General features: G+C 41.3%; 1 protein-coding gene across 1 annotated transcript; it reads left to right on the top strand.

Moving 5' to 3' along the window:
• Positions 1-15,505: 15,505 nt before the first annotated feature.
• Positions 15,506-60,234, top strand: PCDHAC2 (protocadherin alpha subfamily C, 2). The gene is made up of 4 exons (XM_027095201.1): positions 15,506-18,664; positions 27,209-27,267; positions 30,230-30,318; positions 57,556-60,234. The coding sequence occupies exons 1-4, from the start codon at positions 16,109-16,111 to the stop codon at positions 57,864-57,866; spliced, it is 3,015 nt and encodes a 1,004-aa protein (XP_026951002.1). The 5' UTR covers positions 15,506-16,108; the 3' UTR covers positions 57,867-60,234.
• Positions 60,235-72,089: the final 11,855 nt, after the last annotated feature.

Here is a 72,089-nt window from a genome sequence, read left to right as displayed (position 1 = left end):
GCGTGTAACTGTTGGCTATCTGTATGTCTTCTTTGGAAAAATGTCTATTCAGATCTTCTGACCATTTTTTAATCAGGTTGTTTTTTGTTTGTTTGTTTGTTTGTTTTGCGGTATGCAGGCCTCTCACTGTTGTGGCCTCTCCCGTTGTGGAGCACAGGCTCCAGACGCACAGGCTCAGTGGCCGTGGCTTATGGGCCCAGCCACTCCACGGTATGTGGGATCTTCCCAGACTGGGGCACGAACCCGTGTCCCCTGCATTGGCAGGTGGACTCTCAACCACTGCACCACCAGGGAAGCCCAGGTTGTTTGTTTTTTAGATGTTGAGTTCTTTGTATATTTTGTATATTAACAGCTTATTGGATATATCATTTGCAAATATCTTGTCCCAATCAGTAGGTGGCGTTTTCATTTTGTTGATAGATTCCTTTGCTGTGCAAAACTGTTTTAGTTTGATGTGGTCCCATTTGTTTACTTTTGCTTTATTCATTTCTTCTAGGTTGTCCATTTTATTTGCATATAATTGTTCATAGTAATCTCTTATGATATTTGTATTTCTGTGGTGTCAGTTGTCACTTCTTTTCATTTCTGATTTTATTTATTTGGGTCCTCTTTTTTTCTTCATGAGTTGGCTAAAGGTTTATCAATTTTGTTTATCTTTTCAAAGAACCAGCTTTTAGTTTCATTGATCTTTTCTATTTTTTTTTTTAGTCTCTATTTCATAAATTTCTTCTCTGGTCTTTATGATTTCTTTCCTTCTGCTAACTTTCAGTTTTGTTTGTTATTCTTTTTCTAGTTCCTTTAGGTGTAAAGTTAGATTGTTTAAGATTTTTCTTATTTCCTAAGGTAGGCTTGTATTGCTGTAATCTTCCCTTTTAGAACTGCTTTTGCTGTGTCCCATAGATTTGGGATCGTTGTGTTTCTGTTTTCATTTATCTCCAGGTATTTTTCGATTTTCTCTTTGACTTCTTCAGTGACCCATTGGTTGTTTAGCATATTGTTTAGCCTCCACATATTTGTGTTCTTGGGGTTTTTTTTACAGTTTTTTCCTTATAGTTGATTTCTAGTCTTGTAGTGTTGTGGCTGGAAAAGATGCTTGATGTGATTTCATTCTTCTAAAATTTACTGGGACTTGTTTTGTGGCCTAGCAAGTGATCTATCCTGGAGAATGCTCCATGTGTACTTGAAAAGAATGTGTTTTCTGCTGCTTTTGCATGGAATGGACTATATATCTATTAAGTTCATCTGGCCTAATGTGTCATTTAAGGCCAGCATTTCCTTATTGATTTTCTGTCTGGGTGATCTATTCACTAATGTAAGTGACATGTTAAAGTCCTTTTCTATTATTGCGTTACTGTTTATTTCTTTCATTACATTTGTTAATATTTGCTTTATGTATTTAGGTGCTCCTATGTTGGGTGCATATATTGGGTTGGTCAAAAAGGTCATTCAGGTTTTTCCATAAGATCTTACAGAAAAACCTGAACGACCTTTTTGGCCAACGCAATATATTTACAGTTGTTACATCTTCTTGTTGGATTGATCCCTTTATTATAATGTAAGTTCCTTCTTTGTGTCTTATTATACTCTTTGTGTTAAAGTGTATTTTGTCTGATATAAGTATTGATACTCCAGCTTTCTTTCTTCCTTTTTTTTTTTTTGGCGGTACGCAGGCCTCTCACTGTTGTGGCCTCTCCTGTTGCGGAGCACAGGCTCTGGACGCGCAGGCTCAGCAGCCATGGCTCATGGGCCTAGCCACTCCATGACATGTGGGATCCTCCTGGACCGGGGCACGAACCCGCATCCCCTGCATCGGCAGGTGGACTCTCAACCACTGCGCCACCAGGGAAGCCCTCCAGCTTTCTTTTTGTTTCCATTTACATGGAATACCTTTTTCTACCCCCTCACTTAAGGTCTTTGCACAACTTTCATTAGATATTTGATATTTTGATGCTATCTTAAATGCTATTAAAAATTTTTTTATTTTATAGTTTTTGTTGCAAGTATATAAAACTATTTTTATATTAAATTTTTTTTTTTTTGCCATACATACGCAGGCCTCTCACTGTTGTGGCCTCTCCCATTGCGGAGCACAGGCTCCGGACGCGCAGGCTCAGCGGCCATGGCTCACAGGCCTAGCCGCTTCGCGGCATGTGAGATCCACCCAGACCGGGGCACGAACCCGTGTCCCCTGCATCGGCAGGCGGACACTCAACCACTGCGCCACCAGGGAAACCCCTCATTGTGCTGTTTTATGAGTTATTTCTTACTAGTTTTCTTTCAGTTTTGCTAATTTTGTCTTCATTTTGTGTCTAATATGCTATTAGAAGTTTCCCTTGAGGTTTTTTTTTTTAGTTATTATATTATTCATTTAAAAATTCTATTTATTATTGTTCAAATCTGCTGGGACATTTTAAATTTATTTTTTCTATGAAAATATTTTCAAGCTTGCTTTTTATCTCTTTAAATATGTTAAATCTTTGATATTTCTAGAGTCTGCAGTCTGAAAGTATGTTTCTGCTGTGTGCTGCTTCAGCTGTTTTTTGGGGTTTTTTTTGTGGTAAGCAGGCCTCTCACTGTTGTGGCCTCTCTCGTTGCGGAGCACAGGCTCCGGACGTGCAGGTTCAGCGGCCACGGCTCACAGGCCCAGCCGCTCCGCGGCATGTGAGATCCTCCCGGACCAGGGCATGAACCCATGTCCCCTGCATCGGCAGGCGGACCCTCAACCACTGTGCCACCAGGGAAGCCCTTCAGCTGGTTTTTGATCACAGCTCCATATTTCCATGTGTGCCAGATTTCCCCTGACTTGTGATGGTCATTACCCTGAAAATAATATTTGTCAGGATATCCTGAGATCTTGAATGAAAGTGCCTTCAGGATAGATTTTTATTTACACCTGCCAGTGTCTGAAAACTACTAGTTGTAAACTGCTTTAATCTAAGTTCAAGACTTGAGGGTCTTTGGAGACTTAGACTCTATGTATACCCAGCTGAAAATCTGTGGGATATCCAGTATCCAACCACAACTTTTATAAGATTTTTTTTCCTTTCCTGTTTTCCTTCTGTTCTGATTGGCTCCAAGTCAAACTCCCCAGCAGTTCTCTGGGCTGGAGAGTGGATAGGTTTGTTACACCATTACCTGGAGAATATAGTCCTTGGGATTCCAGATTACTGTAGTTTGGAGATCCTATAAGAATCCTTAGTTTAGGTACATTCTGGTCCTTAATTTCTGTCTTCCTCATCCCACAAATTATCTGAATTTATGTCCAAGTTTGTGTTGGCAGATGCTTTCAGAACGAAAAGCAAGTTCAAAATTCTACTCACCTCTTTGGATTTAAGTTTCCTCCAGAATTTGTCTTAGCAGTTCCTCATTAACTTATCTGGTTTTTAGTGCTTTTAAGATAATTGTTTTAATATTTTATCCAGAATATTTACTTGCTTTTAGTAAGATGGCTGCTCTGAATAATTTAGGCTGCCATTAGCTGAGATTCCCTATTATACAGTTTTATCACCAGCAGACTAGCATCTAAGTAGTATTGAAATACTTCATAGGGGGATTTAAATATTTTATTATTAATTTTGGAAAGAAAGTAATTCATACATTAATTCTACTATGAAATACTTAGTAACTGAACCAAGAGAGCACATGCTTTCACTTAAAACATTCAGACAATAACCTATGAGGTAAAAGAATCTGAAAAAATATATATATATACACATATATATACATATATACGTATATATGTGTGTGTATATGTATATAACTGAATCACTGTGCTGTATACCTGACACTAACATGACATTGTAAATCAACTATATTTCAGTAAAAAAAGAAAACACAAAAACACTCAGATAACCAAACTTTATTAGAGGTGGTATTTGTGGCTTTACTTGACATACAACAATTTCTATATTTCTTTATTCTAGTCACTCCATTTGACATGCTTTTTTGAGCATGAGACACTCAAAATGTGGAGACAGATAAGATATAATCCATAACAGTGAAAGATATCTCAACAACAAACAGGTAAACTGTCAAATATAATACAAACAAATTAGAGCTACAGTGAAACAAATACGTGCTACGTAGGAAGCCCAGAGGAAAAGCAACTAACTCAGTATGGTGTTTGATGGAGGGTGGGGATAGGCAGGGAAATCTTCCCATGTAAGATATCTCTACAGCAGAAGATTAATGGATCATTTAGGAAGCAAGGAGGTAGAGTGGAGAATGAGTATTTCAGGCAGAGCAAAAACCATAGAGGCCTGGAGGAATGAGAAAGCATAAGAGAATCTGAAAATAGTTTGTTTTGGCCAGAGTATACTGTACATGTGTAAGCAAGGAAGAAGTTGAGGCTAGAAAGGTAAGTTAGAATCAGATAAGATCCTTCAATGCAATGCTTAGAATTTTAGATTTTATCATGAGGAAATAGGTAGCCAGTAAAGTTGAAAATAGATTTTAAAATAATTTTTCCGTTAAAAATTCACATGATCATTGTAGATGTTTTAGGAAAAGAAATCATCTGTAATCCCAAAACCTAAGTACAGTCACAATTATATGTGTTTACAGCTCTTTTAAAAAAACATGTTCCATGCATATTTTTATTTACTTATTTATTTATTTAACTTATTTGGCTGTGGCAGGTTAGCTGCGGCATGCAGGATCTTCATTGCAGCATGTGGGATCTTTCGTTGTGGTGCACAGGCTCCAGAGTGTGTGGGCTCCAGAGCACATGAGGTCAGTAGTTGTGGCATGCAGGCTCTCTAGTTGTGGCACGTGGGCTCCAGAGCATGCAGGTCAGTAGTTGCGGCGCGCAGGCTTAGTTGCCCCTCCCCAAGTGGGATCTTAGTTCCCCGACCAGGGATCAAACCCACATCCCCTGCATTGGAAGGTGGATTCTTAACCACTGGGCCACCAGGGAAGTCCCCATGCATACATTTGTTTTAAGTTTTCATCATTTTATAATTTCTTTTTTTTTTTTTTTGGCTTCATTGGGTCTTTGTTGCTGTGCACAAGCTTTCTCTAGTTGTGGCGAGTACGGGCTTCTCATTGCGGTAGCTTCTCTTGTGGAGCATGGGCTCTAGGTGCACAGGCTTCAGTAGTTGTGGCACGCAGGCCCTAGAGTATGTGGGCTTCAGTAGTTGTGGTGTGTGGTCTCAGTAGTTGTGGCATATGGGCTGTAGGGCACGTGGGCTTCAGTAGTTGTGGCACACAGATTCAATAGTTGTGGCTGTGGCCTCTAGAGCACAGGCTCAGCAGTTGTGGTGCACAGGCTTAGTTGCTCTGCGGCACGTGGGAGCTTCCCAGACCAGGGATAGAACCTGTGTCCCCTGCATTGGCAGGCGAATTCTTAACCACTGCACCACCAGGGAAGTCCCTCCATTCACTTTTTTAAAAAAATTTATTAACTTTTTTAAGTTCCCCAAGCTTAGAACCTCAGTCTTGGACTCAAAAGTGTGAAGATATAAAGAAAGCTGAAACAAAATTCTCAAGAAAATATATATTGAAGTCAGTATCATTCTGTAAATTTCTTAATATGCAATTTGAAAGAGTTCCAAGATGCATTCTATTTTAAGATAACTAATGGAAATCACATAAAGGCATTAAATTTAATTTTTTTACAGCTCACTTTAACCAAGTATGCAAATATGTCTATGTCCTACTGAGATATCAAACAACATTTTTCCTCTCGAAGTTATACACATAAATTTACACAACCACCTAAGTGAATTTGTAGATGTTGTTTTTTCAGAGCTCTAGGAATTTTTTAGGAATTTATTGTTGAATAGCGTCTCTATCATTGTCATCAAGAGAAAATAAACCTCCATTCACTTATTTATTTATTTATTTTTGTCTGCATTGGGTCTTCGTTGCTGCACGTGGGCTTTCTCTAGTTGCAGTCAGCGGGAGCTACTCTTTGTTGAGGTCTGGGGGCTTCTCATTGTGGGCTTCTCTTGTTGTGGAGCACGGGCTCCAAGCCCGGAGGCTTCAGTAGTTGTGGCTCACGGGCTCAGTAGTTGTGGCTCACGGGCTCAGTAGTTGTGGCACGTGGGCTCTAGAGCATCGGTTCAGTAGTTGTGGTGCTCAGGCTTAGTTGATCTGCAGCATGTGAGATCTTCCCGGACCAGGGCTTGAACCTGTGTCCCCTGCATTGGCAGGCGGATTCTTAACCACTGTGCCACCAGGGAAGTCCCTCCATTCACTTTTAATGTTGACTCAGTAACCTTGATGCATATACAATTCTTTAATGAGAATTAAATTTGATAATTTAATTTGGTTATCTATTGTAACACCATTGAATCCCTCCATGATTCTTTTCAAAATATGTTGGGGAGAGAATAAGAATAGGGAATAATCCATGATAATTTAATTTTCTGTGCCTACCCCCAAACTAAAATTGCCTAGTTCTCAGAATTATAGCTAAATTTTTCATCCAAGGATGCAATATTCATCCTTGTACTCAGGAAACTCACAGTCTTTTTTAGGGTTGCTGCTACTTTCTTAACACATCATTGTTGACACTTGGAAAGAATGACTTTTTGTAACTTGAAAATCCTATTTATTCTTCAACTCCTGCTAGCTTAAGGAACACTAAATCTACATATCGCAGGAGGCATATGTCCAATATATCCTATGCATTCATTGATTTATGAACCAATAAATCTTTCATATACAGTTTAAATGAGCTTATGATAATTGGATCAGAGGAATACTAGTCTAGTTTGAGAGTACAGCAGAAAACCAATCATGAGAGGCTATGATGAAATTTTAATTATAAAGGATATTGAATATCTTAGGGTGATAACTCTGTTGTAATAGATGTAACATTGAGTTGGAAAGAGAGAAAGTGAGATTTTTTTCCCCAGTTCTGCTTGAAATCAACTCTGTATTTCTAGTAAATTATCAAACCATTCTATGCTTCAGTTTTATATCTTCATTAAAGTTACCACCCCATTGTCTTTGGCTCACTGGGTTTATTGGAAAATTCCCCAATAGATTTAAAGAAAAGTCTCACATTAAAGTGTTGATTGATTGGGGAGTTTTGTGTATATATATGTATGTGTGTGTATACACACATGCGCGCGCACACACACACACACACACACACACACACACACACATATATATTTTCCTATTCAGGGCTGAAAAGCTGAAGTTGGCATCAAGCAACTTCAAGTTGTAGATGTATAAGTTAAATGATCTTTGAGACCCTTAGTTCAGAGATGCTGTATAAATAGAACCATTACTATAAATAGAACTAGATTTTTCTTCTCAATTCTGTCAGTCAAGTAGAGTACGCAAAAAAGGAATGCAGAAACTTGGGCTTTTGCTGTCTTTTGACTCATCCCTCCTTTCTCCTCAGGTTATTTGGATAATTTTATGAGACTTCTATCCCCATGCTGCACCCCTCCTTTTTCTGGCTAATAATCATTGAGAATTTATACAATGAAAAATTTACATGCTTTATCTGAATAAATGTCTAGCAGGAACTGTTGGTAGTAAGTACTATTTTTCTTTATTTTACTAAGCTGAGATTTAGAGGAAAAAAAAAAAACTTTCCCAATGACACATAATAAACAGTAGAGCCAGATCTTGAATCTTGGAGTCTGGTTTTACATCAAGCAGGATTATTGTAAGAGGAACCTAAGTAGGTGCATGACCTAAGCATACAATGGGATTAAAAACTTTGAAGTGGAATTGCGTGTATTATTGCTAGAGAAATTTAATCCTAGATCTTACTACCTAAAAGATATGTGTAAAAAGTTCTGAGGATACCACAAAATTGAAGAATCTATAAGTCTTTTCTAATTTTAATAAAAGGTTTCTAACTTTGATAAAGGTTTTAGGTAACAATAATTTCTCATCAAAATGCCTTAAAGGATCTTTTAATATCACAGAATACATAGTACATCTTAACTTGGCTAATTTAGAGAATTTATGTTTTACCCACCTTATAATGTACACATAACTGCTAAAGGATTTATGTAACAAAATCCATCACAAGGAATACACTAATGAGATTTATATTAGAAAAGTCTGGGAATTCCCTGGCAGTCCAGTGGGTAGGACTCTCTGCATCCAATGCAGGGGGCCCGGGTTCAATCCCTGGTGGGAGAACTAAGATCCCACAAGCCAATTCATTTGTAAAACCCCATTACTTAGGCAGAATATTGTAGGTGGGATCCTGCAAGCCCTGCGGTGCAGCTAAAAAAAAAAAAAATTCATTTGTAAAACCCCATTACTTAGGCAGAATATCATAGGTGGGAAGATAGTACTGAAGGAAGAGGCTGGGATATGAAATACAAATCTATTTTGTATAACACTTTTGCTAAGGCCAGCCATTTAAAAGATATATATAGTCCAAATACATATATATGTATGTATGTGTATGTGTATATATATATATATATATATATATATATATATATATATATATATTCCAATTGAAGTCTCTAAAAGACAAAAAAATCGTAGTTATAAAAACAATTGGAGGGCTTCCCTGGTGGCGCAGTGGTTGAGAGTCCGCCTGCCGATGCAGGGGACACGGGTTCGTGCCCCGGTCCGGGAAGATCCCACATGCCGCGGAGCAGCTGGGTCCATGAGCCATGGCTGCTGAGCCTGCGCATCCGGAGCCTGTGCTCCGCAACGGGAGAGGCCACAACAGTGAGACACCCACGTACCGCAAAAAAAACCCAAAAACAATTGGATAGGATCTCATATAAAATACTTGGAAATTGCTGGAGGCCAGTAACATGATTCTTAATTAGAAGTGCATGTGTAGTGGTCAGATGTAGTGTTACTATCTCAAGAAACAAGGGCATGGACAAGAGCTTCCTGAAGATTCTGTTAATTCCTTCACCTTTTTGGGATCCAGTTTCTTCATCAGTACCAACCTGACTGCGGATTGTGCTCTTGTGAGCATTAAATGAGTTAATATGTATAGACATAATATGTAAACAGTAGTGCTAAGGCATCAGCATGGCAAGGAGGACCCCAAAAGCCAACAATTACTTGATACTCTGAATATATGAACAGATGCTTTTGAGAATTCACCCTTTTTAGGTGGAAGTATAAGTTTGTTTTCTCCAAGCAACAAACACAATGGGTATAGAAAGGAGATACCATGGCCTTCCTTTAGACTGAGCTTAGGTCATATCCTGGAAAACAGTTCCAACTTGAGGTACCTCAACAATATCTACATTTTTTGAAATAGAGAAAAACAGTATACAGATCGATGAATGCTGTGGCTAAAACCCACTTGGGAACAAGGATATTTTTTAGTGCCAAATTACCATCTTATTTTATTCTATGGCTAAAATCCCAAGAACTGCAGAGGAGAAACAGAGCCAAACAAGTTTTTCTATTAAAATAAAAGGCCTTGAGTGATGAATGGAAGCTTGGAACAGGTTTTAATGGCAATACTGGAAGCCAGAAATTAAATACAAACTTACCAATTTCTGGCATGTATTGAGTCTCAGATAGAATACTGGTACTAATGTTATTGAATTAGAATCATGTTTTACCCTAGGCAGTTGATATTCTCATTCTAGAGAGCTCAACTTGTTGCTGGATTGGCCTGGACACTTGGTGCTTCCTTACTTTGAGTCATTGATAAAATATTGAATAAGGGATAAGACCAATGGTGAATCTCGGCAGGCACCTACAGGAATTTTCCTTCCAGGCTGAAGCATTCCATTAATAAACACTTTTTGTCTCACTGTTATCCAAACAATTATGAAATCATCTAATCATACTGTCTTGCAGCCTTTCTTTCTTCCTTTTGTCTGTAAGGATATATTGGGGGGAATTTGTTTAATGTCTCCACGAATTCCAAATAGACTATGCCTGTAGCATTTCCCTTATCAATGAGTCTGGCAACTGAAAATCTAAAATGCCCATGTGAAATTTTTTTTAAGTCTATGTGGTAGGTTTGATGTTACCAGTTTTCAGTTAAGCCAAAGTAGTCCCTAGTATTGAATGCCTTTAAGTGCTCATATACAGTTACTTTAGTAACAATAGAGTTTTGAAGGAATTTATATCAAACTCAATGGCACTTTTTTAAAAATAGGAAATTTGGTACTCTAGTCACATCCGTAAGTTCTTCTAGTACTCTGGAAGATCATTTGTCACTTGGCTTACTTATAGCACTTTTATGCTTCCTATCTCCTCACTGACCTTGAGGTTCAAGTTCTACTGAAACATTTTGTTCAATGAAAAATAAAGAATTTGGGTGAGATACTTTCTAAATCTCTCTCAACCTTTAATATTCTGTGATTCTTGGTAGGCCATCTCAATTGAAAATACTGATAGAGAAGCAAAGCCCTCAAAAAATTGAATAGTTTGATTTTATCTCTTATATTACACAATCTGCCCCAAGACTTTAATGTATTCTCTGTTTTTACTAGTACTTGTCCAAAGATAGTTTGAGTTCCTTTGCTTATTCTAAGCAAATGCCTCAGTCAAAAATCAACAGTATATTAATTTCTCAGAACTATCAATAAAAACTTAGAGGATCTTTCCCTAAAAGTTAATGCATTCCCTCTGGAGGGAAGGGACTGTGGAAAAAATTCAGCCATAATGTTATTTGAAAAATCTTTTTTATCTCTCCAACCATTGGATGCTGTACCTGTGACAAATGCTGTAATCATGTTGGTAAACATTTTCCTTCTGAAGATGCATAAAGATCAGAAGTGCAGTTCGTTTATAACAAGATGGAATTTTAAAACTATTTTGGACCACACTAAACATTGGGATGTTCATTTGTCTCTGTTTTTAAATTATATATCATGTGCTCAGTTTGTGGAACAACATAAATATACAACTTAAAATTGAAAATTAGAACCTTCCCTATTTGGCAGGTACTCCCATAATGGTCAGCCCAAAGCCTGATCCAACTAATGAGCATGTCCCCTTGCCCTGTGACCAAAAGACTCCAGATTGTTTGGTTCCCCAAAGTAAAATGATTTGTAATGGCACTAATAATAGAGAAAGGAAAATTTATGTGAATTAGGAGAGTTCACTGAGTACCAGTATTTGTCTTTCTTCTTTTTTTTTTTAATATTTATTTATTTATTTGACTGCTCCAGGTCTTAGTTGGCATGCGGGATCTTCGTTGCCGCATGTGGGATCGTTCCTCTTTTTTTAGTTGTGGCACGCGGGATCTTTAGTTGTGGCATGGGGGATCTAGTTCCTTGACCAGGGATAGAACCCGGGCCCCCTGCATTGGGAGTCTTAACCACTGGACCACCAGGGAAGTCCCATACCAGTATTTTTCTTAGAGGCTTAATTGGGTTGTGTTCTGATTGGTTTTGCTCCTGTGTCCAATGACCTTGTGATAGATGCATTTTACAAATACAGTTAAGGGATACAATTAAGGGATACTATTTCAAAGTTCTCATCCAACATGGGGGTAAACAAAATCATGTCTTTTTGTGGCACTTCTCGTATCATGTCACTTTCCATGTTAGTTATGAGCAAGGAATACCTTTATTTTACAATTTATAATTATAATATAAAGTAGAAAGAGTGATAATACTTTTGAGCAGAGCCTTTCTTAGAGTCCAGCAACTTCATTAGTAGGATTCAGTTCTCCAGGTTTGAAATATTTTGAATTTCAAAATTTAAAGGAAGTAAAATCATTGTAGGCTCTTGAGCCTTCTCACCATTAGACCTGGGGAAAAAAGGGAGAAGTAGCAGCACTTCTTGAATCTGCTAAAAAAGGATCTGAAGAAAATGAAACAGCCATCACTTATTTATTGAGAGTCTGTAAGTTTTCCTACACTGTGAAGAAATGCACAGACATATACAACATGGCTTCTGCTTGTAGGTTGTGTATAATTAAGGTAAGGAAATAATATTAAAGCATTTGGATGAATTAAAGAATGACACATTCAGAATTCTGAATGTCAGCATTGAGAGAGATGTAGACTATGAAAGAGAAAAAAAAAGACCGTATGTTTAGAGTAGACAGTGTTTCATGGATTAGGTAGGTTTTAAGATGGACATTGAAATATAGAGACCATTTAAAAGGGGGAGAGAAAAGATGAAGCTATTTCTATTTGAGAGGATTGCACAGGTAAAGTTGTAAATTTAGTTCTGTTCAAGAAACATTAATTAAGTACCTCTGTGCCAAGCTCTATACTGGGAGCTAGAGATTACAGCATTTTTGGGAACACTTCTGTACTCTGTTGCTAAAGTATTTTCACATATCCTAAAAAGGTGAATCTCTTGTGAGGGAACAAATCCCTTGAAGGAATTCTCATGATGGAAGTCCCTTTTCTTTGCTGATATAGAAAGGGACTGGTTTTTGTTTTCAAAATATAGGCTAAGCTCTAGAAATAATTGGGTAAGCTTAACTTTGGTGCACACTCATCTTCTCCATCATCACTGACTTTCTGTCTGGCATAGTTACCGGTGCTTATCTCTGTTTGATACCTTAAAGGGCCATGCTATATATAGACTGTCAACTAAGGTTATCTGATGATAATAAATTGTTGCATTTCAATAATAACAATAATAATGATAATAATAACGTACTTGTCAATTACTATGCAGATTGGTTTTTCTTCTTTCCAGTTTTATTGAGATATAATTGACATACAGCATTGTATAATTTTAAGGTGTACAGCATGATGATTTAAGTTACATACATCATGAAGTGATTACCACAATAAGTTTAATGAACATCCATTATCTTATATAGATAGAAAATAAAAGAAAAATTTTTTCCTCGTGATGAGAACTCTTAGGATTTATTCTCTTAACAGCTTTCATGTATAGCATACAGCAGTGTTAATTATATTTATCATGTTGTATATTATATCCTTAGTACTTATCTTATAACTTGCAGTTTGTACCTTTTGACTACCTTCATCTAAACTCCCCTCTCCTACCCTCCCCACCTCTTAACCACAGATCTTATTTCTTTTTTAAAAAATTTTATTGGAGTATAGTTGATTTACAGTGTTGTGTGATTTCTTTTTCTGTGTGTTTGTGAAGTATAATTGACCAACAGCACTATGTTAATTTCTGGTACACAACATAGTGATTCAATATTTCTATGTGTTACAAAATGATCACCGTGATAAGTCTAGTTAGCGTTTGTCACCATACAAAGATATCACATTATTATTGACTGTATTCCCCATAGTGTACATTTCGTACCTGTGACTTATTTATTTTGTAAGTGGAAGTTTATACCTCTTAATCTCTCTCAGATTGTTTTATATACATCATCTCATGTAATCGTAATAATTCTATGAGTTTACTTAAAATTGTCTTCCCCAATTAAAATGAGTAAACTGAAGCTTAGGTTAAGTAACATGACCAAGTCCACACGGTTAGTCATTGGCAGGGGTGTGACTGACTTCAAAATCTGCGCTATTCTGCTTTTCAATAGGGGGTTCTTGAAGGTCCAAGGAAAGGAAGGAATGCACAGTGGTGTGGTTGAGGCATTAGTATTAATATTCGTAGACAGGGCACTTGCCAGCAATCTAAGCAATCCTATTCCACCAACTAGTAAGGTTGGCATGAGACATGTACAATAGTATGAGCAACTAAATCATTGTGGTGCCAAATACAGAGTTTGCCATCTCTTTAGTACGTCTTTGAAGAGGTGGCTGATTTGTGTTGGTGCTATGTTTGTCTTCTCAGCCATTGAGGGAGTAAGTACTAGTTGAAGCTTATGATCCCAACACATCAAAATGGACAACCTGGCAGATGTCCTTGCTGGAAGATGACAAGATTGCTAATAGAGGAGCCCTGATTTTTCTCCTGAGATCTGACACTTGGGGGCTTCCATTAAAAACATTACCAAGCCTCTGTCATTTTAATCTCTTCTTTAAGTGCCTGTGATCTTTTCAGGGGCACAGGTCCACGCATGGTCAATGCCTAGTGACCAGGTTTCAGAGCTGTGGGCAGAGGTGGCAGCGACTGTGAAAGCCTGGGAGGAGATGAGGGAAGAAAAGGTCATTCTTCCTGACAACTTATAACTTGATTCCACCTATAACCCATTTATTTTCAGAAATAAGTAATGGGTGAAGACATAGGCCAGGCCTACATTTCATGCACTTGAGAGTTAAAGGCTTTCTGAGATCAAATTACCACAGCAGAGACAGAGTTACTGTAGGGACATTTTGGGAGGAAGCAGACAGAGAGGGAGCAGCCAGAGGCTTAAGACCAGAAACAGGAATAGAATGTGATGGAAATTGCTTCCCACTTTGCACTCCTGAGGGAACAAAGAGGACAAATAAGAAGCAGCAGGGATAGGAGGAAGCTGGGAGCTTCTCTGGAATAAAATGGGTTAGGTTGTGGAGTTGTCAGCTGCTGTACTTGGTAGGTGGGAGGAAGAGATGTGCTAGTCCAGGCCTTTGAAACCTGGGTGCCTTGGCCCCTTCAACTATGCCCTGAAGGAGGGAAGTGTGCCAAATGTCAGGTCTCCTTCTAGTTTTGTTCCAGTTCATAGCTAGAAAATGACAGCAGAAGATCTAGGGGTGAGAGGATGCTGAGAGAAAGAAGGAGAAAGAACACTTTAGTGAGTGCTTTTGTACAAGTGGGACAATGAATTTTAAACTCTTGTGGAATAGATGGGAGGGCCTGCGAACAGTGGATGTTCAAAACAGAGAAACAGAGGCAAGGACACAGAACAGAAAGGCTTCCTCTGATCCTTCTGCCTTCTTGTTCACTGACAATTGGTTATCCTTTTGTTGCCTCTGCAGCAATACAAGGGGGGAGTCTTAGGGGAACAGAGACCCGGAGGGGTAAAGGAAACTTATATTTATGTAAGATGAGCTGCAGCCATTGAAATTGCTGGCTATTGTGAGATAAATCCCAGCCTTCCACATTTTGCTTAGTAACAGCAGACTTTTCACTGCAAGGCATTAATGGAGTCCAAATTCCAGCCAGGCTTGGGGAATCAAGAGTAACTCTCTTGATGTAATGGTTTTGTAGGCTCTTGAAGACATTGTCATCCATTAAAGAAAAAAAAAATAAATCACTCTTGAAAGAAAGAAAATGTCTTGGGTGATAAATGAAAAAAAATTTGAAGTAAAATGAGGAAAAGCTCGAGGGAAGAATCTCTTTAAAATTTTACCAGATTCTCCCCACTATGATCAAAAGGGGTTAAATAAGAGCTTAGCCTGCAGCTTCATGGAACCAATTTTTTAAAGAAAGAATATTAAAACCTGAAATATTGGTTATTTGCCAAGGCACACACTGGAAGTAAAAGCCACTTGGCTAGGAGCAGAATTGAGTGTTGGATCGCAGGATGCTAATTTTAGGCTTGCTCCGCGAAAGATGACAGCACTTGCCACCCCCCCTCCCTCCGCCCTAGAAGTTTCCGCAGTATTTAGGAGTATTCAGGGAAAATGTTGGTGTCAGGGAAATAATCCCCGTCATCAGTAACCCCAGAGCGCCTCACTTGCGTTTGTTTCTTTGAACGTGGAGCCGCCGCCCAGATATCCGTAGTTAGCCAAGGCCCTCGGTGTATTTTCTTGACTTGCGCTTGGAAATCTTTTTCTGGGAGCTGAAAGCCCGAGTCCTAGAGACTTAACTGCTTTTCCTAGAATAATCTCCTTACAAGACCAGTTCAGCAGCCGAGGGACCGTGGAGACTGGCTGAACAGGACAGTGGGGGCAGGGAAAAAGGGAGTGGCCGTGTTCCCGGGGTCTGCTGGGATCCGGCCGGTCCGGGGCGAAGGAGCTGGGGCTGGAGTGGCTGGAGCGACTGGACAGTCCGGGTCGCCGTCCGCCACCTCGGTGCGGAATCGGAGCCGGACTTGCTGAGCATTCCTCCCCCTCCTCTTCTGCTTCCTCTTCCCTCCTCCTGGACCAGCGGCGGCGGCGGCGGCGGCAGGAAACGAAGCCGGGCTGAGCGACTCCGAGGCGAGCGGAGGAGCTGGGATATGGGGAATCAGAGCGGGCGGCGGGGCCAGGAGCCCTCCGGAGGGCCCACAAGGGGAACGGCCCCGGCGTTTGCTAGCTCGTGAGGCGTGGGGGAGCGGGCGCAGGGCGGTACGAGCGGAGGCGGAGGCGGAGGCGCGGCCCCGGCGTGGAGCACGGCTAGGGAAGCTGCTGCCTCCGGCCCTGCCCGGCTGCCTCCGCCGCGGCCGGCGGCTATGGAGCTGGCGGGCACCAGACCTGGGGCGACAGAGCATCCCCGGCTCCGGACGCCCATGTTCTGGCTGCTGCTGCTTTCCCTGCTGCTACTGCTGCTGCCGGGCCCAGCGGCCTCCCAGCTGCGATACTCGGTGCCGGAGGAGCAGACACCTGGCGCGCTTGTGGGCAACGTGGCTCGCGCACTGGGGCTGGAGCTGCGGCGCTTGGGTCCGGGCTGCCTGCGTATCAACCACCTGGGTGCGCCCAGCCCGCGCTACCTGGAGCTGGACCTGACCAGTGGAGCTCTCTTCGTCAACGAGCGCATTGACCGGGAGGCGCTGTGTGAGCAGCGGCCTCGCTGCCTGCTCAGCCTGGAAGTGCTGGCGCACAGCCCCGTGGCGGTGAGTGCCGTGGAGGTGGAGGTACTGGACATAAACGACAACTCGCCGCGCTTCCCGCGGCCCGACTACCAGCTTCAGGTAAGCGAATCGGTGGCACCTGGAGCGCGCTTTCACATAGAGAGCGCGCAGGACCCCGACGTGGGCACCAACTCGGTGCAGACCTACGAGCTCAGCCCCAGCGAGCACTTCGAGCTGGACCTGAAACCCCTGCAGGAGAACAGTAAGGTGCTGGAGCTGGTGCTGCGTAAGGGCCTAGACCGCGAGCAGGCAGTCTTGCACCACCTGGTTCTCACAGCTGTGGACGGGGGCAGCCCAGCCCGCTCAGGCACCGCGCAGATCTCTGTGCTTGTCCTGGACACTAACGACAATTCTCCCGCCTTCGACCAGTCCACCTACCGCGTCCAGCTTCGGGAGGACGCTCCCCCAGGCACATTGGTGGTGAAGCTGAATGCCTCAGACCCGGATGAGGGCTCCAATGGCGAACTCACTTACTCCTTGAGCAGCTACACGTCGGACCGGGAGAGGCAGCTCTTCAGCATCGATGCCAGCACGGGGGAAGTGCGGGTAAGTGGAGAGCTGGATTATGAGGAGGCCTCTTCCTACCAGATCTATGTGCAGGCAACAGACCGGGGTCCAGTGCCCATGGTGGGTCACTGCAAGGTGCTGGTGGACATCGTGGATGTGAATGATAACGCACCGGAGGTGGTGCTCACGGACCTGTACAGCCCAGTGCCTGAAGATGCTGCGCCCAACACCGTTGTGGCCCTTCTCAGTGTCAATGACCAAGATTCAGGTCCCAACCGGAAAGTGAGCCTGGGCCTGGAGGCCACACTGCCTTTCCGACTGAATGGCTTTGGAAACTCCTACACACTGGTGGTGAGTGGCCCCCTGGACAGGGAGCAGGTGGCTGCCTACAACATCACAGTGACAGCCACTGATGGGGGAGTACCACAGCTCACATCCCAGCGGACACTGCAGGTTGAGATCTCTGACATCAATGACAATCCCCCCAGCTTCCTGAAGGACTCCTACTCCATTTACATCGAGGAAAACAATTTGCCAGGGGTGTTGCTCTGCACTGTGCAAGCCACAGACCCAGATGAAAAGGAGAATTCGGAGGTGACCTACTCCCTCATGGAGAGGGAGATTCAAGGGCTGCCAGTCACCTCCTATGTCTCCATTAACAGTGCCAGTGGCAGCCTTTATGCTGTCAACTCCTTTGATTATGAGAAATTTCGGGAGTTCTTTGTGACTGTGGAGGCCCGGGACAAGGGGAGCCCACCACTGAGCAGCACTGTGACCACCAACGTGTATGTAGTGGACGTGAATGACCATGCCCCTCACATCCTATACCCTACCTCAACCAATTCGTCAGCAGCCATTGAAATGGTGCCTCGAACTGCCCCTGCTGGCTACCTGGTCACTAAAGTCATAGCCATGGACTCAGACTCTGGGCAGAATGCTTGGCTCTTTTACCATCTGGCCCAGATTTCTGACCTGGACCTCTTTAAGGTAGAGCTACATACAGGAGAAATAAGGACTACCAGGAAGATGGGAGATGAGAGTGGAACCACTTTCAACCTGACCGTGGTGGTCCGAGACAATGGAGAGCCATCGCTGTCAGCCTCTGTGGCCATTACAGTAGCTGTAGTGGATAGGGTTTCCAGAATCCTCCCTGACACTCAGAGACATGTGAGAAGTCCTCGGACATACTCTGAAATTACACTTTATCTAATAATAGCATTAAGCACAGTGTCTTTTATATTTCTTTTGACAATCATTGTTTTGAGCATCATCAAGTGCTACCGCTACACTGCTTATGGCACTGCGTGCTGTGGAGGCTTCTGTGGAGTGAGGGAGAGGTGCCCTGCAGAACTCTACAAACAGGCCAACAACAATATTGATGCCAGGTTACCACACGGCCTCAAAGTGCAGCCTCACTTCATTGAAGTGCGAGGGAACGGCTCCCTCACCAAGACCTACTGCTACAAGGCCTGTCTGACAGCAGGCTCAGGGAGTGACACTTTCATGTTTTACAACACAGGGGCGCAGACAGGACTGGGACCTGGGGGAGCCCAAGCAGCAGCAGGTGACAGCAGGCACCTCACAGGCCAAAGTGGGCAGAGTGCTGGGAACCTGATTATTCTAAAAAACGAAGCTGTTTCTCAAAATGAGGTGAGATAGTAGTCAAGGGGTCTTCCACAAAGTCATGCATTTTTCACATTCCCCCCGGCCCCCTCCCGGTATCATGTAGTTGGCTTTCTCGAGTTATTAACAATGACAAGGGTTATCTGGTAAACTGAGTGTGTGTGTGTGTGTGTGTGTGTGTGTGTGTGTGTGTGTGTGTATTACCTGTGATTGGATTATAATCTGCTATGTTTCCTCTCTAGAAAAATAGGACTAGAGAATTGTTTTACTTTCCATTTTCTTTTCAGATATATGAAACCTTGACCATAAAATTGTTTGAGAAATGAGGATTTGTCTTAATTATGTGGTGTTAAAGCACAGCTCTATAGAGAAATAGAATAGGCTTGAGAATAAGATGATGCTATAGAGGGTAACATTATGAGATTCAAGGAGAAATGGCCTGTGCTGTATCATCTACAGGGAAGGTTCCCTTTTGAAATCCTACAGGAGTGTTGTTTTTCAAAAGCTCTGAAACCTCTCGGGGCTGTGGTGGTCACCTCTGTATGCTGTCCCTGTTTATACCATGGACTATCTACAATGAAATGTATCCAGTTAATATTTCTGGTAATTGCATTGAACTAATGTGATGAGATCTGCTAGAAATTCATGTCAGAGGTGATAAAGCCATAGAATGTGGACCTCACCCTGAAGACAAAGTTTGATTTGGCTGTTTGCTGTGGTAACTATTCTGTTGGGGCTGTCGGAGGAGATGAATGATGGCATCCAAGAACCAATTTGTCTGCTTGGGCCAGGGAGATGGTAGAATGAGTGGATTAGGGATGTGGGGGATATGGTGAAGACCAGGACAAGCTGGGGTTGGGGAGAAAGAATTCTGCCACTAGTTATCTTTTTTGGCCTTGTGTGAACTCCTTGTAAGAGGATTTCCCTGCGTTTAGCATAAATGTAATCTTCTGATTTCCTCTTGAGAATTCCTAAGGTTTTGATGAGACGTGAAGCAGCCTCTTCAAGCCCTTCATGTCCTTAAGTTAAATGACAGTACTTTAAATGGCACTTCAACATGCTCCAAAGCACACATTTAATTTCTGGATCTAGCTCCAAAAGCCTTGGAAAGTGGATGGCTTACTGCACATGAGAGACAGAGAAACAGGTGTTAGTAGATACACTGGTTTTAAGCAGGTGTAAGGCCAGTTTGCTCAGTATATGAAGGATGTATATAAATTGTTGGACACAGTGCCTGTGTTTGTGTAGTGTGTTTGTCTCCATATGCATGCTTGAAATAATAGAACCCTGCTTTGTGATACTTTAAACTTGGATTTCAGAAGCCAAAATTTTGTCCCATAAAAAGTGATGAGTTGTTTCTTCCCAAACAACTACTTTGTAGCTAGGACTTTCAGAGGTCCTACAAAATGAGTTAATAATATTTGTCCCTCCTATATTTTTGTGATGTGTTTTCACTGACATATTGTTGTCTTTTTATTAACGTCCATAGTTTCACATTCTAAATTCATGCTCATCTTCAGGAAATTAATGCATAAGCACAGAAAAGAACAGAGATGGATTGAGAGAATTTCCGTGTACATTGTAGGTAGATTTATCAGAAGAGCCTGATGTTAGTCAATGCTGAGCAGCCGCGGGAGGCAGATTGCAGATTAAGAAGAACAGGGTGGGGGAGGGGAAATCAAAGAGCCTCCAGAATTCTTTAGATCATAGCTTTTGGCAGCATGTAGAAAGGCTTAATTTTAAATAAGGATGCTGTAGACATTTGCTGAACAAATTACTGTTAAGTCCTTTTGGGCCTGGGGTGGGCTGCAGGTGGTAAAGAGGCACAGAGAGCAGGCCAGGCAAGCTTTGCAACCAGCTGTGAGCCGGAAGCGCAGGCGAGTGACACTCTCACCCTCTCTCTCCTGACTCAAAGCTTGGGACAATTTGATACGTGAACTATTTCTGTCTTATACTGACCTGTGTGTTAATATGTGCTTTGGTTCACAAACCTTTAATTTAGGGAGAAAATTATGTCAGAAAAGGGCTTGCTTTTGTGGGATTTTGCCAGGAGAGTACATGATTTTAATAAAGGCAGATTTTTGCCAGACACTTTTGGAAATCCAGTGAAGAGAGCCCTAAGATCCACAGCTCCTGGAATTATTGCGGTTATAGGTAGAGAGTGAGTCACGTTGTCATAGCATGGCAAAATGGGGACAAAAATCAGTCAACTCTGAAAGTCATCACTGCTAGATCAACCTGTTAAATTCTCACGTTAGGCTTTCTTTCTTCCCTACCCACTCACTGCACATGACAGGAGAGTCCTGGGGTGCAATTGATTCCATGTGTCTACATTAAAATTAGATGGGGATCAGAAAGGATGAGTAAGGGAATTTGCGCTCACCGACCACCCTACTATACAAAAATATTCTGCACTGCAATATATGTATGGTTTCATTACCTGTAAGTCATACATTAAATATTTATCAACATCTAGCACACGAGGAAACAAGCTCAGAGAGGTTAAGTAACACACACAGTCACTCTGCTAGTGGTATTTTAAGTCATATCTGTCTGACTCCAAAGACTGTGCTTTTTGAAACAGTATGAGTAGATAGAAATCCCAATGTTTATATTCCTTTTGATATGGGATACTCAGGCATTCAGGCTACCACTGATTCACCTAGTGGTGTCAAGTAACTGCTCTGGAAAAAAGAGGAATTCTTTGCATAGAAGTAGGTCACCAATGGGAGGATCAATGAGTAAAAACGTTACCACCAAGATAGGATATTTTTATTTGTTCTACCATTGGCCAAACCTGTTCAGATCTTTTATCTTTGTTCTCTCTCTAATTTCTCTCTTGTTGCTTATTAAATATCAGTATTTAACATCAGGCTAATCTTTTGGTAGATTTTACCCCCAATGAGTTTATTTCATGAGCCACTTGTGCAGTGAGGTTTTTGAAGTAACTGTTTAGCAGTAGGGCAGAATTTCTCTTTGGAGACTTCTGAAAACCTGGTGTTGAATGTGGTTGGCACCCTCTTCAGAATTTCCAAGAAAAGGAACCAAATCTTAAGGTGGTTTCTGTGCATCTGTGGTCCTGTGACTGCTGATGAGTCACTTTGAGTGCTCTGGGCAGATTTGTCCAACTGCGCCTCAGTGGGACCAGTTAGCACAAGATGTGGAAATCACAAAAGGGTATAGCAGAAATGAGTTAAGTTTACATTCACTTCACTTATTTTAAAGCAAGTTGTAGTCACCAAATCTTCAGTTATTTTTGCCACTGTGTGTACATACTCACTAATTCCACTTGTGGTAACTTCGAAGGGTGAACCCTTCTTTCAGTGGCACCTAATTTATTTCTTGCAGGACTGACTTTTCTAGCTGGTGACTGACTCTGTCCTGGATCAGAACTTAACACTTAGTGTAAAGTGCCATCGTGGTGAATTGATAAAAACTGCACAGTGGTCGGAATAGGCAAAGAAATTGTATCTGAACTTCCATCCTCTGATGGTCACTTTTGAATGGGTGGGGCTGTTTTGTTTTGCCATTTCTGTATTGGTTATAGGACTGTTCTTCTGAGAAAAGGTTTATTTCATTTGGTCTGAGAATACATTAATTTCTTCAAATTACCCCCTTCCTCCCCTCTTCTACAGATCTGCTGAGCCAGATGGAATAATGGCTGAGCTCCTCTCTGTCTCTTTATCTTGCACATATTCTGACTGATGGAGAAAGCTATTTATTGTAGCTTGAATGTCATTGGCCTACCCTTTGGTCTGACCCAGGACTGAGCCTGCACATGGGCATCTGGTCTGACTCAGAACACTCTGCAGGGACACAGCCTGGCATATTACAAATTGTCTACTGGCATGCTGTTTACTTGACAGAATAGCAGAGTTGGTTCTGGATACTTGCCTTGGTTGGCCACCAATTTTTGCTCTCAATGAGAGGTCAGGATGCTGTCTGTTTGCAAACGTTTGATGAAAAATTACCATCATCAAGTCCAGAGGTTTAGCTGAATTGAATGGGGATTTACAGGTGTCTTTGAATATGAGTTTTGTAAATTTCACCTGGCTCCGTGTTCCTGGGCATATTACAGTATGAATATAAATTTGGCTTATTCGTATGATAATATTTTGAGTACTCTAAAAGCATGATTTCAAAAATCAAAGGTCAAGAGAATTCCTTAGCAGTGTTTTAAATCTGCTAGCCTAAAAATTACACAAGTTTTTGTCTTTCGAGGATTTGAACTTGACAAGTGCAGAGAAATCTCCAACATGGCAAAAATCGAAGAAAAATGTTAGTCCCTTGGCACATAAGCAACATCAGTTGCTTTCTGGCCTTGCAGGGTCAGAACTCTGGGCTCCAGGGAAGTAAAACTGTGGGGGAGAGAGTAACTGCTGCACTAGCAGGCTGTGCATCCAGAATTAAGCAAACCTAGCATTTTCTGTTGTACCAGAGCCCATTAGGTATGTTTTAAAGTTATGGGTATTTTATTTTACTGCTCTGTGGATTTAGGATTATAAATGACTGTTTTTAGAAGTAAGTGTTCACCTAGACTTCTCATATTTATCATCTTTTCATTTTGATTTACTAGAAGACTAACATGTAACATAACAATGATTATTTTAAATGTTAGATTCCTTTTTGCCTTCATGACCCACAGTTTATGTGTTCATTTTCTATTGCTTTGTAACAAATCACCACAAATTAGTGGTTAAAAACAACACTCGTTTATTACCTGCACACTGTGACTGGGTTCTCTGCTCAGGTTTTCGGCAAGGCTGAAATCAACATGCTGGCCAGGCTGAGTTCTCTCTTGGAGGCTCTGGGGAAGAATCTGCTTTCAAGTCATTCAAGCTGTTGGCAGAATCCAGTTCCGTGAGGACTGAGCTCCCCGTTTTCTTACTTACTGTTGGCTGGAGGTCACTCTCAGCTCCTAGAAGTTGCTCTCAGGTCCTTACCAGTATTTTAACAGTGGAGAATATTTTCTCACATGGAATTCCTCTCACGCTTCAGATCTCTCTGATTTCTGTCTCTGACCTCTAGACCCAGATTTAAAAGACTCGTATAATTAGGTCATTCCCACCCAGATAATCTCCCTTTTTCAAAGCCAGCTGTGCCGTATAATATAACTTAATCATGGAGTAAGACCCATCATATTCAGTCTTGGAGATTATACAGGGCATTTACAGTAGGGTATAGGGATCTTGAAGGCCATTTTAGGATTTTGCCTATCATAATTTATATCAGTGTTCACAAAATATCACTGAAAAATTTGCAGTGGATACATCTTTAATAGATTCCTACTAGGAAGGAAAAGGAGATGCCACATGTAGTCTTGTTTCTCAGAGGATCATTTATTGATAGCTTCATGGATTTCCAGGATAAGAAGATAGCATATTACTTCACTGAGCAGTTCTATGATTTTATGAATGACATAGGGTATTTTAAACCTATTTTATTTCAAATCTGTCTTGGAAGAGGTGATTCACCCTTTTGTAGCTCAAATATTCCATAGTATAAATAATACCATTACAGAATAAATCAAGTCTTAGCTATAATTTTGATAGAAACAAATGGATTCTTGTTCTTCAATAATACTACATCACCCACGTGGACTACCTAATTCAGTTTTTCCACATCTGGAATTTCATGACTTATTCTACTGAAGGACTATGTTTTGAAACAACAGAACATACTGGGGTTTTCACCAACAGAAATTAAGCAAAGCCCAGGGATGTACCATCCAAGTACTAGAGAACTAAACGTATGTCTCATTATATTAGGTATATCAGCAGTCAACCTGTCAGCTTCAATTTTTCCAAGTTTAATCAGTTTTTCCAAGTTCACATGAAACCCACGTACATTTTATTACATTTAATTTTGTATCACTTTAAAATAAATCAATCTGGGAAAGTCAGAAGTAAAAAAGAGAAAAATATATATCTGTCATTTCATGCAAATTTATTTAAAACACAGACTTTCGCGTTAGGGGTACCTAAACATGACTCTCAGGCAAACCTACCTATCAGGCAGGTAATCTAATCTCTCTAAAGTTCCAGATTTCTAATTTTTGTAATTTAAGTACGATAGTATTACCCTTGCATGGTAGTTAATTTATTCGAAAGCCTTTAAAAAACCTATCAAATACCTGAACCCTGCTAGCTTCTGAAGCTATAGCTATGTATTATGAATATTTGAGAATATCAGTATGTTTTTTTTTTTTTTTTTTTTTTTTTTATCAGTATGTTTTATAAACAAAATATAATCCCTTTCATAAAGTTTATGGTCTAACAAAGGTGTTAGGATAAATGCAGTAATATGTATAAAGTGCTTATTGCATTGCCTAGTATTGTGTAGCTACATAAAACATATTAATTACTTTCTTCCTTACCTTTTCCCTGCCTGATCTCACTGCCATAAGGTGTCTCATAACTATGATTTTGGCAAATAAATCTCAGAAGCATCTTGTTGCTGAGGGACTATTATAGAAAATAGCAGCATGACAAATTACATGTCTTTGAGGAAGTGAGATTATGTAATGGACTGAGTTTTTCCTGGTCAGTCCTGCTAGAACTGTGCCTTTCTGCAAAATAGAGTTGGTGATTTCATTCACCAGATCAAGTTGCAGCAATTTTCATCATGGATGTTACCCAGTCATAGAAAAATTGGCAGCATTTACTCAACAGACGTCAGAGTCTTTCTTGAAGGAGGGTTCTTACAGCTAACAAGCTGACACCAGTGCTGCTGATGGTCAGGGGAAAGCTGGTGATGATATGATTAATAAAAAGTATTTCAGTCATATTTTCAGGTTTACCAAATGGTTTGCAAATATTTTCTCTTTTGCTCCCTCTACTACCCCTGATAGAAAATGGGAGCCCCTTCATTTCATCTGTAGATAGTTTTATGGTACTTTATGAGGAACATCAATAGCATTTTGTGAATTTGAGAACCAAGGATGAAGCAGCTTGTATGTTCATATCTTGCCAACAGAATGGAAGGGACCGGAGACAGCAGTTAGTGTATGGGGACATTTGAGGTAAAGTATCCTAGAGTTGTAGCTTTTTCTGGGCCTTGACTCGGCTAAATTGTTGAATATCATCTAACCATCCCAAAGTCTGTCTGGAAGTTGAGATGCTGATCACTTCTTCTCTGGATCTTGTGAAGAAGTATGTTTATGAAATACTGTGCATCCCTTGAATGAACTATAAGAATGACAGGAACAAACTTATTGACATTTTGAAACGTCAGTTGGCATTACAGTAATTGGCATTACTGTGGCCTTGTGTCTACCAAATATGATAATTATAGTCCAGAGGAAAATGCAGAATACAACCTCCATCTCTTCATCTTTCCATTCAAATGGGCCTCAATATTCAGTGACAGGACCACTTTAATCTCTGCCCATGAAAACACATCGAGAGGAACATCTGTCATGGGTTTTTCATAATAACATTTTTGCTAATTGATAACAAGATAGTGATGGTGATTGATTTTGTCCCCAGTGATTCCTGAGTAACTTCTACTCTGCACATAACTTCCAGAACAGTGTCTAGGTGCCCACATTTCCCTCGGTGTCCCCTCCACTTTGAATTGAGTTTGAAGACACAGGGCAATGCATCTTTCCAACACATAGGTGGTGCAAGTCAGGTTCTTAGGTTTCAGCTGCTCCCTGTTAAACAGAGCTTAGCAAACAGTAATTGAATAAGAAGGCAAAGCCCTCAGAGGAGCAGGAAACAAGTACAATTTTATGAAAAGGATTATGCAGCACAACAAGGTCAAACCCCGCGGTGGTTTGTTTTCCTCTCCCTTGTATTCCTCTTCAATCAGCAGAAGAGGTTGTTATCAGTTGCTGGCATTATGACTGGGCACATCCGCCCAGAGTCAAACATGCTGCAGTCTGCAAAGTCAGCAGCAGATTGCAGTGCTCTGCAGTCCAGCCAGAACAGCAGAATTTGTGTAGCTGTGTTCCCTGTTATAGCTAGAATACCAAATTGGGGATGTTCCCTTAAAGGGGCATTTGAGGGCAAAAACAATGAAAGCTTTTCCTGTTTCAGAATAGACTGTCCTTCCACTAGTGCTGCTTTAGGAACATAGACCTGTTTTGTTTTGTTTTTTAATTGAAGTATAGTTGATTTACAATATTGTGTTGGTTTCAGGGGTACAGAGATTCAGTTATATATATTCTTTTTCAGATTCTTTTCCATAGTAGGTTGTTACAAGATACTGAATAGAGTTCCTTTGTGCTATATAGTAAGCCCTTGTTTATCTACTTCATATATAGTAGTGTGTATCTTAATACATAGACCTGTTTTGAGCAAGGCAAAGCCAAAGCCGGTCCTCACAGCATCATTAAACCCAGTTTTCCATGGTATTTAATCTGTGCAAGGACCCTGATGAGCTAATTTAATTTTCTCCTGAAGTGCTATATATATGTGAACATCATCTTAGAGATGCACATGAAATGGCTTCTTCCATACTTTTAACAGCTACATGGAAATATTTAAGAAACAACTCATCGGTGAACATCGTCACTAGGAGATCATCGTTTTTGCCATATTAACAAAAACTCCCTTTGTGATTTTGCAGCCCCGACAACCCAACCCTGACTGGCGTTACTCTGCCTCCCTGAGAGCAGGAATGCACAGGTATGGCTTTCCCTCCTCATTTCACTCAGAAGTTACTGCAACTGTTTGACTCAGATAAACTGTCTTCATAGGCCGGAAGCAGCTGTCAAAACTGAGAAGCTTAGATACTTTGCCAGGGGAATGCAGTTGTTTATATGTCTCCGTGTCTATTCCTTGAAACATTAGAAGTGGTCAGTGCCAAATGCTTATCAAGTGCCGGCAAATAAGAATCTCCTGTAAAATCACAGATACAGGCGACTGTTTACTTTCTCTCATTAAAATTTCTATAAGGAAGTAGCTTCAACTTCTTTCATCCCTTCCCCATCTGTACTTTCTGTCCTTCCCTTAAAATTATAATGAATACTGATGCTTTCAGACTTGAGTACATTGTGTAATATATATGCACTTGTTGTCTACCTTGGTTTTCCATCACACATTGACTGTTATATCCTGTTAACCACAGTAATTGTTGTTCATGTTCACCCCTATTAGAGTCTCCTTATCTTTTCCATCTTGTTGCTATCTTATTGCCTGCCCTCAGTGGCAAGAGCTCTTCAGAGGATGAGCCATGTGAAGGGATTTTATTGAATATCTGGAGACCAAATCTAGCTTACTTTTAAATTAACCTAGAGCAATAACATTACTTTAAAACTCAGATTAAATATAATTTTGCCTTCTCTATTTTGTCTCTTTGACAGTAATTGATTAACTACCATTATTCCCAGACCTGATCTAGTATTCATGCCACCAGGCCAAATAAAAGATTCATTGTTTGTGAGTGTCTTTGGGAAACCAAATGGAGAGAGCCAAGCAACTAATGTTCACTACCACCAAAATAACTTAGTTTTAAAGAAGAAATAAACTCCAGACTTAAGCCCCTCAAAATATCTGGGCAACTCTTGAGTAGATCGTCACCAAACCTTGATCAATTTCTAAAGAGAGAGCTTACAGAGTATGTATTGAGTTAATGAAAAATTAGTTTTAGCCTGTTAAAAACACATTAAATCAAAATAAATCAACATATTCCCAAACATTACATTACAAATTGAGCAGAAATCATTATAATGGGTGCTCTTTCTGAACGAGAAGCAATCAGTGAAAACTGAAGATCAGTAGTTGGCTTGGTGAGACATCACATTGGAATCTGGTCATAACTTTAGGCCAGAAACACTCATGCAGATGCCAGAATACTAGGTTTCAGAAAGATTCTTTCTATTTGTTAGAAACCAGCTTATGCTTTTGCCTGCACCTGAGCTATTGTGGTGGACTATATGATAGGAAAAAATGTGGTTTACAATACCAACTTCTTTTGTCCCAGTTGAATTAGTGCTTTACTTGAAAAGTACCAAAGCTATAAGATGCACCTTTAAAACTATATTAAAATAAAATACTAAACTATATCAGTTCCTTATTCCATTTTCAAATGAAAAAAAAAGAAGCCACATGTGTTTCTATTCAGGATTCAATTAAGATATTATGAGATTCAAGTAGGATAAGAAATGAAATAAAAATTAAAACTAAATGTTATTTATTCCTCACAGTGTAGCACATGGAACATATGTTAAAGTTGTGAACTTAAACAACACTCATCTTTTTCACACATACGCTTGGCTTCTTGGCCTTTCTAGCCTCAGATATCATGTGCCTGTTCCTTTGAAAATTCTGCTTTGAGCTGAGCTGGTTCCTAGGGTAGTTCCATCTTCAGAGTGAATCTAATTGAACCCATACAATTTGCTGGTAGAATCCACCAACACCCGAAGGATATTAATATTTGGAAAAAAGAGAAGATCTAGGGTGTAGATGAAGGAAAGAACAGCAGTAGGGCAGAGCTTAATGAGTGAATTTCCACTAGATATGTTGTTTGAAGTCAAAGAGTAAGAGGATATTAGGAATTCCCTGGCGGTCCAGTGGTTAGGACTCTGTGCTTTCACTGACAAGGGTGCGGGTTCAATCCCTGGTCCGGGAACTAAGATCCCATAAGCCTTCTGGCACGGCCAAAAAAAAAAAAAAAAGAGTAAGAGAATATTGAACTTAGAGATGACCTTCCCCCACAATATTTCAAGTTTTCCTGCTCTGTTGAGTCACATGACCCCTTCAGGCAGTAGTACTCTAAGTTTTACTTTAGTAACTTAACTTCCGAGATGAACCAATGCCTAATTTCAGAGAGTCCTCTTATTTTGGTGAGGGTTTTCTTGGGTGATATTTACTCTTAGGGTCCCATTTGTTCCTTTCTTCATCCAGAAAATATTGAGGGTCTCATATCTGCTAACATTACACATACATAAAGAATATGATGTTCTCTCTGCCCTTGAACAATTTACGTTCTATCTCTACTTGCCTCTAAGGATCTCCCAGTTCATGTCTCACTCTCTGCAATATTTCATGATGAATTAATCTCTTCTGAACTGGGATCCATGAGTGCTGGTGATAAACTTCCTCTAGTCCCAGGAAATGTAGGGTGGGTTATCTATGAGGAAAAGATACAGAAAGAGTAAAACAGAAAATAAAAGTTAAGAATTAATTGGGCCAAACTGGAATAATACTACAGTTACCAGCAAATAATGTTCGTGCTTTCCTCTTTCCTATGAGAACCCAGAAATAAGAGATCTAGCAAAAGAGGCTTGGGGCTTTTGAGAACAAGCTCTCCTCATCTGCTTTGGCATTAAGACGATAAAATGTCATTAGCCCTCTGATGGGCTTCCTGTTAGATTTAATGAACACCACACAGCATTACTGAAAACCAAAATTGCTATAAAGATAAAACATGTTTATCGCCTGCATGGTGTAGCAGACAAGTAAGTCAGCAATGCTTTTACAGTTGATGCAAGGTGACTGCTCAGTGGTAATTGCTTCAGTTCAAGCATGAGTAAAAACTGTTAGCTGCAGCCCTGCCTCCAGAGATATGAGCACTTTCTGAGGGTGGAAGGAGAGCTGGAAAGGCATTTATGGTCTAACTATTATTTGGGTCTATGTGTTTACTCAGTTCTGTGCACCTGGAAGAGGCTGGCATTCTACGAGCTGGTCCAGGAGGGCCTGATCAGCAGTGGCCAACAGTATCCAGTGCGACACCAGGTAAAGACCCAGGGTCTCTCCCTTCTTGCTTGGATTCTGGAAAGCCATGAGATGACCTGTTTTTGTAAGACCAGGAATGTCAGTGGCTCTCTTTTTATTCTTACTTCTTTTTCTTACATGTGTGACTTCCTTACATGATTATGCAGGAGTATTTTGATTTTCCACTTAATGTACTTCAGCAGTTGAAAACAAATAACATAAGGGTGTGTGTGTGTGTGTGTGTGTAAAGTTATTTTCTGAAATAACTGGGTACATTTCAAATGCTTAGGCTGTCCGAACTACAACAGGCAAGATCTGGTGGCCTCATGCACAAAGATGACACTGTTAGCAAAGATCTTTTGGTTAAAGGTGATGGAAATCCACTCAAAGTAGTAAGCAGAAGGGAGACTGATAGATTGATTAACAGATAGATCGATGAAATGGAGTTTCTCATGGAAGTGGAAAAGTTGTCAGAACCAGGGCACCACTCTGGTTGACTTCAAGTCACAGTCAGGCCTCCTCCTTCCCTGACATGTACATCATTCTGCAGACTGAATTTTATTGCCTTGACATGCACATTGCCAAACATGACCAGTCTTGCAGTTTCTTAGTTCAGAGGACCAATGGGAACTGATTCCTAATCCAAACTTTCAAGAAAGAGAATCTGCCAGATTAAATCAAGAACCCAATGGCTGGGTGAGCATAAAAAAGTTGCCTAAACTCATATTTCCTTATTTTCCTTATTCTTGCCCAATCACTGAAGCAGTGTCATATAATACAAATATGGCTTTGGAGGCCCATCCCTGTGGCAGTTATCAGAAAGGAAGGATTATAGAGACTGCAAATGTTGTCTACCATAATCCTCTATTAATAGAACATGATGATGATGGTAATAGTTACTAATAATTGAGCCACAATATACCCAGACACTGTGCCTTGTGTGATCTCATTTATTCCTTGAGACAATCTTGCAAGGGATTTATTATCTCTATTTTACATGTGAGGAGCTAGAGACACAGAGAGACTAAGAAACATACCCAAGTTCACATAGTTTGTAAGTGGCAGAGGTAGGATTCAAACCCAAGTGTGTCTAGTTCCAAATCCAAGTGTATCTAGCTCTTATATTCATAGCATGGCTGGCTTGCAAGAATCCACCCAAATCCAAATGCATACATATATGCATACATAACAGATTACATAAGCGTATGTGTAAAAAGTTCTTTCCAAAAATAAGCTGGTGCCTTTCAAGTGATTAGGCTATGCAAGTAACATGTGCAGCTAAGGGCCCATTTTCGCTGGCAGCTCTAAGGGTTTTCGTTGATTCTAATCAGCCAGTATTTGCTATTTATGAATATTGTATAATTCAACTAAAAGTCACATTTGTTAAAAAAAAAAAAACAAATGCTCGAGTTAAAGCAATTCATTAGAGAGCTAATATTGCCAGATGGCAAGGGGAAAAACATAAAATAGTTCATTGACAAATCTGCAACCCTAATGCCAGTGATGGTGTGAAGGAGCGATGGAGGAGGAAGTGGTTTTAGACTACCAAGTGCTGCAGGATGAGAGGCATCTGAAAGGTGAGAACTACTCAATCCTAGCAGCCCCATGAAATCATGCCCTCCTACCCTGCCTCCATTTCAGGGTTTTTTCTTGTTCTTATAGAGACTTTGTAGGTCAGGCTGGTGAGCCCAAAATTAACTTTGAATACATTCTCCCTTTCATCAGTGTTGCTGGTTGGTGTGTATTCCTAGGCCAGTGGGAAATAGGAACTGTTTACTGATTATTTTTATCTGCATCTGGCCCAGGGACTCTCCTTCAAATTCAAAAGAATGTTAAGAACACATCTTTTTTAAAAAATTTATTGAAGTATAATTGATTTACAATGTTGTGTTAGTTTTTGCTGTACAGCAAAGTGATTCAGATATATGTGTGTGTATATATACATATATACACCTATTCTTTTTTATATTCTTTTCCATTCTGGTTTATCATAGGACATTGAATACAGTTCCCTGTGCTACACAGTAGGACCTTGTTGTGTATCCATTCTCTATATAATAGTTTGCATCTGCTAATCCCAAATGTCCAATCCTTCCCTCCCCCACTCCCACTCCCCCTTGGCAACCACAGGTCTGTTCTCTTTGTCTATGAGTCTATATCTGTTTCATGGATGGGTTCCTTTGTGTTGCATTTTAGATTCCACACATAAGTGATATCATATGATATTTGTCTTTCTCTTTCTGACTTACTTCACTTAGTATGGTAATTCCTAGGTTCATCCATGTTGCTGCAAGTGGCATTATTATAGCTGAGTGATATTCCATTGTGTATATTTACCACATCTTCTTTATCCATTCATCTGTCAATGGACATTTAGGTTGCTTCCATGTCTTGGCTATTGTAAACAGTGCTGCTATGAACATAGGGGTGCATGTATCTTTTCGAATTGTAGTTTTGTTCGGATATATGCCCAGGAGCGGGATTGCTGGATCATATGGCGACTGTATTTATAGTTTTTTTGAGGAACCGCCATGCTGTTTTCCGTAATGGCTGCACCAATTTACATTCCCACCAACAGTGTAGGAGGGAGGAACCCATCTTTCTGACAGAAGAGAGGGAAGGAGTCGCCATCGCTCCACTGCCCAAATGTCCTAACTCCTCTTGTATAATCCCTTCTCTCCAGTACTATACCTGGCTGTTGAGTCATGAGTCACAGTTTTCATGGACTGAGCTGGACAGAGCTTATATCTTCCAGTTACTCTATGGGTGACCTAACCATACTTTTCAGCATACCTCTGCACCAGTGATAGGACATTAGAGAGATGTTCCTCTGTGTTCTGCTCTGTCCTTTTGGTACTTTAGGGTTTTAGGACTCAAAATATGTTCTGCAATGTTTGGAGGGAATATGGCATAAAGATGAAGATTATGGTTTAGAATCAGATCTGAATTGAATTCCACTTCAAACTTACTTGCTGGGTGAGCATAAGCAAATTGCTTAAATTCATGTTTTCTTAATTACCCCATCTGTAAATTGGGTATAATTATAACACCTATCTTATCTGGTTGCCATGATAACTAAAGAAGAAAGAGCTGAATATAGTGCTTGACATATAGTATTAATAAATGTCTATTTTTTTAAAATTATTTATTTGGCTGCGTCAGGTCTTAGTTGTGGCATGTGGAATTTTTCGTTGCGTTGTGCGGGCTTTTCATCGTGTCACACAAGCTTCTCTCTAGTTGTGGCACTCAGGCCCCAGAGCAGATGGGCTCAGTAGTTGCAGCATGCGGGCTCTCTAGTTGTGGCACATGGGCTCCAGAGCACACAGCCTCAGTAGTTGCAGCTTGCGGGCTCGCTAGTTGTGGCTCATGGGCTCTAGAGTGCATGGGCTCGATAGTTGTGGTGTGTGGGCTCAGTAGTTATGGTGTGCGGGCTCAGTTGCCCCGCAGCATGTGGGATCTTAGTTCCCCAACCAGGGATCAAACCTGCGTCCCCTGCATTGGAAGGTGGATTCTTAACCACCGGACCACCAGGGAAGTCCCAAATGTCTAATCTTTTTATTCCTTTTTTTCTGGGATACTTTCGTTTCATGCAGTCTGTGTGGTGGCCTTCGCTGGTAGCATCGTAGCGAGAATTCAGTAGTTCTCATTTCTGAACCCAGATACAGACCCTCTAAGGTTGTCTGGGTCATCCTGACATCTGTACAGTCCTGTCACCCCCAGCCACCCTCCTGGAGATGGCATGAGGAGAATTTATCAGTTCTGCCTGAGAAAAAGGAAAAAAACTTGGTTGCTTTCATTCCCAAGTAGAGCCTGCCTTTCACTGATTCTGTTGCCCTTAGTGTTCCATGACGAAAGTGCAGTTGCTTCCAAAAGGCTTCCTAGTGGCGCCTGAGTCTCCTTTCACTTGTGTCTGAGACCTTCTCAGGAACCAGCACCTTCTGACACCAACACCTGCAACAGTGGCAGCCATGGGAATAGAGAGAGGCCTGCTGTGACCGATCCCCCCTCACATGTGTTCTTTGTAGTTGTTTTTCCCTACTGATGAATTCTTTGGCTTTGTCCCCACACTTTGTCCCCATTCATTTTCACAGTCCACAGAAGCCTAGGCTAAGATGCCACGCTCTGAAGGAATCAATGGGGACATCACCAGGTGATGTTTCCTGCAGGATAAACAAGTCGGGCATTAAGTCTGTTAATCCCAATTGTTGGCCACTTTCTCCAGCCTTGCCTCTGTGTGAGCAGACCTGGACCACAGGCTTCTTATTTCCTCGGCAGCTCAGTGAGACTGAACAGGGAAAGAAAAGGAGCTGAGTAGGGAGTGCACAGCACACAGTCATCCTTCAGATGGAGGAGTGTGTTGGGGGGCTGAGGGCATTAAAGGGCCAGTCATTCGTGCTTACAACTCTTTTAACGTTCTCAGTGTGCAAGCTCTGAACAGGGTTTAATGAGTGCCCTCTTGTGACAGTTCCTAGAGAGAATCCCAAGAGGTTATAGAAAGACTGTCCCTGCCTTCAAGAGAGCTAGTCTGGCTTCAGGGCCCCTGGCTGCTTTGCTATCTTGACTGGTCCTTCCAGGCTCCTCTTTCTACACTTCATGGGATCTCAGGACTTACCTAAGGCAGCAGTAAATTAATTTTAGAGTGAGAGATATTCGCTATTTTCAGAAGAGCTCAGAATTCAAAAGAGCTCAGAGCTCAGCCAAAGAATTCATCAGTGGAGGAATTCCGAAATGCACAACACTGCCAAAGATAACATTCTAGCTTTTCAAGGAACACCCCAGAGGATCTGGGGCTGAAGTGTGAAAGGTTAATTAGGTAGGTGAGGCAACTAAGGCCATGAGGTTTCCTTAGAGAAGCTTAGTTTATTTTATTTTTTTGGGGGGGCTTTCATTCTTCTGTGTTGTTGCCTGCATTATCTCTGTCTCTTTTTTTTATGGGGGTATAGTTGTTTTACAATGTTGTGTTAGTTTCTACTGTACAGTGAAGTAGAGTTCCCTGTGCCATACAGCAGGTTCTCATTAGTTATCCATTTTATACATATTAGTTAGTATATATATGTCAGTCCCAATCTCCCAATTCAGCCCACCCCCAATTTCCCCCCTTGGTGTCCATACGTTTGTTTTCTACGTCTGTGTCTCTATGTCTGGCTTGCAAACAGGTTCATCTGTATAGAGAAGCTTAGTTTAGAGTGACTGCACAGGGGTTCTCAAGGTATGGTTCCCAGAGCCACACTGACAATACGTATCAAATCTGCAATTCTCGGGCTGGGGCCCGGCCATCTGTGCTTTAAGGAGGCCTCCAAGTGATCCTGATGAACCCTAAGGTTATAGAGTTGAGAGTAAATATTTCTGAGATTGTCTGATACCTTTGGAGGCTCAGAAACCATGCAGGGAAGCCATCTGTTTATGATTCTTACAGGAAGCCCAGCAATTGTATGTTCCTGGGACCATTACATAACTTTTCTGAGTCCCAGTTTCTTTCTCTGTAAAATGGAGATAGTAGTAGTGTCTACCTTACAGTGTTGTTGGCAAGAATTAAATGAGATAATACACACAGCCTGGAGAACACTGTTTAGTAAATGGTAGTTATTTTTATGATTTTTCAAGGTATGAGTCTATCCTTCAGCTTCAGAATTTAGGTCTGAGTTGTTCTGAGTAGTCTCTGTGGGAAGGCTTTATTATAGAGCAGATTTTTTTAAAAGCGCCTTTTTGTGTCCTCGGGGGATTGTTTTTGCCCTGGTTTGCTGCATCTCTTTACTCTGTGGAAGACGGACAGTTTATGTGCCCTAGTTTTATAGGGAGATTCATGCTCTTATTTGTCTTAGGGATTCCTACCTCCCTGACTAAATCACGTCCCCACGGAGGGGCTCCATGGAGACTCCATCTCTGATTCTCCCCCAGAAAGAAGCCATGATCCTTAAATTTGGGGGAATCCATATAGGAGTACCGTCAACATGAATTTTTCCACATCATGAGTGACTGCAGCCTCAGGCCTTGTTTGAGAATTTAGAAAGCATGCAGTTGCACTAACCTGCTCACCCTCAACTTCTGCTGTTGTCATGGCAACGATAGTCCTGGGAGATGTGTGCATATCTTTATCAGGAAAAAAAAAATAAGATCTGCGATCTATGTGGGTGGAGCAGCTCCCTTCCGTCAGTATCCTCCACTCTCACCTTGCATCTCACAGCCCAGGAGTGCCAGCTTGCCTTAGTTGTGTCTAGTAGCTGAGGAAAGTAAGTCCTTGTGTAAGATACACTTTTACCTTCCCGGGGCGTGGAGCTCATCATGTCTGTTGGAGTTCTCTATGTAGCTTATCTTGTGTGTTCTGACCTGGCCTGGAGGGAGGGAGGGAGGTGGTGTGAGAAGGGGAATTAGAATTCTCTACCCAGGAGAAGCCAGGAAGTTTAAGTCTCTGCTGGCTCCATCCGTGACTTTCTTCAACCCCTTCTTAGGAGAACTCTCTGCACCTCTATTTTTAATGGTCATGTAAATAAAAAACTAGAATGAAGAATTCCTGCTTTTCCTGAAATCAAAAGTTTCTGTTGAGTAAATAGATTCTGAGATATTTCTTTCCCTCCACCCTGTATTCCCTGCACCTCTCTCATTTTTCCTACACCCGTTCTTCCAGGTTCGGTAGCCCTGGGCAGGATACAGTCAGGATTGGGGCCGTGATACATAGTAAAAGAATTTCTTCTATGTCAGAGACCCACAACAGATCATGTGCCTCCTGAAAATCGAATCCCTTGTGCACTCAGACGTGTGCTCCTGGGCATACATTTTGGAGAGGAGAGTGTAGTGAGGAGAGAGGAGGGGCAGGAGCTGTTCTCTTAGGCCGCAGTTTCCTTCAAATCCCACAGATGCAGAGAAGCAGCTAATGCAGGGTCAGGAAATGGAGACTCATTACAGTCCCTTTGGTTATCATTGATCCATCTAATGAGCCACTGGAGCAGTACAGTCTGGCCCCTGCAAACTTCATCATGAGAAACAACTTCTGCGTATGTCTTAGGAAAATAATACACTTCATTCTTCTTTTGTTTGAGTGTTGCTTGGGACAGGAGAGTTTCTGAATAACCCTCCCTTCTAACTTTCTCTACACACCATCCTTTGTAGCTGAATTTTTTTTTTGGGGGGGGGACAAAATTTTATTCCAAAATGCTGGAATAGATTTTCTTCTTCTTCTTTTTTTTTTTTAACATCTTTATTGGGGTATAATTGCTTTACAATGGTGTGTTAGTTTCTGCTTTATAACAAAGTGAATCAGCTATACATATACATATATCCCCATATCTCTTCCCTCTTGCATCTCCCTCCCTCTCACCCTCCCTATCCCACCCCTCTAGGTGGACACAAAGCACCGAGCTGATCTCCCTGTGCAGTGCGGCTGCTTCCCACTAGCTATCTACCTTACGTTTGGTAGTGTATATATGTCCATGCCTCTCTCTCGCTTTGTCACAGCTCACCCTTCCCCCTCCCCATATCCTGAAGTCCGTTCTCTAGTAGGTCTGTGTCTTTATTCCTGTCTTACCCCTAGGTTCTTCATGACATTTTTTCCCCTTAAATTCCATATATATGTGTTAGCATACGGTATTTGTCTCTCTTTCTGACTTACTTCACTCTGTATGACAGACTCTAGGTCTATCCACCTCATTACAAATAGCTCAATTTCATTTCTTTTTATGGCTGAGTAATATTCCATTGTATATATGTGCCACATCTTCCTTATCCATTCATCTGATGATGGGCACTTAGGTTGTTTCCATCTCCGGGCCGTTTTAAATAGAGCTGCAATGAACATTTTGGTACATGACTCCTTTTGAATTATGGTTTTCTCAGGGTATATGCCCAGTAGTGGGATTGCTGGGTCATATGGTAGTTCTATTTGTAGTTTTTTAAGGAACCTCCATACTGTTCTCCATAGTGGCTGTACTGTAGCTGAATTTTTAAGCCCCTTATCGAAAGGGAAATTCAAGTTTCTGTTGGGGAGATCCTAGGGTCTCAAGGACCAAGGAAGGGTGTGTGTGTGTGTGTCACCAACTCTGCTACCTGACTTGGCTCAAAGACGACAGGCCACCTGTATGTTTGAGAGCTTTGTGGGGAAGCGGAAGTGGCGGGTGAGGGTCAGCAGTTCATTCTGTGGGAAAGAGTGCTTGGATTGTATAGAATTGGTGGGCTTGGAGCGCCTCCCTGGGAGGTGCTTGGACGAGAAAGACCTATTTATGGCCTGGTTTGAGGGCAGAGGGGTAGTGATAACTTGTAATGCCTTTAAGCTTTGCAGCTCCAGCAGGCGTTGCCCTCAGCCTCACTGATTCTAGTAAACTAGAAACGAGAGCTGGTCCCCAGCAACAGCAAGGATCTTTAATGACAAATATTTTCAGAGCAACTCAGTCCAGATTCCAAAAGAACTTGAAAAGTTCTTTTTCTCAGAGGCAGTTAGCTTTGCAGTTGAGAAGGTCATTGCCTAACCTGGAGAAACGTATTCAGGTCAAGCACTGGCTGGAGACTAGGGGCCTCTAGGGGAGGGTCATAAGAGAGCTCAGTCAGTGCCAGGAGGCCTGGAAATGAGCCTGTGGGTTGGAGAGGAGCCTCTCTCTGCCTCAGCGCTTGGAGCTTGTTACCCACAGTTACAGAAAGGACAGGGAGAAGAGATGGATACTGTTCCACTCTCATCTCAGTGAGACCAAGAGCTTCCCCAGCAGTACGCTGCCTGGAAAGGTCTAACTCCAAGGCAGTGGGCTAGGTGAAGGATGGGAGAAGGCAGTCCTGAGGATGGCAGTACCAAAGGAAATAAAGGGGAAAAAAGGATGTTTTTGCATAGTTTTAAAATAGGAAATGGAGAGCTTTGTAGAAGTCAGACTCAAGAGGTTAACTACAGAAGGTTAGGGTGTGAAAAGGTAACTTTCAGGAACCAAATTTGCATCCACAAGACAACAGGAATGATGGGAAGTTTATTGTTGCTAGAGTCGTGTCCCTGGGCTGCTGAATCCCAAGCAGAGTACCCTAAGCCTCCCGATTCTAGCTGCGATTGCATGTGAAAAACAACCAAACAGACTTTAAAAAGAAGGAAAGCCTGTCCTGTACAGAAAGTCTGAACAAACAAGTTTGTTGTTGATGGTCCAAGAAAGCCTGCCAGCTTGGGTTTACTTCCAACATTGGCCCAATCCCGTGTCCAGAGCTGTTGCTCTAGGTGACATCGTGGGCCAAGCTGAGTAGTGAGGTGACATTCCCCAAGTCACCTCTCTTATTTTCTTTGACTCTGCGTCGTAGATACTGTCTTACCCAAGCACACACATGTCATATGTCTGTTTCCATAGTCACCTGGTGTCACCCAAAGGTCTGTGAAGCTAGAAGCTTCAGCCAGTGTAAATGACTTATGTTAGATGCACACCAAGCTCCATGTCAGAGTTCTGGGGGGAGAAGGGCATCACCAGACGTGTAAACAGCCCTGAGATGGATGCCCTTGAGCCTGTGAGGCTGGCTCTGTGTGTGATGATGAGCAAGGAATATTAGAAGTTAGCAGAAGTTCCCTTCTCTCAGCTAATGCCTATTAGTAGGGGGGTGTGTGTGTCAGTTGGAGGGTCTTTGTCGTTGAAGTTTCAAAGTTTTTGAATCCTGTGCTGTTGCCCCCCTGGGTTGTAGAAGTAGTATTTTAGAACAAGAGAAAGGAAGACTATATAATAGCTGTTATTTATGGAGAACTGTGATAAGGACTTTACATGTATTGCGTCCTTAAACAAGAGAGAAGTGATTATTATTCCCATGTTCTAGATTAGGAAAATTGAGGCTCCCAGGAACTAAATGACTTCCTTACAGTCATCCTTCCTTACATCTAGTTGGTGTTTTTTGCTCACTAGTATATTCCCAGTGTTGAGGCAGCTGTCTAGTACATGATGGTGCTTAATAAATATTTGTTGAACTCATCAGGGAATAGCAATGGCTGAGGCTATATTTGAACCCATGTCTGCCTGCTGCTGAACTCTATGCATTTAAATAATACACTACTTTGTCCCACTTGCCAGGTGAAGCGAATAGTTGGGTAACTAGGAGAAGACTATTCACTGTCTGAGTTCCAGGCCGACTGTAGGGGTCTATAGTATTTTCCCATTCCTGCTGTAATCAGTTTCTGCAAACCTTGTGACTTAAAGCAATACAGATTTATTATGTTACAGTTCTAGAGGTCAGAAGTACAAAATGGGTTTTACTGCTGGCTAAAATGTAGGTAGGTTCCTGCCACTATGTAACAAGGATCCACTTTCCTTCAATTTCCAATAACATGTTCCTCATTTCCATCTGAGCCCTCCCTGGCAGCACCTTTAATGTCCATATTTCTACAACAGTCTGTTCATGACAAGTTAGGTATTCCCCAAGACAATATATGTTTTCTCTACCATACTCCTCACTTCTGGGTCCTCTCTGGCAGAGTCATTAATATCCATATTTCTACTAACAGTCTTTTCAAGGTAATCCAGGCAATTTCTTCATGCTCCTCAAAGCCCTCCAGTCTCTGCCCACTGCCCAATTCCAAAGCCACTTTTACATTTTTACTTATTTGTAACAGCAACACTCCACTTCCAGATACCAAAATCTGTATTAGTTTCTAGGGCTGCCATAATGAATGACCACGAACTGGGTGATTGAAAACAATACAAATTTATTACCTTATAGTTCTGGAAACCAGAAGTCCAAAATGGGTTTCTCTGGGTTAAAAATCAGCATGTTGGGGCTTCCCTGGTGGCACAGTGGTTAAGAATCCACGTGCCAATGAGGGGGACACAGGTTCGAGCCCTGGTCCGGGAAGATCCCACATACCGCGCCCGTGTGCCACAACTACTGAGCCTGCGCTCTAGGGCCTGCGAGCCACAATTGCTGAGGCCCGTGTGCCTAGAGCCCGAGCTCTGCTACAAGAGAAGCCACCGCAGTGAGAAGCCTGCACAGCACAACGAAGAGTAGCCCCCGCTCACTGCAACTAGAGAAAGCCCACGTGCAGCAACGAAGACCCACCCAAAAAGCAGCCAAAAAAAAAAAAAAAAAAATGAGTGTGTTGGAAGGGCTGCATTCCTTCTGGAGGCTCTAGGGGAGGACCTTTTTCCTTGTCTTCCAGCTCTCAGGCTGCCTTCATTTCTGGGCTTAGTGGCTCCTTGCTCCATCTTCAAAGCCAGCTACGTAGCATCTGCTAATCTCACTCTGACTCCCCTGCCTCCCTCTTTCCCTCGTAAGGACCCTTGCGATTACATTGGGCCCACCTAGATAATCCAGGATAATCACTCTAGCACAAGATTCTTAATTTAATCACATCTGCAAAGTCTTTTTTTTACCACGTAACATAACATATTCACAGGTTTCAGGAGTTCCTAGGACCTGGGCATCTCTGGGGCACCATTATCCTGCCTACCTCAGAGTCATTTATGTGCAGGCAGCAGTGTCTGTGTGTAAATTTCAGTAGAGACGAAGGTAAAATAAGGTGCATATTAGGACCCTGAAGAGGATGTAGTCAGTGTGGACTAGACTTTAAAAGCCTTTTAAAAGCTATTAATTGCCAGAAGTTTGCTGGAGACATATCCATCACCCGCTTTCTTTCCAGACCTTAGCTAATTAGGAATCGATGCATGGGGCCACCTGAGGAAATCAAAGTTCAGAATCAGGCTTATTGTTGGTAAAGAAGTTCTGGAGAATACCACAGGGCCTCTAGCAATGCAAGGGAAGAAAATCAAGAATGGCAGACCTCTCCCTTAGTGAGGAAGGGGAACTGTCCTGTTTCGATTGGCTAAGCTAGAGCAGAGAAAGAGAATTAATTAGGTAAGAGGTATGTCATGAAAGAACAGTAACTGTTGATGCTAATTTGGCGCAGTCAGGAAACACAATCCAGGGAATTCCCTGGCAGTCCAGTGGTTAGGACTCCATGCTTCAAATGCAGGGGTGGGGGGGTGGGGGGCGGGTTTGATCCCTGGTTGCGGAACTAAGATCCCACATGCCGCGCGGCGCAACCAAAAAATTAAATATTTTAAAATAAAATAAATAAATGAATAAAGGGCATGGTAGCTAGCAAAAAAGTCAGTCACTATTTCTAAATCTCACTTTTCCTCAGGGATGCCTCCTGTGTCAGGGGCAGGGTGGTTGTAGGCCAATTCTGTGGATACACATGCATTCAGGATTTGTTTGTTTGTTTTTTAGGAGCATTTTACCTAACAGACCTATTCTCACACTAGCTACCTCCTTGAGATCCTAACAGGCTAAGCACTTCCAAAGCCTGGAGCATCTCAGCACTCTCAGCACCTCTGACTGGAGACTAAATCACCCTCTCGCCTCTGACAGTGACTAGCCATGAGACCCATGGAAGGTTCTCCTTGGAGGCCAGCATCCCCTAGAGGCTCCTTGTGTCACTAAGATGTCATCCGACTGCTGTCCCTCAATCTGCAGCCAGTGGGGTTGTGTTTAGTCAATGATCAGTGTCATGTCAATTTCCCTTTGTTGGACCAAGTATAAACTGATTCTAAATACCTGCCTTGGGGAAATTTCTGTAGGGAAGATGAGCTTTTCAGTGTGCTCTCTCTAATTCTGGGCACTTAGAGATATAAATTAGTTTCCTTGGTCTTTTCTCACTCAGGGTCACAACCTTGCCTCCAAGATACTAGCCTTCTATTTTTTTTTTTTTTTTTTTTTTGTGGTTTGCGGGCCTCTCACTGTTGTGGCCTCTCCTGTTGCAGAGCACAGGCTCCGGACGCGCAGGCTCAGTGGCCATGGCTCACGGGCCCAGCCGCTCCGCGGCATGTGGGATCTTCCTGGACTGGGGCACGAACCCGTGTCCCGTGCATCGGCAGGTGGACTCTCAACCACTGCGCCACCAGGGAAGCCCAGATACTAGCCTTCTAAATGGTTGTGATTTGAAGGGCACTAGGAAGATCATCACAAAACTCACCTAACAGGCAGGTCCCTAGAACTTTACCATTAACCACCACCACTAGAAGCATTCTCTTTTAAAATACCCCTTCATTCATTCATTCATTCATATCCTCTCTCTTCCTCCCTCCTTCCCTCTCCCTCTCTCTCTCTCTCTCTCACACACACACACACACACACGCACACACAAAGTATTAGACTATCCCGTCCAAGGGTGCTCTCCTTGGCTTGGCTTCAGTGTAGAATTTGGTTGGAACTTCCTATAGTCATTAAACAAACATTTGTTAAGTACCTACTTACAGCCAGTCTTTGTTCTAGGTGATGCGAATACGATACTAAATATAACACAGTCCTGTCCTCTTCATCTAGTGGGAGAGACAGAAATGTAAAGAAATAAGGTGGAAATATTACAGTGTCAGGACCGTAATAGTGCCATGTATAGGCAGGTCCCATAAGGAAGCGTGTCGGTCCAGAATGGGACCCAGAGTCTATCTATGTTGTAATCCATGCAAACCCCATGTAAATATGGTCAGCTGGTTCATCTTTCCTGATAAGGACCTCTTTAATTGTTTTCACAGGGCTCAAACCCTCCCTCAGCAACCATGAATGTTAGATATTGTGGGAGCCCAGAAGATGGAATTGGGAATTTAGGGGACCAGATCAAAGAGTATGTGGCATTCAATACTGGGTATTGAAGGATGGTACATAGAATGCGGGAAGAAAGAGAGTTCCAGACAAAGGGAACAATACATGCGCGTGTGTGAGCCTTAAACCCAGAAGGCATATTCTGGGTGAACAGAATGAGTGCATTTGATGGGCGGGGTAAGGTGGAGGACTGTTGGGAAATGAGATCAGAAAGCTGGACTGGTGTCAGATTTTGTTGGGCTTTAACAATCCTGCTAAAGAATTAGAACTTTCATTCAGTTGCTGGCAGTGGAGAGCCACCAGGTTTGTTTGTTTGTTTATAAGAAAGGAGCCTCTATTGAGCCTCCTTAGCTCTACTGAATCTGCAAAAATCATCCTGTAATGTGTCAAGACAAATTCATAAGCTATCAACCTAGTGTTTTCCTCCACCTAAATCAGGGATTAGAAATGGTGAGTGTCTAGAAATGTGGGACCAAGAGGGTGATGAATGCAGCATTTTTGTAAAAAGGCGTGGCCTTGGAAATGTTCTTAGGTAACTCTGCTGGACTTGGTTTGATCGTGTCTAAGAAAATGTGGAGCGTGAAGGGAAGACTTGTTTAAATTTTGCCTGTGTTAGCTTTTTAAGGGAGGTAGCATGGCATTGCACAGTGCCTGAGCTCCCTGTGGTACAGCTTCATCACTGTGCCTCAGATTTATTAATGTGTATAAAAGGAAAGACCGAAGGCTGCTGTAAGGATTAAGTGAGATGATGCCTGTGAAATGCTTGGCACAATGCTTAGCTCACGTTACTATTTTCTCAGTTTAATACACCTGGCACTTAGCACAACACCTGGCACACAGTATATAGGATTCACAACGTCTTTGCTAGATGAAATGGAATGGTCTTAGGGTGCAGAGTCGTAGGGTGGTGGTGGTGGAGAGGGTTCTCCCCGACGACACTCGTTCTCCTGCCCTCCTCCCTGCAGTATTCTGACAGCACCTCCGTTTTACACCCTCAGTGCAGAGATATCACGGTTTGTCTAGAAATGGTTGCTCAAGGCTGCAAAGGGACACAGCAACGGAGAGCCTGGGATTGCTGCTAAATCTTAAGAAGAGCAGATTGTGACAAAGTACGGGGTGGGGGGGAAGACAGAGAAGAGAAAATGTGAAAACCTAACGAAAACCAGACGCAGTGCTCTCACTGAGTGACATGGTGATGCCTCACCCAGTTTCACGTGGGACAGGCAGGGTGAGACCACTATGAAGAGTCACTGTCAGGTTGCGGTACTGAAGGAGGAGCCCGGCCGTGGGCTCTGGGGTCCAGGCAAGGCTGCTGCATGGGGCCTGGCACTTGGAAAATGCCGTTTGGTTTAATACTATGCACTCACCGCCTTGAAGTTCTTAATCATTTTTTACAAGGGGCCCCCCATTTTCATTTTGTAGTGGACCCTGCAAATTACATAGCTGGTCCTGGGTGCAGGCTACCTGGGGCAGTGACATTTTGCCTCAGCTAGTTTTTGAGCTAGTTTTTTTTTTGTTGTTGTTGTTTTTGTGGTATGCGTGCCTCTGACTGTTGTGGCCTCTCCCATTGTGTAGCACAGGCTCCAGACGCGCGGGCTCAGCGGCCATGGCTCACGGACCCAGCCGCTCCGTGGCATGTGGGATCCTCCCGGACCGGGGCACGAACCCGTGTCCCCTGCATCGGCAGGCGGACTCTCAACAACTGCGCCACCAGGGAAGCCCATAATTAATTAATTTAAAAAATGGGTAGCACCTTACTCCCTTACTTCAGTCATCCACTACCAAGAGCTTAGTGTGTATCCCCCAGATTTTTTGTACTGTAAAGTTTAAAGTACTGTATTATAAAATAATACGCAGTTACATTGTTGATGTAAATATTAAACAGTACAGCATCATTTATGTGAAAATATTCAAGTTTTCCTCCATTCCACTCCACTTTAGTGAGGCAACCACCATTAACAGTTTTGTCTGTATGCTTCAAATATATTTTTTAATTCATAAAGTTTATTTCTTTAGAGCAGTTTTCGGTTCATAGCAAAATTGAGTGGAAAGTACAGAGAGTTCCCGTAAGCTCCTGTCCTCACACCTGCCCAGGCTCCACCACTATTGTTAACCAGCACCAGAGCGTGCATTTGTTACAGTTGATGAATCTATGCTGATACATCACTGTCACCCAGAGTCCAGAGTTTACACCAGGGTTCACTCTTCCAAATATTTTTCAAATTAATTTTTAATTATGTAATTGATGTATGAATGTTTTTTCTATGTCTATTAAAAATATGTAGGCTTTCAAAAAGCAAAATGGGATAATATCATGCATATTAGTATATAGCTTGTTTTTATTTTTTAACAAATACCTTTCCAAGTCACTACATATAGACCTGCCTCATTCTTCTTTAATAAGGGCATACAGTGTTGTATGTCTATATTATGTTATTTATCCAGTTTCCCATTGGTATATATGGTTTTTAAAAAATATTTGTTTGGCTGCATCAGGCCTTAGTTGCGGCACGCAGGATCTTTCGTTGTGGCGCGCAGGCTCTTCCTTGTGGCACGCGGGCCTCTCTCTAGTTGAGAGGCGGCACACGGTCTCAGTAGTTGCGGTGTGCGGGCTCTCTAATTGTGACAGGCAGGTTTAGTTTCCCCGCGGCATGTGGGATCTTCGTTCCCTGACCAGAGATCGACCCCACGTTCCCTGCATTGGAAGGCAGATTCTTAACCACTGGACCACCAGGGAAGTCTCTATTCGTTTTTTGAACAACTTACACATTCTTTTTTCTTTATTATTTAAATATTTATTTAGGCTGTGCCTGGTCTTTGTTGCGGCACGCGGGATCTTTAGTTGTGGCATGAGGAATCTCTTAGTTGCGGCGTGCATGTGAGACCTAGTTCCCCAACCAGGGATTGATCCCGGGCCCCCTGCATTGGGAGCATAGAGTCTTACCCACTGGACCACCAGGAAGTCCCCACATTCTTATACATATATATTTTGCACTCCTAGTATTATATAGAATAAATTTTCAGAAGTGGGATTATTGGTTATAGGGTATGAACATATCAGATTGGCGCTCTCTTATCTGGGGTTGACTGCACTTGTTATACACTCCCGCTAACCCCCACCTCTCTGTCACTTAAACTCAGTGACACCATCTTCAAGGGACTTAGCCCTCAGCGTTGAGAATACTGGAGCATCGAAAGGAGAGAATTTACTTGTGAATAATAACAGTAATAGCTCACCTGCATTGAGCACTTAAACCATGTTTTGTGCACTCAAGCCAAGTATTGTTCTAAACACTTTACATGTATTAACTCCTTTAATCTGTATAACCACCCACAGAGATAAGTCTATTCTTATACCCATTTTAATGCTTAGGAAACTGAGACACCTAGGGTTAAGTAAGGTCACACATCTCTCTAGTAAGTGTTGGGGCCAGGATCTGAAGCAAGGCTCTTGTGCTCTTAACCTCTGCACACACTCTCTAGAGAGTTTAATGCCATAAAGATGTCAGAGTTTCTCTACCTTGTTTATTCCTTAAAACAATATTGTATTTATTCATTTACTTGTCTTTTTCTACACTGTAACTCTTTGAGGGCAGGGTACCTGTCCAGGTATTCTTCATAACCCTATACCCTAATTCCTAGCACCATGTCTGATTTATTGTACATAATAAATAAATTTAGTTGAATGGATAACAAAGCACCTAATTCCTAGCACCATGTCTAATTTATTGTACATAATAAATAAATTTAGTTGAATGGATAACAATGCCTCTGGGAGGTAGCTACTATATCCATTTTACAGATAAAGAAACTACAAGTCACTGTCACCCAAACGCTGCAGTAGAAAAGACTAGTAAGCGGAATCGTGGAGCGGCAGTTTGAACCCATGGCTTTTGATACCTAATCCAGGGTGCTGTCCACCTTGCCTGAGCTGCCTCCTTCCTGCGTGTTTCTGAGGGCTCTGGAGCATAGCTCCCTACCTAGCAACTGTTTCTAAGCTGGAAGACTCACAGCTAGCCAGTTTTAATGATCCCTGGGAGGGGCAGAGCCTGATGGGAGGAGGGCCCCTGGAAAATAGTTTCTGGAAGCACTGCAACCAGGAATCAGTTGTTAGAGGAGTCAGGTTCCTTAGAGGACCGCGTAGTAATAATACGTATCCTCTATGTCGGCTTCTGCATGCCAAATGTTATTCTGTGTGATTTATGAGCATTGTCTCTTTTTAATGATCGCAGTCCCATTAGATGGATATTGTTATCTTTGTTTTACATGTGAAAGAATAGTGAGAGGCCGAGTGACTTGCTCAAGGTTACACAACAAATAAGTGCTAAGGCTGAGATCCAACTCAAAATGTGTGACCCCCAAACGTTCATTTTAAGCATTCTGCTACCCCAGCTTATAACAGCAGCTGGGGCAGGGGACATGGTAAGAAGAAATTGCCCTCCCAAGACCCTGGAGGACTTTAGTGACGAGTAGGTAGAGAAATAAGGTAGAGAAAATAAGGTAGAGAAAACCATGCAGCCTGAGCCCTCCTAGGTGACGGGGTCACAGAAAGAAGAAATGTTATTTTATTTTGTTTTTTTAGCTGGCTGTGGGAGCTAGGAAGATTTGAGACCAGCCATTCCAATTTTTGAATCTGGGTTCTCAGCACGTGGTGTCTTTATAGTCAACCTAGAAATGGCAGAGTTATTTTGGGCACAAAGCAAGAGCTGTGGCTTTAAAAATATGCCACTGTATTTATCTCTTCCGCTCCAAGATTACTGAAAATTAGCCCAGCTGTGGCCTGAGGCACCAAACAGCCACACAGTCTTCTTCCAGCTCACTCAACCCACCCTAAGCGGGTGAAACACCCAGAAGTGGCAGCCTCTGGGGAGTGGCTATCGGATTAGTTCCCCATCACCAAGCCTACCTTCTGATCACACACACATACCATCCCTTCCCAGCTACTATAGGGATCAGGATGCTAGGCCTGTGAATCAGCTCAGCTCTGTCTTCTCGCCCATCCCCAAGGCTTCAATAGAAGTAAAAAAAAGTCATAATTCTAATATTGAGCTGAGGAGTCAGTACAAGAATAATTTTTCAGCTTTATTACCAAATCACTGTTTGATTCAGGGCAGACAATCTTGCGGTAATTTAAGCCTTCACTTTCCTTATCTATAAAATGGAAATCTTAAAAATATATATTTTTTATAATATATATATATATAAAATATATGTATATGCAAAGTGCTTAATAAAGTGCCTAAGAAAGTACCTGGCCCATAATAAGCAATCGATTGATATTCCTTAAACTAGTGAATCTTCTGCTACTCTGATCTTACTAACAGGGAAAATGTGGTGAGCTTTTACTTCATGTTAGGCACTGTGTTATATGCTCTCTAAGGATAATTACATTTAATCCTGTAACAACCCTATGAGGTGGATGGTATTATTCCTTTACACATGAAAACTGAGGCCCAGAGATAATGAATTTCCTAAACATCACGTAATTTACATGATGTAGCCAGATTTAAGCCTAGTATTCTGATTATAGGGCCTAAAGTCTTAAAGAGAACAGGGAGTATATTTTTACATTCCCCTGTTTCCATGGAAAATTCTTTCCACTGTCAACTGAAGGACTAAGAAGCAGTAGGGAAATGCCCAGGTGGTTTTAGCTTTCTTTCCCTGTCTCTGATCCTGGACAGGATTTGGGTTTCCAGCCATCATTCTCCTGTGTTTTGTGGGCTGTAATTACTCAGATTTACTTTGCCCAGTTCATAAGGGATCAAGTGAGGGAGGGGAGGCGGAGCTTGTCCAAGCAGTCCACAAACCATACAGATGGTGGGATAGGGGGTGGGGAGGGAGCGAGATACGTTTTACATCCTGGTCTTTCAGTGGGTTTGATGGCAGATGCTTTTTGCGTTTTGGTCTGAGCATGTATAATTCTACAATCTGCCAAGTTCTGGTAGAGAAAGAGAGGGAGAGACAGAGAGAGAAAGACACACACACACAGAAGAAATGGTTGCTCAAAGCCACAGAAGGCTCAAATGAAATTGGAGCTGCTTGAAGGGCCGCAGTGGCTGGCGGGGTGGGAAAGGAGTCCAGGAGAAGCGAGATGTCCCTGTGCAGAAAGCCTGGGTGGTCACTTGCAAACCCAGAATCTGCACAGCCTTCCGTGCCCTGACCCTCCCCTGCGCGGCCAGAGGCAGCAGCAGAAGCAGCAGCCCGCGCCGGAGAACAAGCAGTCCAGGGGAGCTGTCTGGTGGGGCCGGAAACGGCTGTAATCATTTAATAGCCTTTGCTGGCTGCACGAACCTAGCGGAGTGGGCGGTAGGCAGGCTCCAGAGTGCTGTCTGGCAAGATGGTCCCCCGCTTTAATCAAAGTGATGGGTTTTCTGGAAGCTCTTTATTAACCTCAGCACCAGAATCCCAGAGATGGTAACAAAGGGATGAATGGGGAGCGAAGGGGAGGGCTGCAACCTGCCGGCTGGGCTGCGATTTTCCAGAGCTGAGCACTCACTCCCGCAGCCCCACCCCTCCCCCCACCTCCACACTTCTTTCTATTGATTCTTTCTTAGAGGCTCCTGCCTGCATCGCCGTCTCCCAAGTGATGACTAAACAGATGTAGCCAAGAGCCATTGCTATATTTGTATAATGCTTCAGGGTTTTCAAAGGGCCTTCATATACAGCTCAGGATGTGGGTCTCGTTCGTAACTGGAGTGAGACTACCTAGATTTGAGTCCCAGACTCCATCAGTTAGTAACCCTGTGACGATTGGTCCTCAGTCTCTTCATTTATAAAACCAACATATCTATAAAGCAGATATGGATATTGGCAATATCTACTTCCTATGATTCTTGTGAGGAGTAAAAATTATATAGCATATGCAGATCTGCTTAGCCCAGTGCCTAGCACATAGGAAGGCAGAGTAAATGTTAACTAATTCATAACCCTGATGAAGACAGGAAGGTGATCACCTCCATTTTATGCCTGAGGCAACTGAGGTTCAGAGTCGTTTATGTAAATTGCCCAGGACTATGTACCATTAAGTGATAGAACGAGGGCAAGCCCTCAAGTTCAGAAGAGCAAAGCGAGAGGAGGAGAGGAAAAGATTAAAAATCCTCCAACGTTCTCCAGCCTTGCCCCTCTAAAAACTTTCCTGAAAGTACTATTCTTGGTCAAAATGACTGTGGGTGGTTTCGTTAGGGGAAGTCTGTGTAAATCAGATAAACCTCTCCTGGCCTTAGCTGATTGTCAGGAGCAGATTAGAATAGGGGTTGGGGGTAGGTTTACAAGTCTGGCATTTGCTTCACAATCTTCAGGACCTTCCCTGGCATCTGCACTGGCAAAGCCTCCAGCTCAATTGTTCCCAGTCACTGAGGCTAAACTCCATCCAGAGTTCGTTTAGAATGAAAGAAGAAAGTAGGGAATGTTGCCCAAAAGACCCTGGGCAGTGTCTAAGGGAAGTGCCTAAAGTGGGTTATTGGATTAGGTGAAGTGGTCAGCTACCCCCATAGGGCAGTTTTGAAAGCTGGAGATCTGTATGCCTTTGTAAAACAAAAAGTGTATGTTGTTCATATTTTTACACGTATACCTGCTGTGGAGAAATCAGCCAATTAAAAAAAAAGGCAAAACCTTTTACTATAATTATGATCATACTCTATTAAACTTTCAAATTCCATTGGGTTGTAATCTGAATGTCAGGGAAGGGCTGATCCTCCGCCGCTTGATGTCTCTCAGAAGTCTTCTTTCCAGGCTGTAATAGATCCATTCATTTGGGTCATGGCTGCATCTCAGTCTCGTCTTTGCGAGCCAGTGAGCTGGGTCCCTGGGAGCAGAGGGGAGGGGACCTGTGGGAGGTCCCAGGAGCGGGAGAGGGAGACAGCACTGAAAGAAGAAACATTCCCTTGACTGACCTGAGACTGGCCCTGGGCTGGGGTTAGGGGTAGAAAAGGTGCATCTTCCTTTCTCATCTTTTCCTCATCTTCCTTTTTCATCTTTCTCATGAGATACTCTCATCAAGGAGTATCTCCTTGATTCTGCCCCAAAGTCACAGCATTTTATAAGCGAAGCTGGCCAAGGGCTTCAGTGCTCTTGGCCAAAAGGGACTCAGATTTAGGAGGTCAGTAAATGTTGTTTGTCACAGCCTTAAGATATTATTTCACCTGAATGAACCCTCAGAGATGTTCGCACACACATCAGCCAGAACAGGTTGGGTACAAGGATCTGGGAGGCACTGGGGAAACCAGATCTTGTTCTGCTCTGCGGAAGCTGAATATGAGGAGAATGCACCTGAATTCTTCTTGGAGTGGAGGCTGAATCAGACCCAACCTAGACTCCCAGCCAAGGCCGAGGGAGCTCAGTGACATGTAAAAGAACTCATCAACTCTTAGGGATCCTGCTGTGAGAGGCTCCCTCCGCCCATAGGCACGGCCATTAAGGTCCTTTAACTCTGCAAGATAAAAATATCTCTGAATTCTGCATCTCCAGATGACAGTCCTAAAGGCCTCATACAGATTCCTAGCTGCGGTCAGAAAATTTTCCATCCTGGACTCTGTGAGAGCAACTAAAGGACTACAGAGTGGTGTTGAAACCCAGTTCTCCTAGACGCCAAGTCAGAGGCTTTTAATTGCATTTCTCACTTTTGTCTCAGTCTCTCAGGGGCAGGGCCTGTATTTGAAAGGTCAACAGGCAGATTCTGGCTGAGGTCAACTGCAGATTTGATTATCTTAGACGAATCAAAGAAATCAGTCTCAGAGAAAAAATATCTATAGCCCTATGTCCAAAGAGCTATAGTGTCAGCTCTGCCAGGGGAAGCATGGTGTAGCAAAGGGGTTTATGAGAGAAAAGAAACTCTCTTACTCCCTTTCCCTACAGTCTGCTGGTATTTGGACTAAATTTGCAATATCCTTACCCTGCCGTCCTAGCCCTGAGAGCTGCGCCATGTATAGTTGCCCATGTGTGATTCCATTTGTTGAGCTCTTTCATTGTGCTGGAGTCAGTCTCAGCACTTCACATGCATTTCCTGGTTGTCTTTAGGGACTCCAAAGTGCGGCAATGGAAACTTATTTGATCTGCTAAGGAGTGGGCACCACTTCCATTTCTCACATCAGTCCTTTCATTCATCCATCCAGCAAGTATTTATCAAACACCTGTTATGGGCCAGAAATTGTGCTAGACACTGGCTACACATTGGTGAATAAAACAGTTATATTTTCTTACAGAATAGATTACTAAAAAGAACGTGCTGTATAGCACAGGGAACGTACTCAATACTCTGGCGTATATGGGAAAAGAATCCAAAAAAAAATGAGTGGATATATGTGTATGTATAACTGATTCACTTTGCCGTACACCTGAAACACAACACTGTAAATCAACTGTACTCCAGTAAAAATTTTTTTAAACATTCAAAAATAAATACATATTTTCTGCTTCTCTGGACCTTACAGTGATAGAGATAGAGGTGAAGGGGGTGCTGCTTGGCTAGGATGGTCATAGAATACCTCTCTGAAGAGGTTTCAATTAAGCACAGACTTGAAGAATGAGGAGTCATGCTAAGCATGGAGGGGAGACCATTCTAGGCAAAAAGAAGCCGTATGTGTACAGATTTTGAGGCAAAAACAATCCCAAGGGGTGTTGAGGAATTGAAAAACCTGTGTGGCTGGAGGATAGTGGTAAGAGAGACACTTGTAGGTGAAATTGGAGAATAAAAGATAACAGGCTGTTGAAGGGCTTTGTATACCATGTTAAGGAGTTTGATTTTTTTTTTTCCTTTCAAGGCAATAGAAAACCTTCAAATAATTTTAAGCAAGGGGAGTGATATAAAATAATTTCTATTTTTTAAAGGATTTTTACTGTGTGCATGTTATACTTCAGTATTTTAAAAACGGAGAAAGACTTTAAGGAATAAAGATGACTCTGGCTATGTGTGGAAGGTTAGAGAGAGGCAAAAGTAGAAGCAGGCTGAACAAGGAAGAGGCTATTGTTGTAATTCACATACAAGATAATTGTGTCCTGAAAAAAGGTAGCAGCAGTGAAAATGGGGAGAAGAGGACAAAGTCTAGATATGTTTAGGAGGCTGAAATGACAGGTGTTGGTATATTATAAATGAAGAATAGAGAAAAATGAATAATGGCTCTGAAGCTTCTGCCTTGAGCATTGGAGTGAATGGCATATCATCGATTGAGATGAGAGATTTAGAAGGGAATAGAGGAGAGGAATCATGAGTTTGATTTCAGATTCCTTCAGTTTGAGTTGCCCATGAGACTGCCAAGAGGAGATACCAGATAGGCAGTTGGGTACATGAGATTGGAGAGACCTATGGGCTTTAAGTATACATTTGTATCTCATCAGCATATTTAGATGGTATGTTTACCCATGGACAGGCTGAGATTCCAAAAGGAGACAGTGAAGAGAAAGAAGAAGAAAAGGTCTAGGGCCAAACCCAAGGAAGCTGCAACACATAGGTAAAGAGGATCCTGCGAGGAAACTGACAAAGAACAGCCAGAGAGAGTGGTCAGGAGAATGGTTTGATACGGAACTCATAAAAAAATAAGTGTTTCAAGAAGGAGATTATTAATGCTGCTGAGAAGTTCAATAAGATGAAGACTAAAATGTGACCACTGGCTTTGGAAGTAATATAATCAGTGAGCTTGCCATGAACAATGTTAGAAAAGTAGTGCTTAAGGATACCAAATTAGAGGAGATTGAGAAGTGATGGAAGGTAAGGAGATGGAAGTAGCAAATGTAGAGAATCCCAAACTACAATCAAACGTAAACTGTTTATCTGGCAGAACTTTCCATGGCTCCACCGAACACTGCCGTGATGCCAAAAGGTTTCAATGTCATGGCCACTGGGATCACTTCGCTCAGACAGACCATTACTCTTCTTCTCTAGCTCTGACCTCTACTCTTCTAGAAGTCATTGGTATACTTTATGGTGTGTCTTCCAACTAGACTCTTGGGAAAGTCTTGCACTGGAAACCCCTATGGAGGCATAATCATTTTCTCAAGTCTCAGCGTAAATTTCACCTCTCTTGGAATCTCAATTGACTTTCTCAAGTGTAGTTAATAATTTTTGCCTCTCGGTCCTATAATACTTTACATGTACCTATATATATCTTATCTTTTATTTTTAATTGAGATATAATTGACACATAATAGTTCCAGGTGTACAACATGATTTACTATTTGTATACATAGTAAAATTATCACAATAAGACTAGCTAACATCTCTCACTATATATAGTTACAAAAAGATTTTTTATTATGATGAGAACTTTTAAGATCTATTCTCTTAGCAGCTTTCAAATATGCAATACAGTATTATTAACTGTAGTTACTGTACTGTACATTACATCCCATGACTTATTTATTTTATAACTGTAAGTCTGTACCTTTTGGCACCCTTCACTACCACCACCACCATCTAGCAACCACCAATCTGTTTTCTGTATCTATAAGCTTGTTTTTTTGTTTGTTTTTTTAGATTCCACATATAAGTGAAATCATGTGGTATTTGTCTTTCTCGGTGTTATTTTGTCAAATATTTAAATATTGACTTATTTCACTTAGCATAATGCCCTTGAGGTCCACTCATGTTGTCACAAATGGCAAGATGTCATTCTTTTTTATGGCTGAATTATATATATATATAAAATTCAGCTCTGTGTGTGTGTGTGTGTGTATCACATTTTCTTTATCCATTCATCCATCGATGAACACTTAAATTGCTTCCATATCTTTGCTATTGTAAATAATGCTGCAGTGAACATGGGGGTACATATATCTTTTCAAGATAGTATTTTTGCTTTCTTTAGATACATACCCAGAAGTGGAATTGCTGGATCATATGCTAGCTCTATTTTTAATATTTTGAGGAACCTCCATACTCTTTTCCATAGTGGCTACACCAATTTACATTCCCACCAACAGTGGACAAGGGATCCCTTTTCTCCATACCCTCACCAACACTTTCTATTTCTAGGTTTTTTTCTTTTTTTTTTTTTTTTTTTTGCGGTGCGCGGGCCTCTCACTGCTGTGGCCTCTCCCGCCGTGGAGCACAGGATCCGGACGCGCAGGCTCAGCGGCCATGGCTCACGGACCCAGCCGCTCCGCGGCATGTGGGATCTTCCCAGACCGGGGCACGAACCCGTGTCCCCTGCATCAGTAGGCGGACTCTCAACCACTGCGCCACCAGGGAAGCCCTATTTCTAGTTTTTTTGATAACAGCCATTCTAACAGGTGTGAGGTGATAGCTCATTGTGGTTTTGATTTGTATTTCTCTGATGATTAGTGACATTGAGCACCTTTTCACATACCTGTTGGCCATCTGTATGTCTTCTTTGGAAAAATTTCTATTCAGATCTTCTTTCCATTTTTCAATCAGATTGTTTGGAGTTTTTTTAATATTGAATTCTATGACTTCTTTATATATTTTGGATACTAACCCCTTATCAGATATAGGATTTGAAAATATTTTCTCCCATTCTGTAGGTTGCCTTTTCATTTTGTTGGTTTCCTTCTTTGTGCAGCAGCTTTTTAGTTTGATGTAGTATCATTTGTTTATTTTTGCTTTTGTTGCTTTTGTTATGAGATTCAAAAAAATCATTGCTAAGACTGATGGTAAAGAGCTTACTGCTTATGATCTCTTCTAGGAGTTCTATGGTTTCAGGTCTTATGTTCAAGTTTGTAACCCATTTTGAGTTAATTTTTGTGTATGGTGTAAGATAGAGGCCCAGTTTCATTCTCTTATATGTGGCTGTCCATTTCTTCTAACATCATTTATTGAAGACACTGTCCTTTTCCCATTGTATGTTCTTGACTTGTTTGCCATAAATTAACTGACCATTTTTGCATCAGTTTATTTTTGGGCTCTGTATTCTCTTCCATGATTTGTGTGTCTTTTTATGCCATACTGTTTTGATTACTATAGCTTTGTAATATAGTTTAGAAGCTTGGTGCCTCCAGCTTTGTTCTTCTTTCTCAAGAATTCTTTGGCTGGGGCTTCTCTGGTGGTCCGATGGTTAAGACTCCATGCTTCCACTGCAGAGGGCACAGGTTTGATCCCTGGTAGGGTAATTAAGATCCCACATGCCATGTGGCATGCATGCATGCATAAATAAATAAATAAACCTAAAAAATAAAATTAAAAAACGCTTTGGCTACTGGGTTCTTTTGTGGTTCCATACAAATTTTAGTATTGTTTGTTCTATTTCTGTGAAAAATGCCATTGGAATTTTGATAAGGATTGCATTGGATCTATAGATTGCTTTGGGTAGTATGGGCATTTTAACAATATTAATTCTTCCAATCCATGAGCATGGAATATCTTTCCATTTGTTTCTATCTCCTTCAATTTCTTTCATAAATGTCTTAAAGTTTCCAGTGTACAGGTCTTTCGTCTTCTTGGTTAAATTTATTCCTAGGTACTTTATCGCATATTCTGCTTTAATCCAGTACATTTCCTGCCCCACTCCCAGGCAGGGTAATCACAACCAGATATTCTTTAGAAAATTCTTCACAAAGAACCAAAAATATGTTACTAGAAACCTAGATTTCTAGACCCTCTGGTGAAAAAAATTGTTTCCAAACATTGGCCTTGCCCTAGGCTTGAAGAAATAACTCACGATTTCATGGGGGCCATGACCATCTGTGCAGCCTCTCCTGTGTTCAGGCTCCTGGTGTGGCATATGGAAAGCATATGTTGACTCTGTGACTGACTTGTGATGGTTTGTCTTGCAGAACCAGAGGCAGGAGAGGTGTCCCCTCCAGTCGGTGCTGGTGTCAACAGCAACAGCTGGACCTTTAAATACGGACCAGGCAACCCCAAACAATCTGGTCCCGGTGAGTTGCCAGACAAATTCATTATCCCAGGATCTCCTGCAATCATCTCCATCCGGCAGGAGCCTACTAACAGCCAAATTGACAAAAGTGACTTCATAACCTTCGGCAAAAAGGAGGAGACCAAGAAAAAGAAGAAAAAGAAGAAGGGTAACAAGACCCAGGAGAAAAAAGAGAAAGGGAACAGCACGACTGACAACAGTGACCAGTGAGGTCATCTAATGGAAACAAGCCACTTAGCCAGTTTTTGTAATAATGGCAAATCTCTCCCATGTAGCAACTCCCTACTCCTTTTTCCTATCCACATGAGCCCTTTCTTATAGACCTCAGAAATCTGCAGAAAGTTCCCTATGTCTGTCTAGATCACATTTAACAAGTTTTGTCTTAAAAGCTTTACTAAGTCTGGTGTTAACTCTCTCTCTCCACTCTGGCTTGTTTTCAGAACCTAAAAAGCAGACCCAAGTCTCCTTTCTCCTCCGCCACAAAGGAGAGGCTTCCCAGCCCCGCCAGTGAGAGGTTGGACTCTCTGCCCTGTGCTCCGGGGATCCTGTCTTGATGACACTTTCAGGGCAGGCTGAAAGGTTTTGAGATTGAGCAGCTTGAGTGTCTGTGGCCACTGGGTATGTGTGGCCACCGGGGAATATGTTGGCTGGGATGGGCCAGATTAGACTAGGAGGGCTGGGAAACAAAGGCAAATCAACAATGGGAAATGTGAAACGAAAAGGTACCAGACTTTCTAAATCTTACAGCTGAAGAGGCAGTGGCCACCCTCTAGCAGACAAAACTCCCCCCATTGACAAGGCTTTAGGAATCCCTAAGTCTCTTGGCTGTGGTGTCATTATACCTAAAACCTGCATTTTACCTACAAGCCAATAGTTCAGTGTTTAACAGGGGGCCAACCAGGGCAACAGAAGCAGATCTGATGTGTTTCCTGCATATGTCCTTGTGCTCACTTTATTAAAAATTCTTTTGCACACAATGTTATGAAAAGGTCAGATTCTTTTCCGACAACACATATGCAAAAGCAAAAGAAAACCCCAGCACCTCACTTTATGCTGTTTGTTGATAGATTTATTTAAAAAAGAGAAAATCTATAACTATAAATCTTTAAAGAGAAATATGATGAATTCAATTCCCCTAAACTATCCTCGAAAGAGAATTCAGCCTACAGGCATTTAAATGATCATTGCTGCTACAGAAGTGCTTTAAGAGAATTGCCTGAAACATCTGTATTATACCGGCCACCTGCCAATCACAGCTTTACTCTTTCAGGTCACTCTGGGGCTGCCTCTTGCATGTATTAATTACTAAATAAAAGGATCTTTCGCTCTCTGTTTTCTAAGAAACAATTATGTGCACTTTGAATACACAACCTTCTCTAACCAACTGTATCAAGACCCAGAAATTGAAGAAAAATGTTGTTTTCTCATACATACAGTGAGCAGACTTTCCAATCCTCTAATTCTGTGATTTGTCTTGGTGTGATCGCCAACACCTTCTCTTTGGTTTAGTTTTCCTTTTCTATAACACTCTGAATTGCTAATCTTGCTAACACCTATGATGTTACCTGAGCTCAATCTCCCATATGTATGCTGTATGCTATTATAAGACTCCTGATATATATTTACTCTGTGCTTGTGTATGTGAATGTTACTGCAACTATTACCTAGAGTGAACTTTAAGCTTTATTGTTGAATGTAATTCCATTATATTTCCTTTTGTACACCTGTGAAAAAGTGCAGTAGAGTTTTTTTAACCATTGTTAATCAACTTTTATGTATGAAAGACACAGTAAAATTTCTTTCTTAAATCAAGATACTGGTGATTCAAGGAATTTTATTTATGGTCAGCCAAGAGCTGTCTCTTGCCAAGACTCTTGCTGGCAAGGGAATGGTTAAAGCTGTTTTTCTCTAGTAACAGTTCTGGAATGCATACTGAAGATATTTCCTGAGGGTGTGCAAGCACAAAATTTACCAATCTGACCTCTTTGAAGTTACAGAATACTTTGAAATTCTAACAATATCTGGAATATCAGCTCATAGAGAATAATAAAATTTACTGTCACCTTAAATAAGAAATTTTAATTTGTTAAAATGTACAATTTAGAAGTTTGATTAATTATATTATCTTTTAAAAGTTAACATAAAAGAGGTAGGAGTCTGTTATTAAAAGCATTAAATCTCAAAAAAAACTCAAACCTGTTTTGTCTACTTTTAGCTTCATTCTCCCATTTTTTGAAGGGTGTGTAACTTCAGCTCTGCAGGATTGCATGGGGTAAAACTTATTGCTAACACATGTGAACCATTGCTACATCATTGTAGGTTGTAATCATTTTGCCCCACTGAAACCCATGTATCTGACCTTACGTGCCTTTTGAATACTAGGAGAATCGGGCTAATTTATTAATGATGATAATTATAATGCATCTGTACAGCACTTTTACATTTGCAAAGTGCTTTCCAGTCCATGTTAGTTACTAGTTATTACAGCTGTAAGGATAAAACACGTCACATGGATTCATTTTTGATTGGTGCTATTGGTATTTCCTCTGTTATTGCTAATAAATGGAAAATGATGGTATGAAAGAAATGGTGGTCATTTCTAAGAAGAAGAGTAGGAGAAAATAGAACACTGATTATTATTAGCTATTATGATTGAAGAAGGTTGCAGTGTAAAACATACCGTATCATTCTCTGGCTGTCTCCCTGGCTATTATATTCATTACTAAGGCATGACACCCGATGGAATCAAGAATCAAATTCCACAATATTACCAGAACGGGCAGCCAGGAGGTTTCTGGGTCACTTCCCAGTACACCATTTCAGTCTTCTCTAATAAGAATTGCAACAAACCAATTTTAATCACTAGAGCCCTCCAGTCATCTTGTTCATTGTTTGTTTAGCCCTTGTACCTCTCTACAATTGGGAAATCAAATAATGCCCCCAAGAAATTAACTTTTATTGAGTACAGGGTGTATGCCAGCTAGTGTAATAGGTAGGCTTATAGAACATGTTCTGTAGCAAATAGATGGTTTTTTCCTTCTGGAGTTAAATTTTTGTGAGCATAGGCTTTAGATGCAGTAATTCTCAAGTAGGAACAACTTTGCCCCTCAGGGGACGTTTGGCAACATCTGGATACATTTTTGTTTGTTATTTGGATGGGGGGCTACTGGCATCTAGCGGGTAGAGGCCAGCAATGCTTCCAAACACCCATAATGCACAGGACAGCCCCTCACAACAGAGAATTTTCCAGCCCCCAAAAGCAATAGTACCAAGATTGGGAAATCTTGAGATGGAGCAGCTGTAAATTTGTTGTCAGGTTCCTTTGTGAGATGGTAAGGGGACACCATTACTAATTACTTCAGGATACAAGATGTAAACTGGGACTAGCTCAGGCAAACTGGGATGTATGGTGAATCTACTTATAGAAAAAGATAAACTGGTATTAACTCTGTCACTTACTGGCTGGGGAACCTTGGACAAGCCACTACTCCTCTCAGTTCTTCAGCCTCCATTTCATCATCTACAAAATACGCATAATTATAATACGGACCTTATAGATTTGTGGGGAAGATTTAGCGAGATAATCTCAAAAAGGTTTCAGCACAATGTCTGGCACACCATAATGCTCAATATATAGTTATTATTAAGAATCCTTTTCTTCCATCTCCGCATCCGTTTTTTGAAAGATTTAGCTATTACCCTCAGGACACTTTTCCTACCGATTAAAATGCAGATGGGGGATGGTAAAATAACATACTTGGCAATAAAAATACTTTTACTCCACTTTTTTGCTCACCCCTCATATTCAGCTTCTGCAGTGCAGAACAAAATTTGGTTCCTCCAGTGCCTCACAGACCATTGTACCCAATGCCTGATGAAACATTAAATCCTTAAGGTCTTTTCTCAAAAAAGTCTCTGAGCTTGTCTCTGAGCTTAAGCTCCTGTGAGAAAGACACTGATAAATTTGCTTCCGTAAAATGTAGTCTAGAGTACATAAAGAAATGGGGACAATTGGGTAGTGAAAAACATAAAGCCCAGCAATTTGGTAGGTTATGCAATTATCATGTGACTTGGGCATCATCAATCCACAAAGAACATGAACAATTTAGACAACCACTCAGCCAGTAGTTGGTCTTACAGCAGAGCTAAAAAAATTGACCTCTGATCCATAAACATTACTGAAGGGCTGATTAAACAGCCTCCATTTTTAAGCTCTGCTTTTACTAGACTAATTTTATACATTGAATTTTTATTATAAAAGTAATACATGCTCTTTTTTTTAATAAATCAAAAGAATCCAGAGGCATATAAAGAAAAGTTAATTTCCTCAACCAGCTTCTTTCAATTCTCCCTCACACAGGTATCCACTGTTAACATTTTAAGGTATGCTTTTCCACATTTTTCTGTCTGCACACACATACCCACACAGAGACACTCCTATTATAATTAGGAAGGAGACTTTAGTTAGTGAGCATGGTGCTATTCTCCCTTTGAAGTTGTGTCTAAGAGTGGTATATAGCAACCTTATTGTCATAACCAGTGTCGGGAAGGGGAAAATGTCCCCCTCTACCTGCCTTGAGTTCTTGTGGCTGGACTAATATTAAAAATGACACAAGACAGATTAACAGGAGAGAAGGAAACAAATTTTATTTCACGCGCATGGAGGTCTTATAGAAATGGCACCTAAGAAGTGGCCAAAGCAGGCAGCTTTTGTACTTTTTAGACAAGGAAACAATAAATTAGTAAGGAATTGACAGGACAAAGAAACAGGTTTGGGGTGATCAATTAGTGAAGAGTCTAAAAGGAGTTTAGGCTTGGGGTAGTATTGATAAAGAAGTAACATGGTTTGTTTATAATAGGCTTCTGGGACTAAATACCCTGTCTCTGGGGATAAGGGCATCCTTCTACCTCCAGATGCAGGGAATGCACTTTTCACACGGGAGATTTATTTCCTGCTTTCAGGGAGACAGAAAGGTGGGTCAGGGTGTCCCTCTTGCATTGGCCATTTCTTAAGTAACTTTAATTCAAAATATGTGGCCTATTTTGGGACAGCCTGTCCTGAGCCCCAGCACCAGTTAGGTAAAACGTAGAGAATTAAACTTTTGTGTATGTGTATATATCACATACACATAAGTTTAATTGCTTTCTTTTTTAAGTAAACACAAGCTAATACCATGCTCATTACCCTGAAGTTTTTGTTTTTTGTTTTTTTAACTTACAATAACATGGAGATTTCTCCAGGTCAACTCTAAATCATTCTTTTAAACTCCTGTACAAATCCCATATAATAGATCATAATGTCATAATGTACTCATTTTTTCCTCTATTAATGGACAATTGGGTTATATCCAGATTTTTGCTACTATAAACAACAAAAAGCACTTACGTGCAGTGATAAATTCAGTTGCTGAGCTTTATAAAACCTGTTCTAGGTGTATCCCAAAGAGGAAATGTAGGGACTTCCCTGGTGGTGTGGTGGTTAAGAATCTACCTGCCAATGCAGGGGACACAGGTTCAAGCCCTGGCCTGGGAAGATCTCACATGCCCTGGCAACAAACAGTAGCTTCTGCTTGCCATAGCTAGAGAAAGCCTGCATGCAGCAGGGAAGGCCCAACACAGCCATGAATAAATAAATGAATATTTTTTAAAAAAGAGGAAATGTAGAAGGCTTTTATGAACATTAAGTGACTCCCTCTGTAATAACCACAGTCCTCTATTTGAACTTATACTCATTTTTAGCGCTCAGCAGTCAATTATGGCTCTATTTATATAGATGAATGATGAAAAACAGAATAGACATTCACAGGAAAGACAGAAGTCAGAAAGATTTGTTTTCATTTACTTATCCAAAATCGTTTCCTAGGAGCTGCATTTCGCCCAAATACTTTTCCTCTTCCAGTCACAGATTGAGATGCCCATGTCCAGGAGGAAGAGATTTTCCTCTGCTTTCTACATTCTTCTGGCTGGTCTAAGAATTAAATCCACATGAGACAGATTAACAGGAGAAAGTCAAACAAAAGTTTAATAACATATATACCTGGGAGAGGCCAGGAAAACTAACTCACCTAAATAGCCAAAACCCTCACCTTAAACCCCGTCTTCAGCTAAAGACAAAAGAAGATGTTGGGGGTAGCAGTTTGGGACTTTTAAGGAGAGGAAGGCAATTCACATGGAGATGAAAAAGCAAATGTTTGGTAAACAGATGTTCGCTGGGCCTGCAGAGACAATGGGACACAGAGTGGATTCTGATCTCTAGGCCCTGCCCAATTCCCCCTATAACCCCTAGTTTTTCTTTGCTTATATCTGATGACAGCACTATTCTGCGAAGGGGCTCTTTATCTAAACTTTTTTTTTTTAATTGAAGTATAGTTGATTTACAATGTTGTGTCATATCCAAATTCTCTAGGCAGCTAAGTGGGAGGTAAAAAGACAGATTTCCTGAGTCTTCTGCTTCTTAAAAATAATTTTATCAGCCTAAACTAATCCTCATGCCAAAGAGAAACGTTTTGGGTGGAAAATTTTGTCCCCTGCACCAGCTGTGGAACATTGGTGGGTGGTGCATGTGTTAGGGAGCGGTAGCTGGGATGGGCAGGGCTGGATAAAGCCTGGGGTTGCTCCTAGGGCGGGGACGTGGCTTTCTGCAGGCTGAGTTTGAATCCAGTAGAAATTTAGTTTCTTTGCATAGATTTGGAATGATAGGGCCAAGAGGCTAAGGAACAGGTCCGTTTCTGCTGGCTAGATGTACATTGTAGAAAAGATTCTTTGATTGCAAGTTAAAGAGACCAACTCCCTCTAGCTTAAGCTAAGAAGGAATATCTATTATAAGGATACAAATTTGTCTCATTGAAACTAAGAATTGGAAGGCAGCTGGGCCTCCAGAAGGGACCAGAGACTAGAAAGCCAGAAGAAATCTTTTTTTTTTTTAACTTTATCTTCTCTAGTTATTTTCCTTAGTCTGATTTATTCTTCCCCTATCTCTACAGGCCAGTTTTTTTTCTTTTCCACAGCTTCTAAATTCATTTACCCTTGATTCTAGTCCACAAAAACCTAACTTCTCTTTCTAAATCCCTATTCTAAATTCTTCATGGAGAGAAAAACTGTTTGGATCACCTTCAGTCAGGTGGCCACTTATGGTCCCATCAGCCATGGGCCAGTGGGCTATGGAGAGGAAAGAGAATTCCCAAAAAAGGGGAGTCAGACACTTAGAGACAACGTTAATAGACTGCTGACAGCTGATATTAATTACCCAAGTGTATACTAAACATCAGTGTATAGAATCTTAGAAAGTTAGGGCCTAAAGGAAACTTGTTTAACAAATGAGAAAACTGAAGAAGGAAATGACTCATTCAAGGTCACACAGCTAGTTAATGACAAAGCAAAGTCATTATCCTCTTACCATGGACTGCAAGACCAGAGGCCACCAGGAGTGAATAACAGTATCTATTTCATTATATTCTTGACAGCCATAAGTAGTGTAATTTAGGGAGGCCATGTTTATTTCACATAGAGAGTAGTATATCATTGTTACATATGTTCTATTCCTCTTTTTAATCAAAATGGAAATCAATATTGATTTCTCTTTATTGGTTCTGAAAGTAACACACGATTATATATACATATATTTAAAAAATAAAATATACAGAAGCCCAGAATTTAGAAAGTAGCAAGTAAAGTATCTATAGAGAGCACCATGGAGGAGTTTGGAATTTATTCTTCCATGCCTTTTTAGATGCATATCGGTACTTGAAAATACCCAATAAACAGCAGCTCTCTTCCTTGTCCAGAGTAATGAATAAATTGATAAACAAGACAAACAAATGGTACAAGAAGGCAAAAATGTTACTTTTATGAATGTAAAGATGAATTGGAGGATGTTGATTACTGTGAGTGCCAAAGTAGGGACTGCTAAATGAACTCCGGAATTATTCAGCGTTTCCCTCCCAGTATCAGGCAGGAAAGACAGCATGGAGGAGCAGAAAAGAGCTGGTATTCCCAGCAGGCAGTTCAATTCCAAGAAGAAATGGGGCAGAGTTGGGTCAAGTATTGTAACGGAGCAGGATGTTATGGGGCCTTCCTAGGACAGACCCCACCATGTCCTCCACCTGCCTCTTGTTTGTAGAAAAGCTTTAATTTCCCAGTCCTCCCCTGAGTCATAAAAGGCTCAAGATTATTGATTGAAAGAATGTGAACATACAGTAACAACAAAAAATAGCAGTTGGGTCAGGAGAACTGGTAACTATTTAAACAGTAAATCAGGCGTGTTGCAGTCATAGAATCTTTAGGTCCTCCCTGAAGGACATAGCTAACAGTCTGATGCACATTCCTGAGTTATTTTACGGATACTAAAACTGCCACCCGATGGAAGACGTTAACTGCATGATGACCATGAGCACATGGCCCTCAGACTGGTTGGAGCCAGAAGATTGATAATGTTAACACCTGTGACCACTCTGTAACCTCACCATCAACCAATTAGAGAATTGTGCACGAGCTGATCACACACCCTGCAACTCCCCTCCTTCACCTTGCCTTTAAAAACTCTTCCCAGACTTCCCTGATGGCGCAGTGGTTAAGAATCCGCCTGCCAGTGCAGCGGACACAGGTTGGAGCCCTGGTCCGGGAAGATCCCACATGCCGCGGAGCAACTAAGCCCGCGCGCCACAACTACTGAGCCTGCACTCTAGAGCCCACGAGCCACAACTACTGAAGCCCACGCGCCTAGAGCCCGTGCTCTGCAACAAGAGAAGCCACCGCAACGAGAAGCCTGCACACCGCAACGAAGAGTAGCCCCCGCTCGCCACAACTAGAGAAAGCCCGCGGGCAGCAACGAAGACCCAACGCAGCCAAAAATAAATAAATAAATAAGTAAATAAATAAAATCTTCCCAGAAACCCATCTGGGAGTACTGTCTTTTGAGCATTAACCACACGGCCTCTTTTGCTGAGCACTGGACTGTCTTTCACCACAGCCTGACGTGAGTAGATTGGCTTTACTGCGCGTGGGCTACTGGACCAAAGTTTGATTTGGTAACGGTATGAACTGTGTATTCTTCCCCACATCGCCAATCAAATGGACCACTGAAATCTGTCGAGGCAGCGCGCATAAAGGAGTATAGAGAGGTAAGAGTGTGACTGATTTCCTTTTGCATAGACGGGAGCATTGAGAGCAAGAGATGGATTTTTTCCATAAATATGTATGTGTATTTTAAAGGGTTATACTAGTCTTTCTGTAACTTGCTTTTTCCCACATATAAATTTTTTGAATTATTTGCATGTGTTCCATGATATAATTACACTATAATTTAACCCATTCCTGTTAACAGATATTAAAGTTTTTCTAAAGTTTTACTACTGTAAACAGCGCTGTAATGAACACTCTTTTGCCACATTCGGCATATTGTCCAATATTCCCTCAGGATAAGTTCCAAAAAGTACAAAAGTAAAGTAAGTAATATGTTTTTATACGTATTACAAAATTGGCCCCTGGAAATGCAATATACTCCTACCAACAGTTTATAAGAATTTCTACACCTTGCCTAATGTTGGATATTATCAGTCATTCTCATTTTTGAAAATAGAAGCAAAGCATTGTGGTTTAATCTGTATTTCTTTGATTACCATGAAGTTGCACACTTTTTCCCACCTCTTCTACCAGAAGATTATGATTTGACCGGTCTGATTTACAGTGTTGTAGTATAAACCCTGACAGCTGGCTTTTCCTTTTGTAATGCAAGTGCCTGCCTTAAGCTTTGATTGCCCGGGCTTTCCCTTTAAAGAGGCATCCACTTCAAAATGGGATCCCGAGTAAACACAGTGCCACTTGCCTAGATACAGTGACAGCCTACCCCGCACCTCTTTTTGATTTCAATGTTGATAACTAACCGTTATTTCCCTATTTCCACACCACCACCACCACCCCCCGCCCCAACCCAGCAATTTAAATTCCCTCCCTTATGTTTTAATTTTACCAGTAGAGTGAGCTCAGAAACCCTAGGCCCCGACCCTCGAGTCTAGTAAAAGCAGAACCCTAGGGCCCACGCACGCTTTCGATCTCTCTCCTCTCGACCTCACTGTGTGGCCCCAGGTATGTTGTGTAATTTGCAGGATCTGTAAGTATTAGGCCTTTTTTTCCCTGTTTCCTGATGGTTATTGCGGAGGGTGTCAATAATAAGAACCATAAGGGCTGGTCCGACCACAGCATCGGTTATTAATAGGCTGAGACCTGCGTAAAACAGGTGTCAATTATTTACCAGAATACAAAATGCCTTTAGGTATCTGAGCAGCAAATTGGGCTTTAAAACAGTGTGAAAAATTGATGGTGTTATTTGGCCTAGTAGATGTATTAGGTAGATTACAATGTGTGATCTCAGAATCAATGTTCAGTCCATATATTTGTGCGATGGATAATTACTGTAATAAATGCAGACTTGACATTTCAGTAGAAGGAACATAGTGCATTAGGCCTGTGTCCCAGAGGGCTTGCTGGATCAGGAGGTTAGAAACCATCCAGAACAGTGGGCCAGTTGCCTTGCTTCCAGAACTCTACCCTTCAGTCCTCATAGTGACTGGAGACAAAACAAGAACATACAAAATTTTGTCTTCCCTTTTGCTGAAAAGGAGCCCACATATCATCGTTCCTGCTTCTCTGGGCACACTGATAGAAGTTTGACTAACTCCCAAATAGCAGACTTGGAGCCTGTTCTGTGTGGGTCTTAATGTAACCGGACAAAGCTGGTACTAAACCCAAGTTTGGTTGCTTGTCGCTGGAAAAGCCAATACTTGATAGACAAGTGTTAGTGGAAACAGAAAAGTTGTTTTATTCGGGAGGCCAGCAACCTGGGAAGATGTGGACTAATGTCCTAAGATCATCTCCAAGTTGCTGGTTTGAGGACAAAGGTTTTAAAGGAGAGTTTCAGGGGTGTACAGGCAGGGGGCTATGTGCAGAACTGGAGCAATAATAATCATCTCAGAACTGGGCCTGGGGTGTTCTGGTCAACGGCATCTTGATGGTTTTATGCCCAATTAGTCTTCTACTCCAAGGCTGGTCTGCTCCCACCTCATTAAGGTCATTCCCTAGAATTCTTAAGCGAGCAAGATTAATTCTCTCCTAGTTAGCTAGACACTATCTATAACTCAAAGACATGCCAGGGTCAGTAGGAAAGAAAAATGCATGTAAATTTTAAACTCTGTGCTGCTCAACATAGAGCAGCTTATGCTATGGCTACATTCGATTTAACAATACCAACAAAAGCAAATTTAGACACTTAGGTCTAATCATACATCTGGAGAGATAACAGAGTTAAAAGAAAGAATGTGTGTAAAGATATTAGAAAAAGCTCAGGCACAGAGGAAGCATTTAATAAATGTGAAGCATTTTTTTTAACAGGTTGACGGTATGGCACCTGAGCCCATTTTGAATGACTGAGAATCAATTTTTTTCTTCCTTCTCTTTCTCCCTCCTCCCATCTGTCTAATTCATTCCTTTCCCTTTCCGCATGATTCTTTTCTGCTCCTTCTCACCATTTTTTCCTCTCCCCCATACCTTTCCTCTCCTCTTCTCCCTCCTTCTTCCCTTACTACCTCAATTAAACCCTTTTCTCATCTCATCTGCAGTGAGTCAGGCTATGATTGATCCTCTCAATGACAACTCAGAAAGTCAACAAACTACAAAAAATCAATTTACAGAAAGGGAATCTACCTAATGTTTAATTGGATTAAAATGTAATTTTTCCAATTCAATTTTTCCAATTTCATATGGGACATAGTCTTTTCTCATTTGCATGCTTTACAAGTAAGTTAAGTTGACATTCCCCTCCTTACATTTCAAGGGTTTCTACTGGATACTTTCAAAGTCACTTTAAATTTCAAGAAAACTGCGCATTTTAGACTAGTAGCCAGAAGGGGAAAGTGTCCAGAGAGAGTTGGCCACTTGCAGAGACAATTATTCCCTTCTAATTAATAAGACAAAAATCACATAATTTTGTACTTTTTCACTTCTTTCCCTCTTTGCTTGCCTACGGAGCAAGAAAGCAGAGGGCTAAAAGGAGGAAACTTGGAGAGGGGTTGAAGGCAGGCAAAAGAGTTTTCACCAACACTATACAACAAAACGTAAATGCCATTTGGATTGAAGAGTTAAATATAACTGAAACTATAGAAGAACTAGACTAAAACAAAAGCTCATGTCCATTAAAGGCAATAAATTAAAGCATAAAAATAGATTTGACTATATGAATTTATCTTATATCCCTAAGTTAAAGCAAATGGACTGCCAAAAATATTAACAGAAAATAAACAATGATTTTTATTGTATAAAGAAATTATACAAATTAATAAGAAAAATGCTCAGGCTCCACGAGATATGAACAGACCAGAGAATTTTAAAATACTTTGGAAAATGTTCAACTGTTCAATCTCATTAATAATCGAAGGTAAAAACTAAAACTATTAGTTACCATTTGTCATCTATTAAATTATTAAATTAAAAAAAATCCATAATTTCCTATCCTCACGAAGATGTGAGATGACACTTTTTCTCCACTCCTTCCTCCATTCTGGGGGAGCTCTAATGACTTGGTCCTTGCAGCCTTTACCCAATCCCTGACTCCTTAAGGGAAAAGATTTACCTGATGGGAGAGTTTGAAAGGATAAACTGGCATGCAGAGACCATTCCTCTTCCTTTTTTTTCCTCGTGGATCAAACTCCTCCCCCTGAGCCTATGTTCTACTCCAGTCCTACTGGTTTGAGAGATAGGCTACCACCTGTGTTTAATTCTAGAGATCAGACTAAGAAGCAAATTTTCCTGAAGATAAAAGCATATTTCCCAACATCAGATTTAACAGTGATAAAGGGGGTATTTTCATCTCCATTATGTCTTGTTCCTTGTTTTATATCTCCATTGCTTTAGATATTGGCCACAAAGAAGAGTACTACTTACTGGGGCCTGTCAAAATTCAACACTTTATCACTGTGCACCCAAAGCTTTAAAGATGTTCAAAGCCTTTTATCCATTTCTGGAAATTACATTTAGACAAAGCTTTATGCACTAAGATCTTCACTATGGTTTTAAATTAATGATAAAATAATGGCTAGTGAACCAATGTTGTATCCACTAACAAAATTGCTACTAAAAGGCAAAAATCAAGATGTAAAAGAATGTATACACTTCATTCATTCAACTAATATTTTTTAGCTTGTACAAGGAGCCGAGGACTTTGCTATGTAATTTACAAAGAAAAAAGCCTAGAAGGAAATACAGCAAAAATCTTAACAATGTTTATTTTTAAGTAGTAAGATGAAGACTGATACCCCTTTCTGATTATATGTGTCTTTGTGTCTTTTTAAATTGGCATGTGCTACTTTTATGACTTTATAAAATTATGCACACCAAAATAAATTCAAGCTGGAGAGACAGAAATAATATGTTAAAAGCAAACATGATGCATCAGTTAGGTTTAGGTTAGTATATTTCTAAAAGACTCAAAAGTGATGGAAAGTATGTCTCTTCAAGTCTGGAGATAGTCAAAGCTAATAGGGTAGCTTTATTATGTCATTAGGGACCTAGGGTCATATCTTCTGCTCTGCTATGAGATTCTGCTTCCTCATTATCAAGGTATCCCACATAATTCAATATGGCTGCTAGATCTCCAGCCATTTCAAGAACAAGAAGGAGGTAGGGAAGTCTTTTAAGAAGGTTTCCCAGAAGTCCCATCTAACATTTCTGTTTACATCTCGCTGGCAAATCAATCAATCACATGGTCAAAACTAGATGCAAGAATGTGACCACTTAAAAACAGGGTTCTCTGTTTAAAGAGAAGAGAATTTGGGGGCTGTAGCCTCTGCCACAAAATGGATGATTTTAAAAAATCTCAAAATGGGGAAAGATTTTATAAGTATGACAGAATACTAAGAAGACAGAAAAATATTTTGTATAGACAATTTTTAAAAATGCACTGTGAAAACCACTGAACAAAATCAGAAGATAAAATATCTTTAATGTCATAGAAAAGGGCTAATTTCTATACATATAACTCCTACACATTAATAGATAAAAGCCCTCAAAACCAATAGAAACATGTGCAAAGGACATATCACAGAAAATGAAAATACAGATGTTTTGAACATGGTTCAACAAAGTCAAAACAGAACTCCAGTGAGATATCATTTTTTCACCTATTGATTAGAAATGGTTAAGACATTTAATGACACATTGTTGATAAGGGTGCAAGTCCTATGCCACGTATCAGATGCTTCTTGTGCCTCACCTCACAGCCTCTAAACTTCACCTCTGATTCCAGCTGTTGCTGCAGAAAAATAAAGAAAAAAATCCTCTGTGAGCTTAGACTCATTCTGGCTGACAGTGTCTTGCCTCAAGCATGCATCCAAGTCTTTTTGCTTTCTCTCCTAGAGCTTTTCTGATATCTCATTCACGGGTCAC

The sequence above is a fragment of the Aethalodelphis obliquidens genome, unplaced genomic scaffold (genome assembly GCF_003676395.1).
Source record: "Aethalodelphis obliquidens isolate GAN/ISIS:26980383/991018 unplaced genomic scaffold, ASM367639v1 scaffold4, whole genome shotgun sequence".
Classification (NCBI taxonomy): Eukaryota; Metazoa; Chordata; class Mammalia; order Artiodactyla; family Delphinidae; genus Aethalodelphis; species Aethalodelphis obliquidens.
The sequence above is the reverse complement of the archived record's forward strand: the minus strand, read 5'-3'. Positions and strand labels throughout refer to the sequence as shown.

Coding starts and splice junctions, on each gene's coding strand:
- PCDHAC2 (XM_027095201.1), top strand. CDS start 16,109: ATGGAGCTGGCGGGCACCAGACCTGGGGCGACAGAGCATCCCCGGCTC. Junction 18,665..27,208: donor AAGCTGTTTCTCAAAATGAG/GTGAGATAGTAG, acceptor GTGATTTTGCAG/CCCCGACAACCCAACCCTGA. Junction 27,268..30,229: donor CTGAGAGCAGGAATGCACAG/GTATGGCTTTCC, acceptor GTGTTTACTCAG/TTCTGTGCACCTGGAAGAGG.